Source organism: Lissotriton vulgaris, chromosome 1_1 (genome assembly GCF_964263255.1).
Source record: "Lissotriton vulgaris chromosome 1_1, aLisVul1.2, whole genome shotgun sequence".
Taxonomy (NCBI): Eukaryota; Metazoa; Chordata; class Amphibia; order Caudata; family Salamandridae; genus Lissotriton; species Lissotriton vulgaris.
Genome location: NC_141685.1, coordinates 634,497,758 through 634,569,846, shown reverse-complemented (window position 1 = coordinate 634,569,846; position 72,089 = coordinate 634,497,758).

Below are 72,089 nucleotides of genomic sequence, written 5' to 3'. Positions count from 1 at the left end.
TATACGAGTTCACATGCCTCTTCTGTGAATAAAAGGGCAGGCACCGATCAGAGCAGCAGATGGGGAGAAAGAAGCTTGTGGTCTCAGGAACTGCACGGGGATAGAGCTCGTGAAAGTCAAGGATGCAAAGGCCTCCATCAAGCATCATAGTTAATTTTCAACTGTAGATATGGGGAGAACACACACCTGCCCAGCCTCAACAATGCAAACATTTTTTTGGGGCTGATTAACTTTGCCATCGCGCTGAAGGGCGCAGGGGTCCCTTGAGTAAGCTGTCCATCATATTGGCTAAAGGGCGGAAGACGGTGCACACCACTAGTATGTGTGGGAGGCAAACGGGTGGGCTTCTATGCGAGTTCACATGCCTCTTCTGTGAATAAAAGGGCAGGCACCGATCAGAGCAGCAGATGGCGAGAAAGAAGCTTGTGGTCTCAGGAACTGCATGGGGATAGAGCTCGTGAAAGTCAAGGATGCAAAGGCCTCCATCAAGCATCATAGTTAATTTTCAACTGTAGATATGGGGAGAACACACACCTGCCCAGCCTCTACAATGCGCACATTTTTTTGGGGCTGATTAACTTTGCCATCGCGCTGAAGGGCGCCGGGGTCCCTCGAGTGAGCTGTCCATCATATTGGCTAAAGGGCGGGAAGACGGTGCACACCACTAGTATGTGTGTGGGGGCAAACGGGCAGGCTTTTATACGAGTTCAAATGCCTCTTCTGTGAATAAAAGGGCAGGCACCGATCAGAGCAGCAGATGGGGAGAAAGAAGCTTGTGGTCTCGGGAACTGCACGGGGATAGAGCTCGTGAAAGTCAAGGATGCAAAGGCCTCCATCAAGCATCATAGTTAATTTTCAACTGTAGATATGGGGAGAACACAGACCTGCCCAGCCTCAACAATGCACACATTTTTTTGGGGCTGATTAACTTTGCCATCGCGCTGAAGGGCGCAGGGGTCCCTCGAGTAAGCTGTCCATCATATTGGCTAAAGGGCGGAAGACGGTGCACACCACTAGCATGTGTGGGGGGCAAACGGGCGGGCTTCTATGCGAGTTCACATGCCTCTTCTGTGAATAAAAGGGCAGGCACCGATCAGAGCAGCAGATGGGGAGAAAGAAGCTTGTGGTCACAGGAACTGCACGGGGATAGAGCTCGTGAAAGTCAAGGATGCAAAGGCCTCCATCAAGCATCATAGTTAATTTTCAACTGTAGATATGGGGAGAACACACACCTGCCCAGCCTCAACAATGCACACATTTTTTTGGGGCTGATTAACTTTGCCATCGCGCTGAAGGGCGCAGGGGTCCCTCGAGTAAGCTGTCCATCATATTGGCTAAAGGGCGGAAGACGGTGCACACCACTAGCATGTGTGGGGGGCAAACGGGCGGGCTTCTATGCGAGTTCACATGCCTCTTCTGTGAATAAAAGGGCAGGCACCGATCAGAGCAGCAGATGGGGAGAAAGAAGCTTGTGGTCACAGGAACTGCACGGGGATAGAGCTCGTGAAATTCAAGAATGCAAAGGCCTCCATCAAGCATCATAGTTAATTTTCGACTGTAGATATGGCGAGAACACACACCTGCCCAGCCTCAACAAAGCGCACAATTTTTGGGGGCAGATTAACTTTGCCATCGCGCTGAAGGGCGCCGGGTCCCTCGAGTGAGTTGTCCATCATATTGGCTAAAGGGCGGGAAGACGGTGCACACCACTAGTATGTGTGGGGGGGGCAAACGGGCGGGCTTCTATGCGAGTTCTCATGCCTCTTCTGTGTATAAAAGGGCAGGCACCGATCAGAGCAGCAGATGGGGAGAAAGAAGCTTGTGGTCACAGGAACTGCACGGGGATAGAGCTTGTGAAAGTCAAGGATGCAAAGGCCTCCATCAAGTATCATAGTTAATTTTCGACGTTAGTTATGGGGAGAACACACACCTGCCCAGCCTCTACAAAGCGCAATTTTTTGGGGGGCTGATTAACTTTGCCATTGCGCTGAAGGACGCCGAGGTCCCTCGAGTGAGCTGTCCATCATATTGGCTAAAGGGCGGGAAGACGGTGCACACCACTAGTATGTATGGGAGGGGCAAACGGGCGGGCTTCTATGCGAGTTCACATGCCTCTTCCGTGAATAAAAGGGCAGGCACCGATCAGAGCAGCAGATGGGGAGAAAGAAGCTTGTGGTCACAGGAACTGCACGGTGATAGAGCTCGTGAAAGTCAAGAATGCAAAGACCTCCATCAAGCATCATAGTTAATTTTCGACTGTAGATATGGCGAGAACACACACCTGCCCAGCCTCTACAAAGTGCACAATTTTTTGGGGCTAATTAACTTTGCCATCGCACTGAAGGGCGCCGGGGTCCCTCGAGTGAGTTGTCCATCATATTGGCTAAAGGGGGGGAAGACGGTGCACACCACTAGTATGTGTGTGGGGGCAAACGGGCAGGCTTTTATACGAGTTCACATGCCTCTTCTGTGAATAAAAGGGCAGGCACCGATCAGAGCAGCAGATGGGGAGAAAGAAGCTTGTGGTCTCAGGAACTGCACGGGGATAGAGCTTGTGAAAGTCAAGGATGCAAAGGCCTCCATCAAGCATCATAGTTAATTTTCAACTGTAGATATGGGGAGAACACACACCTGCCCAGCCTCTACAATGCACACATTTTTTTGGGGCTGATTAACTTTGCCATCACGCTGAAGGGCGCCGGGGTCCCTCGAGTGAGCTGCCCATCATATTGGCTAAAGGGCGGGAAGACGGTGCACACCACTAGTATGTGTGTGGGGGCAAACGGGCGGGCTTCTATGCGAGTTCACATGCCTCTTCTGTGAATAAAAGGGCAGGCACCGATCAGAGCAGCAGATGGGGAGAAAGAAGCTTGTGGTCACAGGAACTGCACGGGGATAGAGCTCGTGAAATTCAAGAATGCAAAGGCCTCCATCAAGCATCATAGTTAATTTTCGACGGTAGATATGGCGAGTACACACACCTGCCCAGCCTCAACAAATTGCACAATTTTTGGGGGCTAATTAACTTTGCCATCGCGCTGAAGGGCGCAGGGGTCCCTCGAGTGAGCTGTCCATCATATTGGCTAAAGGGCGGGAAGACGGTGCACACCACTAGTATGTGTGGGGGGGCAAACGGGCGGGCTTCAATGCGAGTTCTCATGCCTCTTCTGTGTATAAAAGGGCAGGCACCGATCAGAGCAGCAGATGGGGAGAAAGAAGCTTGTGGTCACAGGAACTGCACGGGGATAGAGCTCGTGAAAGTCAGGATGCAAAGGCCTCTATCAAGCATCATAGCTAATTTTCGACTGTAGAGACGGGGAGAACACACACCTGCCCAGCCTCGACAAAGCGCCCTTTTTTTTGGGGCTGACTAACTTTGCAGTCGCGCTGAAGGGCGCCGGGGTCCCTCGAGTGAACTGTCCATCATAGTGGCTAAAGGGCGGGAAGACGGTGCACACAACTCGTGTGTGGGGGGGGGGGCAAACGGGCAGGCTTCAATGCGAGTTCACATGCCTCTTCTGTGAATAAAAGGGCAGGCACCGATCAGAGCAGCAGATGGGGAGAAAGAAGCTTGTGGTCACAGGAACTGCACGGGGATAGAGCTTGTGAAAGTCAAGGATGCAAAGGCCTCCACCAAGCATCATAGCTAATTGTCGACGGTAGATATGGGGAGAACACACACCTGCCCAGCTTCGACAAAGTGCACATTTTTTGTGGGCTGATTAACTTTGCCATCGCGCATCTGCGGGGGATATGTAAGCTGAATGTGTGTTTGCTGAGGTACTGCTACCCTTACTGAGTATGATCTTCCCTGAGTGCTATGATGATTTGTGTTGTGGGAATTCATGGTGTGGCACTCAGATGTGTGTGCTACTGGTTTGGTTGGGGTGCACACACTGCTTGGTCTACATGCAGCGCTGTGAGTAAGTATGGGCGAATTTTGCCACTCAGCGGTTCGCGAATTCGGGCGAATTCGCAAAAAGTTCACGAAGTTGCAGATTTCCCCGCAAAATTGTGGATTTTTTTGCATATTTGCACCACCGCTAGTGTTTGTGGGGGGGGGGGGGCAACCAGGAGGGCTTCTATGCGAGTTCACATGCCTCTTGTGTGTATAAAACGACAGGCACAATCAGAGCAGCAGATGAGGAGAAAGAAGCTTGTGGTCACAGGAACTGCATGGGGATAAAGCTCGTGAAAGTCAAGGATGCAAAGGCTTCCACCAAGCATCATATTTATTTTCGACTGTAGATATGGGGAGAACACACACCTGCCCAGCCTCTACAAAGCGCACATTTTTTTGGGGCTGATTAACTTTGCCATCGCGCTGAAGGGCGCTGGGGTCCCTCAAGTGAGCTGTCCATCAGATTGGCTAAAGGGCGGGAAGACGGTGCACACCACTAGTATGTGTGGGGGGAGCAAATGGTCGGGCTTCTATGTGAGTTCTCATGCCTCTTCTGTGTATAAAAGGGCAGGCACTGATCAGAGCAGCAGATGGGGAGAAAGAAGCTTGTGGTCACAGGAAATGCACGGGGATAGAGCTTGTGAAAGTCAAGGATGCAAAGGACTCCATCAAGCATCATAGATAATTTTCGACTGTAGAGATGGGGAGAACACACACCTCCCCAGCCTCAACAAAGCGCACATTATTTTGGGGCTGATTAACTTTGCCATTGCGCTGCAGGGTGCCGGGGTCCCTCGAGTGAGCTGTCCATCATAGTGGCTAAAGGGCGGGAAGACGGTGCACACCACTAGTGTGTGTAGGGGGGCAAACAGGCAGACTTCTATGTGAGTTCACATGCCTCTTCTGTGACTAAAAGGGCAGGCACCGATCAGAGCAGCAGATGGGGAGAAAGAAGCTTGTGGTCACAGGAACTGCACGGGGATAGAGCTCGTGAAAGTCAAGGATGCAAAGGCCTCCATCAAGCATCATAGCTAATTTTCAACTGTAGATATGGGGAGAACACACACCTGCCCAGCCTCTACAATGCGCACATTTTTTTGGGGCTGATTAACTTTGCCATCGCGCTGAAGGGCGCCGGGGTCCCTCGAGTGAGCTGTCCATCATATTGGCTAAAGGGCAGGAAGACGGTGCATACCACTAGTATGTGTGGGGGGGGCAAACGGGCGGGCTTCTATGCGAGTTCTCATGCCTCTTCTGTGTATAAAAGGGGAGGCACCGATCAGAGCAGCAGATGGGGAGAAAGAAGCTTGTGGTCACAGGAACTGCACGGGGATAGTGCTTGTGAAAGTCAAGGATGCAAAGGCCTCCATCAAGCATCATAGTTAATTTTCGACGGTAGATATGGGGAGAACACACACCTGCCCAGCCTCTACAAAGCGCAATTTTTTGGGGGGCTGAATAACTTTGCCATTGCGCTGAAGGGCGCCGAGGTCCCTCGAGTGAGCTGTCCATCATATTGGCTAAAGGGCGGGAAGACGGTGCACACCACTAGTATGTGTGGGGGGGCAAACGGGCAGGCTTCTATGCAAGTTCACATGCCTCTTCCGTGAATAAAAGGGCAGGCACCGATCAGAGCAGCAGATGGGGAGAAAGAAGCTTGTGGTCACAGGAACTGCAGGGTGATAGAGCTCGTGAAAGTCAAGAATGCAAAGGCCTCCATCAAGCATCATAGTTAATTTTCGACGGTAGATATGGCGAGAACACACACCTGCCCAGCCTCTACAAAGCGCACAATTTTTTGGGGCTAATTAACTTTGCCATCGCACTGAAGGGCGCCGGGGTCCCTCGAGTGAGCTGTCCATCATATTGGCTAAAGGGGGGGAATTCGGTGCACACCACTAGTATGTGTGTGGGGGCAAACAGGCAGGCTTTTATACGAGTTCACATGCCTCTTCTGTGAATAAAAGGGCAGGCACCGATCAGAGCAGCAGATGGGGAGAAAGAAGCTTGTGGTCTCAGGAACTGCACGGGGATAGAGCTCGTGAAAGTCAAGGATGCAAAGGCCTCCATCAAGCATCATAGTTAATTTTCAACTGTAGATATGGGGAGAACACACACCTGCCCAGCCTCAACAATGCACACATTTTTTTGGGGCTGATTAACTTTGCCATCGCGCTGAAGGGCGCAGGGGTCCCTTGAGTAAGCTGTCCATCATATTGGCTAAAGGGCGGAAGACGGTGCACACCACTAGTATGTGTGGGAGGCAAACGGGTGGGCTTCTATGCGAGTTCACATGCCTCTTCTGTGAATAAAAGGGCAGGCACCGATCAGAGCAGCAGATGGGGAGAAAGAAGCTTGTGGTCTCAGGAACTGCATGGGGATAGAGCTCGTGAAAGTCAAGGATGCAAAGGCCTCCATCAAGCATCATAGTTAATTTTCAACTGTAGATATGGGGAGAACACACACCTGCCCAGCCTCTACAATGCGCACATTTTTTTGGGGCTGATTAACTTTGCCATCGCGCTGAAGGGCGCCGGGGTCCCTCGAGTGAGCTGTCCATCATATTGGCTAAAGGGCGGGAAGACGGTGCACACCACTAGTATGTGTGTGGGGGCAAACGGGCAGGCTTTTATACGAGTTCAAATGCCTCTTCTGTGAATAAAAGGGCAGGCACCGATCAGAGCAGCAGATGGGGAGAAAGAAGCTTGTGGTCTCGGGAACTGCACGGGGATAGAGCTCGTGAAAGTCAAGGATGCAAAGGCCTCCATCAAGCATCATAGTTAATTTTCAACTGTAGATATGGGGAGAACACAGACCTGCCCAGCCTCAACAATGCACACATTTTTTTGGGGCTGATTAACTTTGCCATCGCGCTGAAGGGCGCAGGGGTCCCTCGAGTAAGCTGTCCATCATATTGGCTAAAGGGCGGAAGACGGTGCACACCACTAGTATGTGTGGGGGGCAAACGGGCGGGCTTCTATGCGAGTTCACATGCCTCTTCTGTGAATAAAAGGGCAGGCACCGATCAGAGCAGCAGATGGGGAGAAAGAAGCTTGTGGTCACAGGAACTGCACGGGGATAGAGCTCGTGAAAGTCAAGGATGCAAAGGCCTCCATCAAGCATCATAGTTAATTTTCAACTGTAGATATGGGGAGAACACACACCTGCCCAGCCTCAACAATGCACACATTTTTTTGGGGCTGATTAACTTTGCCATCGCGCTGAAGGGCGCAGGGGTCCCTCGAGTAAGCTGTCCATCATATTGGCTAAAGGGCGGAAGACGGTGCACACCACTAGCATGTGTGGGGGGCAAACGGGCGGGCTTCTATGCGAGTTCACATGCCTCTTCTGTGAATAAAAGGGCAGGCACCGATCAGAGCAGCAGATGGGGAGAAAGAAGCTTGTGGTCACAGGAACTGCACGGGGATAGAGCTCGTGAAATTCAAGAATGCAAAGGCCTCCATCAAGCATCATAGTTAATTTTCGACTGTAGATATGGCGAGAACACACACCTGCCCAGCCTCAACAAAGCGCACAATTTTTGGGGGCAGATTAACTTTGCCATCGCGCTGAAGGGCGCCGGGTCCCTCGAGTGAGTTGTCCATCATATTGGCTAAAGGGCGGGAAGACGGTGCACACCACTAGTATGTGTGGGGGGGGCAAACGGGCGGGCTTCTATGCGAGTTCTCATGCCTCTTCTGTGTATAAAAGGGCAGGCACCGATCAGAGCAGCAGATGGGGAGAAAGAAGCTTGTGGTCACAGGAACTGCACGGGGATAGAGCTTGTGAAAGTCAAGGATGCAAAGGCCTCCATCAAGTATCATAGTTAATTTTCGACGTTAGTTATGGGGAGAACACACACCTGCCCAGCCTCTACAAAGCGCAATTTTTTGGGGGGCTGATTAACTTTGCCATTGCGCTGAAGGACGCCGAGGTCCCTCGAGTGAGCTGTCCATCATATTGGCTAAAGGGCGGGAAGACGGTGCACACCACTAGTATGTATGGGAGGGGCAAACGGGCGGGCTTCTATGCGAGTTCACATGCCTCTTCCGTGAATAAAAGGGCAGGCACCGATCAGAGCAGCAGATGGGGAGAAAGAAGCTTGTGGTCACAGGAACTGCACGGTGATAGAGCTCGTGAAAGTCAAGAATGCAAAGACCTCCATCAAGCATCATAGTTAATTTTCGACTGTAGATATGGCGAGAACACACACCTGCCCAGCCTCTACAAAGTGCACAATTTTTTGGGGCTAATTAACTTTGCCATCGCACTGAAGGGCGTCGGGGTCCCTCGAGTGAGCTGTCCATCATATTGGCTAAAGGGGGGGAAGACGGTGCACACCACTAGTATGTGTGTGGGGGCAAACGGGCAGGCTTTTATACGAGTTCACATGCCTCTTCTGTGAATAAAAGGGCAGGCACCGATCAGAGCAGCAGATGGGGAGAAAGAAGCTTGTGGTCTCAGGAACTGCACGGGGATAGAGCTCGTGAAAGTCAAGGATGCAAAGGCCTCCATCAAGCATCATAGTTAATTTTCAACTGTAGATATGGGGAGAACACACACCTGCCCAGCCTCTACAATGCACACATTTTTTTGGGGCTGATTAACTTTGCCATCACGCTGAAGGGCGCCGGGGTCCCTCGAGTGAGCTGCCCATCATATTGGCTAAAGGGCGGGAAGACGGTGCACACCACTAGTATGTGTGTGGGGGCAAACGGGCGGGCTTCTATGCGAGTTCACATGCCTCTTCTGTGAATAAAAGGGCAGGCACCGATCAGAGCAGCAGATGGGGAGAAAGAAGCTTGTGGTCACAGGAACTGCACGGGGATAGAGCTCGTGAAATTCAAGAATGCAAAGGCCTCCATCAAGCATCATAGTTAATTTTCGACGGTAGATATGGCGAGTACACACACCTGCCCAGCCTCAACAAATTGCACAATTTTTGGGGGCTAATTAACTTTGCCATCGCGCTGAAGGGCGCAGGGGTCCCTCGAGTGAGCTGTCCATCATATTGGCTAAAGGGCGGGAAGACGGTGCACACCACTAGTATGTGTGGGGGGGCAAACGGGCGGGCTTCAATGCGAGTTCTCATGCCTCTTCTGTGTATAAAAGGGCAGGCACCGATCAGAGCAGCAGATGGGGAGAAAGAAGCTTGTGGTCACAGGAACTGCACGGGGATAGAGCTCGTGAAAGTCAGGATGCAAAGGCCTCTATCAAGCATCATAGCTAATTTTCGACTGTAGAGACGGGGAGAACACACACCTGCCCAGCCTCTACAAAGCGCCCTTTTTTTTGGGGCTGACTAACTTTGCAGTCGCGCTGAAGGGCGCCGGGGTCCCTCGAGTGAACTGTCCATCATAGTGGCTAAAGGGCGGGAAGACGGTGCACACAACTCGTGTGTGGGGGGGGGGGCAAACGGGCAGGCTTCAATGCGAGTTCACATGCCTCTTCTGTGAATAAAAGGGCAGGCACCGATCAGAGCAGCAGATGGGGAGAAAGAAGCTTGTGGTCACAGGAACTGCACAGGGATAGAGCTTGTGAAAGTCAAGGATGCAAAGGCCTCCACAAAGCATCATAGCTAATTGTCGACGGTAGATATGGGGAGAACACACACCTGCCCAGCTTCGACAAAGTGCACATTTTTTGTGGGCTGATTAACTTTGCCATCGCGCATCTGCGGGGGATATGTAAGCTGAATGTGTGTTTGCTGAGGTACTGCTACCCTTACTGAGTATGATCTTCCCTGAGTGCTATGATGATTTGTGTTGTGGGAATTCATGGTGTGGCACTCAGATGTGTGTGCTACTGGTTTGGTTGGGGTGCACACACTGCTTGGTCTACATGCAGCGCTGTGAGTAAGTATGGGCGAATTTTGCCACTCAGCGGTTCGCGAATTCGGGCGAATTCGCAAAAAGTTCACGAAGTTGCAGATTTCCCCGCAAAATTGTGGATTTTTTTGCATATTTGCACCACCGCTAGTGTTTGTGGGGGGGGGGGCAACCAGGAGGGCTTCTATGCGAGTTCACATGCCTCTTGTGTGTATAAAACGACAGGCACAATCAGAGCAGCAGATGAGGAGAAAGAAGCTTGTGGTCACAGGAACTGCATGGGGATAAAGCTCGTGAAAGTCAAGGATGCAAAGGCTTCCACCAAGCATCATATTTAATTTTCGACTGTAGATATGGGGAGAACACACACCTGCCCAGCCTCTACAAAGCGCACATTTTTTTGGGGCTGATTAACTTTGCCATCGCGCTGAAGGGCGCCGGGGTCCCTCAAGTGAGCTGTCCATCAGATTGGCTAAAGGGCGGGAAGACGGTGCACACCACTAGTATGTGTGGGGGGAGCAAATGGTCGGGCTTCTATGTGAGTTCTCATGCCTCTTCTGTGTATAAAAGGGCAGGCACTGATCAGAGCAGCAGATGGGGAGAAAGAAGCTTGTGGTCACAGGAAATGCACGGGGATAGAGCTTGTGAAAGTCAAGGATGCAAAGGACTCCATCAAGCATCATAGATAATTTTCGACTGTAGAGATGGGGAGAACACACACCTCCCCAGCCTCAACAAAGCGCACATTATTTTGGGGCTGATTAACTTTGCCATCGCGCTGCAGGGTGCCGGGGTCCCTCGAGTGAGCTGTCCATCATAGTGGCTAAAGGGCGGGAAGACGGTGCACACCACTAGTGTGTGTAGGGGGGCAAACAGGCAGACTTCTATGTGAGTTCACATGCCTCTTCTGTGACTAAAAGGGCAGGCACCGATCAGAGCAGCAGATGGGGAGAAAGAAGCTTGTGGTCACAGGAACTGCACGGGGATAGAGCTCGTGAAAGTCAAGGATGCAAAGGCCTCCATCAAGCATCATAGCTAATTTTCAACTGTAGATATGGGGAGAACACACACCTGCCCAGCCTCGACAAAGCGCACATTTTATGTGGGCTGATTAACTTTGCCATCCCGCTGAAGGGCGCCGGGGTCCCTCGAGTGAGCTGTCCATCGTAGTGGCTAAAGGACGGGAAGACGGTGCACACCACTAGAGTGTGTGGGGGGGCAAACAGGCGGGCTTCTATGCGAGTTTACATGCCTCTTCTGTGTATAAAAGGACAGGCACCGATCAGTGCAGCAGATGGGGAGAAAGAACCTTGTGGTCACAGGAATTGCATGGGGATAGAGCTCGTGAAAGTCAATGAGGCAAAGGCCTCCATCAAGCATCATAGCTAATTTTCTACGGTAGATATGGAGAGAACACACATCTGCCCAGCCTCAACAAAGGGCACATTTTCTGGGGGCTGATTAACTTTGCCATCGCGCTGAAGGGCGCCGAAGTCCCTCGAGTGAGCTGTCCATCATAGTGGCTAAAGGGCGGGAAGATGGTGCACACCACTAGTGTGTGTGGGGGGGCAAACAGGCAGACTTCTATGCGAGTTCACATGCCTCTTCTGTGACTAAAAGGGCAGGCACCGATCAGAGCAGCAGATGGGGAGAAAGAAGCTTGTGGTCACAGGAACTGCACGGGGATAGAGCTCGTGAAAGTCAAGGATGCAAAGGCCTCCATCAAGCATCATAGCAAATTTTCGACGGTAGATATGGGGAGAACACACACCTGTCCAGCCTGGACAAAGCGCACATTTCTTTGGGGCTGATTAACTTTGCCTTTGCGCTGAAAGGCGCCAGGGTCCCTCGAGTGAGCTGTCCATCATAGTGGCTAAAGGGTGTGAAGACGGTGCACACCACTAGTGTGTGTGGGGGGGCAAATGGGCGGGCTTCTATGCGAGTTCACATGCTTCTACTGTGTATAAAAGGATAGGCGCCGATCTGAGCAGCAGATGGGGAGAAAGAAGCTGGTGGTCACAGGAACTGCACGGGGATAGAGCTTGTGAAAGTCAATGATGCAAAGGCCTCCATCAAGCATCATAGCTCATTTTCGACAGTAGATATGGGGAGAACACACACCTGTCCAGCCTCGACAAAGCGCACATTTCTTTGGGGCTGATTAACTTTGCCATCATGCTGAAGGGCGCCGGGGTCCCTCGAGTGAGCTGTCCATCATAGTGGCTAAAGGGCGGGAAGACGGTGCACACCACTAGAGTGTGTGGGGGGAGGAAACGGGCGGGCTTCTATGCGAGTTCACATGCCTCTTCTGTGTATAAAAGGACAGGCACCGATCAGAGCAGCAGATGGGGAGAAAGAAGTTTGTGGTCACAGGAACTGCATGGGGATAGAGCTCCTGAAAGTCAAGGATGCAAAGGCCTCCATCAAGCATCATAGCTAATTTTCGACGGTAGATATGGGGAGAACACACACCTGCCCAGCCTCGGCAAAGTGCAATTTTTTTGGGGGCTGATTAACTTTGCCATTGCGCTGAAGGGCGCAGGGGTCCCTCGAGTGAGCTGTCCATCATAGTGGCTAAAGGGCGGGAAGACAGTGCACACCACTAGTGTGTGTGGGGGGGGCAAACGGGCAGGCGTCTATGAAAGTTCACATGCCTCTTCTGTGTATAAAAGGACAGGCACCGATCAGAGCAGCAGATGGGGAGAAAGGAGCTTGTGGTCATAGGAACTGCACGGGGATAGAGCTCTTGAAAGTCAAAGATGCAAAGGCCTCCATGAAGCATCATAGCTGATTTTCTAAGGTAGATATTGGGAGAACACACACTTGCCCAGCCTCAACAAAGCGTACATTTTTTTTGGGCTGATTAACTTTGCCATCGCGCTGAAGGGAGCCGGGGTCCCCCGAATGAGCTGTCTATCATAGTGGCTAAAGGGCGGGAAAAAGGTGCACACCACTAGTGTGTGTGGGGGGGCAAAGGGGCGGGCTTCTATGCGAGTTCACATGCCTCTTCTGTGTATAAAAGGACAGGCACCGATCAGAGCAGCAGATGGGGAGAAAGAAGCTTGTGGTCACAGGAACTGCACGGGGATAGAGCTCGTGAAAGTCAATGATGCAAAGGCCTCCATCAAGCATCATAGCTAATTTTCGACGGTAGATATGGGGAGAATACACACCTGCCAAGCCTCGACAAAGCGCACATTTGTTTTGGGGCTGATTAAGGAGTTACTGAATTTGACCTTCAACTCAGGCACCTGCTTTATCTATATCTGTAAGTGCTTCCTGGAGGAGCCTCATTGTCTACTTGTAACTTTTCTCTGACCCTGCTTCGAGGGTCAGAGCAGGGTCAGAGAATAGTTGCAAGTAGGCCAGGAGGCGCCGCTCAGGAAGCACTTACAGAGTTACAGCAGGTGCCCAAGTTGAAGTTAATTTCTTTTTAACCATTTTGTGCCGCTCGAAGTCGTTTCCAGGCCAAAGCGTGACTTGCTGATTGTCTCTTCCACAAGGATTGCTCCACTGAAAGTGTGTTTGACAGCGGGAGCCGGCGTGCTCCACTCAGGGTTTTCCTGAACCCGAGAACAGGCAGAGGACTACTCCAGCGGGAGCGGGACTGCGAGGCCCACAGGTGATTGTGCCGGACCATCACGCACACCTGCTGCCTCTTCCCGCCCACTCCTCCCTGAATATAGACAGTTCACAGCTTGGAGCTTGCGGAGGGGTTCAGCCGCCCACCAGTATAGATCTCTCAGAGGGAACCTTAAGCGATCTTGAAGACATGAGTCTTCTCTCACTGCCATTAACACAAATCACGCAACCTCCAAATATAGCAAACACGGGAGAAGATACCGAATTAACTACACAAAGCCCTATCCCACCGAGGGAAGAACCTCCATTTATATCAAACACCCCAAATTTAACAGGGCTACTAAACACAGATCGGGGTCTAAGGGAGGGTGCAATCCAACACAGAAAAATAGGGAAACAGAGCAGCAAGGAAAAGAAGGCTAAAAAACCAAAGACAGGGGTAATACACAATACACCCAGCATTGGCAATACTACACAGGATAGACCGTCATCCGTGGCATTGAATGGCCCTCCCCCAGAACCAGTCAGTAACACTACCACTGACCTGCCAGCCCCTCCACTAGAACACAATACCGAGTCAGCTGAAGAGGACATAACATTAGCAGACATAGGAAACCTCCTTAAGTCAATTTTAAGCCCCTTAGAAGCCCACCTGATAAAAATGGAAGCGAGACTAATTAAAATCGAGAAAACCGCATCACAGTTCATGGATTCCTGGAAACCTGGGGTTCCCTGTCCTATAGCCCCTAATACTGATCCGAAACACAAAAAGAATCCTGACCCTCCGAAACTTGCTAAAAGCAACGAGGCCGTAATATCATCAACCGGCACCAAAAACTCCAAATCACTCAGTCACCAACCACCGAATTCAAAAGCCAAACCATCTATGCCAGCGACTCCAGCAGGTGCCCATAACAAGCAACCTCCTAGTGCACAACAAACATCCTCAGTCACTGACACCACGCATTCTCACTTACAACATAAAAGTCCACCTAAATCTTCATTAACAATCAACCAAAATTCCCAGGACTCCAATAACATAGCGCAAAAAACAGTTACTGTTAATCTTCCACCAGAGGTAGCTCCACATACCGTCATTCTAGCTGGGGTACCTTAACTAAAATCGGCCGCAAGCGAGACAGGGGCATCACTAAAAAACAAAGTAATCAACTGGCTATCCACACATAGACCACTTCCTAGAGGTATGACCAGCGACATTCGCATGGTAAGAAGAGTCTTGTGGGTAGGAAAGAGACCTAAAACAATCAGTGGTGACTGTATACTGGTGAGCTTTAAAGAACCAGGAACAGTCTCATACATCTGCGGCTCCTTTCTAGAGGACGAGGGGAATAACATCTACCCACTCCCTCTTTCGTTCTTTTACCCAGCAAATACTCACATAACCAATAACCAGAGACGAGGGTACCACCAGAACTCACAGGGAAATTGGGGGGGTAACCAGGGAGGGAGGAGAATCCCATACAACCAAATGCGAACACCTCTTGATTACCCCCCAATTTATGATGATCTTCAAGGGTGGGAGACTGTAAATAGAAGAGGAATGGGTACGGGTTGATTTGAAAGAGAAGTACCTTGGCCCCCTAGACATTACCAGCCACCATCTCTATCACTTTTTAACCGATACGACTGCCTCGAAATGGTGGACTGACAATTGGCCCTGGAAGAAAGGGCATGTAGGCAAACATCAGGGCATGATGAAGGCACACATAATACCCCCAACTCCATCTATGGGAGGAGAACTCTCCCGCTAGAAACTTAGGTCCTTCCCAACAGAGAGAAGAAAGGGGAACTAACCTGAAGGGTCCATTTAGGGGCCAAGTGCAGACACAGAGGTTATCCCGACCAGCCCATACAACACAAATGCCTAACCAAATCATGATGCGGATTGGGCACCATGACCCTCAAACATTAAAACTGCTCTCATGGAATTTGGCAGGCCTGGCCAACAAAATAGACTCCGACTCATGGGCTGAACTAATACATTCAAAAAGCATCTGTCTCTTTCAAGAGACTTGGGCAAGGGAGGAGACTATGTACAGGGGTTTTCAGACATTCTCGATACAAGCTAGTTGGGGAGGGAGAGGCCGACCGTCTGGAGGTTTGGCAATCTGGGTGGCTTCTGACTTAGGCTGTTCAGCTTTACGATATACTGTGGACTCGGAGGATATACTGGCTGTTCTACTTGAATGGCGGGCACTTTACAAATTACTTGTAATAAACATTTACTCTAGGCCAGTCCCAATAGCTGCCGCCTCCAAAACCATTGAGGCACTGTCCCGGCTCCTAGAAACCACCCCAGAGGGTATACCATACCTAATAGGGGGGGACTTTAATTCACATTTTGAACCGTTACCTGGATTACTTGATGGACCCTCCCTAGAGGAGGATTCAAGTTGGCAGGTTCCCCCAACAGAGGCCCCCCTCCTAGAGCATGGACACCGCTGGCCGTTCAAATAAATACACTAAATTTCACCTACGGTTTGAGAGCTTGTAACGGCCGCACTAGGTCTGATATCCCGAGCAAATGTACGTTTCACAAAGTCGGGAGGGAATCCAGACTAGATTACTTCCTGGTACAGTTGCATGCGTGGAAAAGGGTGATGGACTTTAGATTAATGCCTAGACAGGACAGTGATCATAATGCCTTGGAACTAGACTTCGCCATCCCCTGCTTGAAGGAGAGTGCGCTAAGTGAGCAAAAGCCTAGAGCGGGACACCTCCTGGACAACAATAGGAAGAGGATAAGATGGGAAAATCTTGCCTCCAGCGAAGATAAGCTAGCCTCCCTATACGCTGGAATTATTCCAACCCTAGAGGAGGCCTTCGACTTATGGAACTCAGACTCTATAAAGGAAATTAGTGAGGATCTCCCTCAGGTACATGAACATTTAATCAGGAAGCTTGAAGCTGATCTCTTCAGCACCAGATCACCTAGAACCCAGGGACTGAATAAATGCACTTGGTTCAATAGTGCTTGTCGTGATGCAAAACGCGACCTCCTATCTAGTATAAAAGCAGGAGGCCCGAGGGAAGAGATCTCCTCCAGAAGGAAGGCCTACCAAACACTTACAGCTAATGCTAAGATAGAGTGGGATGTACAGCACTGGGAGAATCTATCGGAGTCCTTAGCAACAAGAGACTCCCGTAGATTCTGGAGAATAATCAACCATGGATGTGGGGATCTTCCCACGGCAATCGAACCCAACATTGCTGCAAATGTCTGGCAAAAACATTTCCAGCAGTTATACTCCCTAGAGAATGAGGGGACAAAAGCAGTATTGCCAATTACCCCTGACAGACAGACCTCTGATCCCTTCACCATAAAAGACATTAGGAAGGCGATAGCAGGGCTTTCCTCTGGAAAGGCACCGGGCCTGGATGGGGTGCCGGGCGACCTTTTTAAACATGAACCTGGAATCTGGGCACCCTACCTCATGGTTTTATTCAATGCTGTGCTGGGGGGAATGAAAATACCAGATACTTGGCTGGGAGCGGAGGTGGTCCCGATATTTAAAAAGGGGTCGCCCCTGCTCCCAGCCAACTATCGCCCAATCAGCCTCCTTGATGTATCCCAAAAACTGTTTGGCAGGTTAGTTCTCAACAGGCTGTTAAGCTGGATGGAGGAGACAGACATCTTAAGCCCTCTCCAGGCGGGTTTTAGAAAAGGAGTTTCAACAGTCGACCAAATACTCAAACTGAATATTATATACTGGAAAACGGTGCTCTTAGAAAGTGGGACACTGTATGCGGTTTTTGTGGACCTCCGCGCCGCCTTCGATTTAGTTCCCCGGGCTAAGTTGTGGGCGGTGCTGGCTGACCTGGGTGTTCCAGGAGACATTCTCCATATCTTAATAAGGCTGCACACTGACAACTATGCCCGAGTTAGATATGGAAAGGGCGGTAGGCTGACAGACAGATTCCCCGTTCGCAGAGGGGTAAGGCAGGGCTGCGTATTGGCGCCGACCCTGTTTTGCTTATTCGTGAACGGGGTGATAGAGCACTTGAACAGGATTCCTAACATCGATGCGCCACAACTGAACAGCAGCAGGGTGCCAGCGATTATGTTCGCGGACGACACCCTGCTGCTGTCAAAAACACCAATTGGGCTTTAGAGGGTTCTGAATGGGTTCTTGGGGTTCTGCAATGAAAGGGGTCTAGAAATAAACCCCTCCAAGACTAAATTTATGATCCTTAACCCCAGACCCAAAAGCTGCCCAAATCCCCACCTAGGATCCACAACCCTAGAAAGAGTACATGTAATAGAATACCTTGGCATAACCCTCAACCAGAACCTGACTTGGTTGCCACATAAAACAAAAGCAACCACAAATCTAGTCCAGAGGGCAGGTGCCATTACAAGAATCGCCAACAAATCACCACTCCGTCCACTGGCACCCGCCATCCACATTTACAGAGCCCAAGCCCGGCGGGGCATTATCCATGGGGGTGAGTTATGGGGACACTTAAAGCTATATACCGTACAGGTTGCAGAAAATAATTTCATAAGACAACTGGCTGCACTCCCCCCGAGCACTCCTCTTCTCCCCCTAAGAATGGACCTGGCATTACGACCAATCACGGAGGAATTGGGCCTTAAACCTCTGACCCTCTGGAGGGACCTGGTACAGTACAGAAATGAACTGCAGGAACTCCTAAGATCAACCTATGCCACCAAAATCCCGTGGATAAAGTACATTAGGGACATGTGCACGTTCCTCGGAGTCCCAGAGTTATGGTCCAACCCGGAAGTAGTGTCCGTAAGGCTCTCTAGAAAAGAACTCTCAAATTTATTCTGTAGCGCTATGCTTCAGAAATCTATGAACTCTATCCGGGATGGATCCCTAACGGACACATTCATCAAGACAAAAGACTCCTATAGTCCCGAATATGTACTAGACGGTATGACGCCTGTGTTTGTACGGAAGATCTACATGCAATGGAGGTACGGTTCTCTCCCCCTGAGGTCCCTTACTAAATCCTGGGAAGGTAATCTGGACTCAGGGGTGTGCCCTGCATGCAACTATAAACTGGAAAGCGATCTTCACGTGGTCTTGTTCTGCAGAGCCTACAGCAGAATTAGGAGCTATTGGTTGGTCCCTCATCTAAGGAACTTGGGCTTCCGAACATATGCTCCGGCCTACAGAGTCCTCAAGACAGATTTATCGGCTCCAACAGTGTTCGTAATGGCAAAATTCCTGACGGCAATGTGGCGATTACGTGCAATAATTATCAGGGACACTAAAGCTGCATGAACATCTCCTTCTCTTTTTTATAACCAAAATACATTTTCTAGTAATCAGTTTGTAATCATGAGTCCGGGTAACTTTTTAAAATTCATAGCATATTTTTATAATGTTTTTAATGATGAAAATTATTTGTACATCTTTTATGATCTTTTATGATCGAAATAAAGATTATTTGAATTGAATTGAAATGGTTAGAAAGAAATTAGCTTCAACTTGAGCACCTGCTGTAACTATGTAAGTGCTTCCTGAGCAAATATCTTCCCTCTTGCGAATTTGCGGATTTTGCCGTGATTTCGTGTGATTCGTGGATAGCGAAATCGCGGAAAATCTGCAAATTCGCGAGCGGAACAAATTTTCTGCCCATACTTAGCTGTGAGTGTATGTTGCCTTGTACTTGCCTGGTGTCCAGCTGATTTTGCAATGTGATGGATTGGTATGTGCATCTGTTGTGTTTTTGTTGTGAAAGCATGCAGTGTTTGGCCTGTGTTGGCTCTTTCTTCTGACAGATGCTATGGGTGTGTGATGTTCTATTTGCATGACATTGTGGGTGAGTAGTTAGTGCTGTGTGATACATTCAGATGTGTGTTGCAAGTGTAGTGTGCATTACTTGTGTGACTGTCACATGCAGCAATGTTAATTCTTGTTCCTGAGCCTGTTTTTAGTGCACATTGGTGGTTTGTCCTCCTATTTTTGACCTGTCAATTGTCAGGATTGTGCATGTGCATGCTTGTGGTACACTGTGACACCATGATCACTTGATGAGTGGTGCGGTGCTTCTGTCTGTGTTAGCTGATTGTCCCATTGATCCCAGTTAGTGCTTATGATTGTTTTGAGATGATGCAATTCTTGTTTGTGTTGGGATATGGTGTCTGTGCATTGGCACTGAGTGACAATGGTGTGTACTCCTGTTCTGTCTAGGGTCACTTTGCCTTTCGACTGTTTGGCTGCACATGTCTGGCCTTGTTGTACTTCTGTGGATGTTGTTTGTGAGCTTTGTGTTTGGGTATTGTTTTTATGTCAGCATTGGTTCAGGCATCCCTGAGTGTGAGTGTGATGTTGGTGGATGCACCACAGGGAGTGTGAGTGTCATTGAACTCACAGGACATCATTTTGTCAATTATGTGTTTTTCTCACCGGTTTTGAGTGTTGCAGGTGTGAGCTCGGTAGAGGAGGGGTATGTGTGAAGATCTTACTTGTGTTTGACAGTCAGGGAGTGTGCCAATGAGCCATATGAAGTTGAACTACTGACAAACACGTCAAGGTAGTTGGCACAGATGTGTGGCTGGTCACTATATGACTTTTGACACTTCCTATCAATCCTGTGCCTATGCATGGCTTGCCTTGATATCTCCCTGAGTTGTTGCACAGAGGTCACTTTGGTTAAACTTCTCTCACTGTGCCACCCATGCCTGATTAGATGACCTATGGGTGGTGTGGTATGTTCCTTCTCCTGCATGTGATGTACAGATTCTATGTGGCTTGCTCCATGGTTTTCTAGCACTGTCCACTTCACCTTTGGCTTGCCCATTGATTGCCCTCGATTTCTGCTGATCTATGGTATGAGTATGTGGCAGGGTGTCCGTCTTGAGTGTTTTTGAGTGATTTGACAGACAGTTTGAACAGTTCAGTGGAAGTTCCTATGCAGAGTGAGTCTTCATTTTGTAATCATACTCAGTTTGCTTCACATGAGTGTAAGGTTTGTATGAGGAGAAGGGTTGTCCAGCCCCTGAGCTTCTGTGCATGGTGTTCCTCTTCACTCCCACCTTCCCAGTCCATCCCCCTTGTCCTTTGATGTGTGGTGTGTGGGATCTGGCTACAACTGGCAGATTAATTGTGCAGGGGGCACAGGAAGAGCACACAGCATGTTCCCAATTGGGTGTGGGAAGCGTAGTGTGCGAAGGGTGATGGTGGAGCCCTGTGAATCTGGGCAGACTGCCCAAGCCTGGTGCACGCTCTGCCTACTTTATTGTGTGCAGGTTTTCCTGCGTCTTCACTGCTGCAATGACGTGACTTGGACATTGCAGCGATTTCGCTGTTGAAGGGTGACCCGGATGCGGAGCAGTGAGTTTCTGACAGGTATGACATGTGTGTTGGGATATGTTCCTGTCCCCACTAGAGTGTCTGATGCAGACAGGAACCGTATGTCAGCACAGAAGTTGTGGGTTGAGGTTGTGTGCAAAGTTGTATATTTGCATACTTGCGGCGTTGTCCGCGACGGTGCATTATTTGCTGTTAGTGGATGAGGTACAGCAATGGAAAGGCATGCAGAGCTGGATCCATTGAGGTCAGGACCGGGTTGAGGGGACCAGAAGTCTGGTTTAGCTCTGCACAGTAGCACTTCTGCCATCTCAGGGTGAGTGGATTCTCCGCTGCGGTGTGGTGGGCTGGTTGCGGCATTGTGATTTGTGCGGCGACCGGGACGTCCTTCCGCATGGCGGTGGGTCTCTATTGGCTCCCTCTGCCACAGTGGCGGGTGCAAAGTTCTGGCTGTTCACATCACTCCTCAGCAGCTTGAAAATGGGCTATGTTTGCCCATTGTAATATGGTGGACGCGAGGACTGCTGCTGGAGTGCAGAAAATGACATTTTCCTCCACCGCCAGCACAGCGGTTGTGGCTCTGCCCGCCATCCTAATGAGCCCCTTAGTCACACTCATTTGCCCTTGATAATTTTTTGTCACTCTTACCCCACTCACTTGTGAACACTTTTTAATTCACTCTTGTATTTTCACACTCACTCACTTTGGCACACACACACATGACCCCCATGTACAAACATACATGCTTACACATACGCTCATTCTCTCACCCAAACTCCTTCTCACCCACATGCAAGGACACACCAGGCATTTAAAAGCAGGTTCTCTTACTCACTTGAGATGCCATTGAAGGTTAATTTTGTAATCCTACTGCTCCACGTTTCATTACATTAATAGTGAATTGTAGACTATCTTTACTATTCATGTAATAGAAATTTGCAGAAAACAAGAAACGTGGGATTGATGCTAATATGTGAGCTACCCCTGTGGTCTTGGCACTGCTTTTGCCACCTCTGAGGCCAGGGGTCACAACATCAGTGCCAGTGGTTTTAAGGGGCAAGCAAGGGGTCACAGGTGCTACCTCTCTCAACCAAGGCTAGCCTAGTGAACAACATAGCTTATCATTGGTAGGAACCAGTGTTGAAATTGTTCCTGTCAATCTATTTATATTTATAAAAGCTAATGACCACACACCATGAGAGCTGTCTTCAATGTTGTGGGTGTCATTTTGCAGTTTTCACTTCCCCTTACCACCAGGTTTTACACAGACACTCTAAATTAAATGTGTGGTTACATGGCCAAACTCCTTTAGAGGTGACCTATGAAGATATAAAAATAGGATTTTCTTACAGGCAAGTGCATTTTACCTGCCATGTGTCTACGCAGTGTATTTAAATTACAGCCTAACCTCATTGGAATTCCTGGCAGACGTATCTGTTTGTCATATATCTGGGTAATGCAAATACATACTGTATACCACACAAGACATTACATATTCCCTACTACTGGTGCACTTTAGCCACCAATAGGAAAGTAAAATAGTCCATGTAGGGATGTAAATGTACAGAACGTGTTTTACAGGGTAAAAACTGGTACTTTACTAATAGCAGTGGCAAAGTGTGCAGGGTTCAGAAGTTAGCAAAATCATATAGACAAAAGTTTAGGGACCACAACAAAAATTGAGGAAGTTCTGATTGTGCCATAACATGATGGACCAAATAATTCTTCACAACATTGAAGATCTCTCTGGCAGAATTAACAGCAGGCAAAATAACAATGTCATAATAAAACATGTGACCATACTGCACAGCATGATTGTCATCTTTTACAGCAGACATATATTTCAAGCTATTACGAATATAATTATTTTACACCTTTGGTTCTACTGCTTGGGAAAAGTGTCTAATTTTTGGTAGTTCCTGTGGCAACAGAGTACAGAACTGTAAGCTCCTAAACCTTGTATTATTAGCAAAAGCGGAAACATTGTCATCTTTTATATGGAGTGTTTCAGCTAAGGGCTAGAACCAACATGCTAGATGTGCTCTTAACCAAGCAGTGACTAAAAAAGACTGTTAGAAGTTTAATTGAATTGAATTTCTGGTTGGCAGAGGAAAGCACCCTGTCCAAGCAGGAACCCCAATTCCAGTCAGGGTAAGTCAGACACACACACTAAATTAACCTCTGCTCGCCCTCTGGTAGCTTGGCACTGAGCATTCAGGCTTAACTTAGGAGGCAATGTGTAAAGTATTTGTGCAATACTTCAAACAGTAAACCATTGATGGCACCACACTAAAAGATACTTCACCTGCTTACAACGATAGAGCTGAATTTAATGAACTGAACAAGACCAACACGACAAAAATCCAATAAGTAGAGCCGGAGTTATGAATTTTCAAAGAATAAACTGAAATGTAATGCTTAAAAACATAAAGCACCATCCAGGGATATCAGTTTGCTGTTAAAATGGGTCTAATCCAAAAGAACAGGCTGTCCACGATAGAGCGCAGGACGAATACAATCCCAGTAACTCCTGTGGAAGTCTTACCTATTCAGGAATTGTTCCAAGAGTTCCGTTCATGAGGAAGAAGTTTGCCAGGAGCACAGAGAGCGTCGCTGGCAGTGGTCCATGAGGAGATCTGACCAAAAGAGGCCCCCCTTAAAATATAAATCAGGAGAAGCAACCTAGGGTGAAACAACATTAACAATGTAACACAACACTATCTTCACACAATAATTCAAGAGATAGAACATTCCCAAAATAATATTGAGGACCATATATCAGATCAGTTCTGTTTATAATTTATACTCGAAAACAGTTCTTGTTAGTAGACTACGGTGCAAGCAATAACATATTTGAAAATCTCTGTTTTTAATGCATGTTCTTCTCTAGTATGAGTCTGTATAAGTGTCTTGAAAGTGTGAAAATAGAATTTCTTTTTTTTCCTTTCTTTGATTCTGAACATGCAGTGAGCGACACAACATGTGTACATATATTCTTGTGTTATTGATTAATGTAAAATTACAGATTAATATATATATATTGTGAAAATAAATTATAAACAGAACTGGTCTGATTTATGGTACTCAATAATATTTTTGGAATGGACAGTTGGGAGAAACTAGTTTTGTGTTACATTGTTAATGGTGGTCCATGAGGAGTCACCAGGAATCGTGGATGGACTGGCTTGAGCCTCCCAGTCCAGAGCAGTGATAGGCTGTGCGAAGAGATGAACTTGTGAATGCTAATCCTTTGTGAGAGGAATGTGGTTCCTGAGCAACCTGGCACATTCATGTTTGCTAAGATCCCATAAGCTTGATTTCAGGAGCTGCAGTTCCACACTAGGGCCCAGGGATCTGACATGTGTCTCTTGGGGACCAGGCGCTTGTAGGAAAAGAGTCCAGGAGCTGTGTGGAGCCTGTTATGCCCCTGAGACTCAGATTAGGAGGCCAGCAGACTGCCAATTTGAGTCACTCTGGGTCCTGAGTTTAAGCAGGGTTCCAATTCTCGTTCTTATTCCCAGGCAAGAGGGCAGCAGGCAGCAGGTCTGCACAGCAAGGCAGAAGCTACTTCAGACTAGCAGTCTAGCAGTGGCTGTTCTTTCAGCAGCACTGTGGTCATTCCTGGCAGAGTGTATACAGGTCCAGAAGTATACTTACATGGTGGTGTCAGGGGTACAGTACATATACCTCAGTAAGAAAGAAAGAACTCTTTATTAGTATGATTTAAAAAAAACTTTGAAAATTACAAGAGATAAAAGTATACACATTAATAAAATAGAACCCTAGTTCTTTTGGTAAAAGATGCCAGGCCCCCCAGTGGTCAGAGTTGTCTTGAGGTAACTCTACCACCAATACTTTGATAATGGACCCTTAGGGGCGTTTATGATCGTGTCTAAAATAAAATTTTTAGTCCCAGAGTAAACCAGCCTGTGCGCCAACCCCTTTAGATCCTTAGGTTGGTGGCTATAAAAATATTTCCTTTATCTGGATGCCTGCGAAGAAGATCTTCCAGTTATTTTGGAGATCCCGGAAACTGCGCCTCTGGTGGAGGTTGCTATCAATGGATCCCCTCCCCTAGTTTTTTTGCAGTGCGATCCATAAACCTTTCCAGGGCACAATTTAAATTAGTGTTCCGTGGGTCAAAACAGGCCAATACTGCGGCTCTGCATGATCTGAGCTCATTGATGTTCCAGTCTCTCCGTAGAAGGGACCTTCTTTCCTTCAGCAGGTTTGGACACAGGCATAGGATGTGTATTATGTCTTCCCTATGGTTGCCACAAAGCCGACAATGTTCCTGGTCATGGACTCTTTTTCATTTTAAAAGGTGGCAGGACAAGTTGATCACTCCCATTCTTAGTTTTGAGAAACAGAGTTTAGTGCGTGCGGTAGACTGCAGGGTTAAATACCTCTGAGGCGTCAGCTGGTCGTATGATATGAGGGTCATCCAGCCATGGCTTTTCTTACGAGACATGCCTTGTGTTCTATTGAGGTGAGTTTTTTTGCGTTTTTTTGCGCTTGTTCTTGTGGCCCTTTTTAAATTCGTTTTGGTAGGTCACAAACTTCGTTTAGGCCTAGGGATTTTGGCTCTTTTGCCCAATATTCATGCCCTTCTCACCATCGTTGTGTGTTCACACTGGACCATAAATGTTGCGCTAGGCTGCATTCTTTTGACGAACTCAGTTTGTGGCAGCACATTAAGAAGCTCATCAGTCTGGCCAGTGATTGGTTATAGATGCCCAGTTCCAGCCTAATTTGGGATTTTGACATGTATGATGGTAGCTGGAACCCTGTTCTAAAGATTTTTGTAATGATTTTTTCTAATTGCCCACTATCCAATCCTTTTAGCACCTCGCTTCCATACGTTAGTGTTAGAATTACTTTTGCCTGTGCTGCCTGCAATGTTGTGGCGAATGTTGGGCTGATTAGCTTCTTATGGATAAAGTGCGAAAGCTAACACTGCTCTCTTCTTTTTTTGCTCTTCTAAGTGGGTTTTGTATGTTCCGCTGTTATTGAAGAGGACTCCTAAGTACTTGTGGCAATTGGATTCTACAATGCTTTCGAAATTTAAGACCCATGCCAGTTCCTTTGGCCTTCCCGGACAGACCGCCAAGATTTTAGTTTACTTATTATTTACCTGTAACTCGTTCTTCTTTGAGTATTTGGCAGTAGCGTCCATAAACCTTTGTAGGCCTATCTTTGTGTTGCTTAGGAGAACCACGTCATCGGCGTATAGAAGATTTGACAGCTGGAAACTGCCAGGTTTGGGAGCATGAGAGTTGACTTTGTTTAGGGCTTCCGGGAAGTCAGATAAAAATAAGTTAAAAAGTGTAGGGGCCAGGACGCATCCTTGTTTTAGTCCTTTTGTTGTTAAAATTGGACGTGACAGTCTAGAGCAGCGGTCTTCAATCTGTGGGGCGCGACCCCCAGGGGGGTCGTGGAGTCCTGGGAAGGGGGTCGCAGATTCTGCAGAGTGCAGTTCCTGGCATTGGGCTGAGGGTGCTCACGGCTGAGGCCTAATTCTCACAGAGGTGTGAAAAACATCAACGCCTCATTAACAAGTAAAATGTCGTTTAAAGACCTGTCAAGTACTTGTGTTTGACTGTGTGTGTGTCCCTGAAGCTGTTACAGCTGGGCTCACATACACGAGCTGGGGGGAACTGGGGGGGGGCTGGGGGAGTGACTGTAGTGTAGCCCTTTGAGTTCAATGGATGTTGCACACCTGGAGCTGTGGGTCCTGTGACACGTCCCCCACCCCCAGCAGGGGGGCACAGAGATGCCCTCCCATGAGTGGGAAAGAAGAAGGAAGACGACGCAGAGAGATACTGATCCCCCCCCCCATGAGAGAGGCACAGAAAAGATGGGTGGATGAATGATGAGTGGATGGATGGATGAAAGGCTGAAGGATGGATGGATGTGTGAAAAGGTGGGTGGATGAATGATGAGTGGATGGATGAATGAAAGGGTGGATGGATGAATGATGGATGTATGGATGGAACGAGGAAAGAGTGGATGGATGAAGGATAGATTGGTGAAGGATAAATGTATGGATGGAAGAATAAAAGGGTGGACGGAAGGATGGATGGATGAAAGGGTGGATGGATGAATGATGGATGGATGTGTAAAAGATGGGTGGATGAATGAAGGGTAGATGGATGAAAGGGTGGATGGATGAATGATGGATATATGGATGGAAGGATGAAGGGGTGGATGGATGGAGGATAGATTGGTGAAGAATAGAAGGGGGTCCTTACGCCTAAAAAGGTTTTACAAGGGGGTCTCAGCATCAAAAAGTTTGAAGACCTCTGGTCTAGAGCCATGCCCAATCTTGATCCTGAACCATGTATCCTGGTGCAGTATCTGTATGGCTCTTAGTAGACCTTTTGGAATATACAGTCTGGAGAGCTTCTGCCAAAGCTTGGCCTGATGACCTTGTCAAACACAGCTTTATAGTCTATGAATCCCATATAGAACGGACTAGTGCTAGTGTCTGCCTGGTCTATCAAACTGGAGAGATTCATAAGATTGACCAAAGTATCAGTGTCAAATATACCCAGTTGTGCTTTTTGAGTGGGGGAGACTTCAAAGATAGGAGATTGAACTGCACAGAGTCCCTCCCTTCCTGCTCTGCTTCAGACTCCCTGATAGGGTGTATCCAGCTCTTCTGGATGTGAATGGGCCATCAGTCACACCTAATTTTGGTTACAGTGACAAAAAAATAGGCAAAAACATCTACAGACAGAGTTTCCAAATGGCATAAAAACTAAGGGTGGGTGTTGTTTGCGGAGTACCACTACACAGAATTCAGCGGAATTGACACAAAACTCTGTGAATTCCGCTAGGCAACTCCATTCCCTCTTGCCACAATTAATAAACAGAACCCCACATACCCTTGACAAAATGACAAGTAACTCTTTTATTATGTGCTAAAATGCATATAATCATCTCACAAACGTGAAAATGAAAATAAAGCAAGCAGTGAGAGAGGTGATGATTTTTATGTCCTCACTAACCTAGGGAGAGAACCAATCAGGTACCTTTAACACAAAAAGCACATCATGCTGAACGATTGGTGGTGGTCCCATCCTCCTAGGACCACCCCAAGCACCATTATGGGCAAAAAATACAATCCCAAACAAAGGGCCTGCACAGCATTAGGGGACAATATTCTCGGGTACGGTGAATATTATAGTATCCAATATCAAACCATTCCTCAAGGGGCTGGCTCTCAGAGTCAGCTGAAAGCTAATACTATAATATCCACTAAACTCTAGAATCTCGCCCCATAATGCTTTGCTGGGCCTTTGGTTGGCATTGTATTTTTGCCCATATTTTTGCTTGGGGTGGTCCTAGTGTGGAAAAAGGTACGGCCGATGACCTTTTTCAGAGTTGCCCGGCGTTAACCGCCTCTATACCCACTCAAGTTACCAAACAAAGAGGCACGGCGCTGGAGACTGGAAGGCAGGAAACAGAAGTTTTATTCCGATGGAGCAGAACACATCAAATCAGACAACAGGGTATGTTCTCGAGGTGCTCTCTCCGCATCTCTGAGGCCTGGCCTCTTATACACTGGTTTACGATCTTTATTGCAGTTTATTGCATACCGTACATTCCTGCAAATGCTTTGAAGTATGAAAGGACATCCTCGGAATCCCCGCTTCAGGCCCGTTCCCACACACATTTACAGTTGAAGTCCCCACCCCGGTCACAACAGGTGATGATTGTCGCGCAGCTGGACATTCCACCGATTCACGGAATGTAGGTGGCTGATCGGATCTCATGGGGTGGGGGCTTTGATCAACTCGTGGATCTTTTGATGGGAGAGGCTTCCTACTGTATGGGGTGGGGCAATAAACAGCATCCGCAGGGCCAGGTGGCGGCCTGGGAACGAGTAAGACAAACGGGCACAGAGGAAAGGGGGGTTTTATCAAAGGACCCGGGATCATGAAAGGAATGAAGGGAGGTGTTGAGCTGGGAACAGGATGGGGTTCCGAGGCAGAGTTGCGCTGAAGAGGGGTTTATGGCCCAAGGCATGTGGGAGTGGGGGCTATCAGCGCGTGGGGGATGCTTGCGAGGTTAGGAGAGAGAGAGAGACGCGCTGGCTGTCGGCGATGGGCAGAGAGGCCATGGTATTTATAATGGCTGCCGCTTACGCGCACGAATGGGCTCAAAAAGGGGGGCAAGATGGCGCCGATAATGTTGACACTGCAGTCTAGGTTTTAACAGTCCTCCCTTTTCAACATATCTAGCCAGCTTGTCTACTCCAGGTCTATCTGCATTAAATTCCTAACCTCAACATCATATAGCGCTCCCATGCGTTCCTTTCCAAAGTCCACAGTCTTAGGGCAGATACAGTTTGCACATAATGAACACAGAGGCGGCAGGCATTGAATTCCTAAGCAAAACCCACATATTACAACCACAGGAATCAGGATAATGGTAAACAGTCTCCAGCCCCAGTTCTTAAAGGTATTCCAAAACCATCCACCAAGCGACCATTCTTCCTGCTCCTGGTGGACTTCTGAGGACAGTCTGTGGAGATGTTCGATGGCCTTGTACACTGAGGGTGAATTGTCCGGTATATATGTACAGCAGCTGGACCCAATAATGCGGCACGCTCCACCACGGTCCGCCAGAACCACATCTAGAACAAGGCGGTTCTGGAGAGCCACCAGGCGGACCGCTTGAAGCTCGGCTGTGTTGTTTGCAAGGATACCAGCTGTGATGTTCATTGTTGTCTCGACTGCCTGGGTCAGATGTCGGATGGCACGGCTGTTTGCCATCGGGCCCCAGAGTGGAACAAGTCCCTTCATAGCATCGAGGAACTGTGCTCCTGTTGAGTCGGCTTGTTCAATGTCCTTGGCTCGTTTTTGTCTATGGTGATTCGCTGGAGCCACATAGGTCGGAGGAAGGATGAAGGAGATAAAACAAGTGCCCCCCAGCCTTTGGGGAGCCAGGTGTAAGCCTTCATGCCGCAAACGAAGTACATGTTGGAGAGGATACAAAGGAAGGTGGATCGGTAGAATCCAGAGTTCTGGTGAAGCGGCAAGCACTGCGGCCCACCAGCTGTGTCCCAAGCCCTTCTATGCACATGTGGCCTGTGACATTGATGACAGATAGAGCCACAGTCAGAGTGCCAGCTGTTTGTTTCCGTAGGTAAGAGAAGGTGGGTCTGGTTGGATTGTTGAACACCTGCATTTCAATTCGTTCTTTAGCAGGGATGTCCAGGTGGATAGAGTCGTTGGGGGTCTGCAGGCAGAAATGTGTCTTTGTTTTGTTTCGCCAGACCTCGTGAAAGAAATGTTTCATGAGCAGGTGCATTTTCTTCCACAATCCAGAGCGTGGTCATGAAGAGAAGGCAGAAGAGGATCGTGATAAAAAGTGCAATTGTCTTTGAACTGTGGATTCTGTCTGTCTTTGGGTTTCTGTAGCGAATTTTCGGATGTCCGGTTGCTTCCATCATCTTCTTATCGGGCGCTTCCATCACCTTCTTATCGGGCGCTTCCATCACCTTCAAGGGAGCTCGGTAGCGGGCAGAACCAAAGACCTTGTCTGGCTTTCTCTCCTGACATCCCTTGTTGTGTTAGGCCACCGATCTGAGAATTATGACTTAGTCAATGGTCTGCTTAGCCGAAACTCTCTCCTTTCGACGCAGGTTATACCCTTCTTTGGATGGCACGGTAGGGTCAGGAATCTTTGCAAGTTCAAGTGTTTCTGTGTCTGGGTAGCAATTCAGTGATGGTCGGTCTTTGTTCAGGAGCTCTTCCTGGGTGGTCACGTCTTCGGTTGTCATCAGAGTCGGGGGAATCCTTTTACAATGGTGCGCATGCACCCAGGTCCGCTTTCCTTCCACTCGAAGAGCTGTTCGGGTGGCGAGTAGGACTTGCCAGGGGCCCGTCCACCGGGGTTCCAGACTCTTGGCACGCTGGAAGTTCTTGATTAGGATGTAATCCCCGGGTTGCAGGTTGTGTCCGGGACCCCTGGAAGCATCAGGGATGGCATGCAGCACCTGTTGGTGAATGACAGACAGAGTTTTAGTCAATTTATACAAGTAATCAGACATTAGGACGTCCGGGACGTCATGAATGGAAGTCGGTTTTGGTGCAGACCAGACGCTCATGGGTCGGCCAAAAACGACCTCGTAAGGCGTCAAGTGGTGTTTGGTGGGGGTGAAACGCATCGATAGCAATGCCAGTGGGACAGCGTCTCGCCATTTCAGTCCTGTGGTAGCCACTATCTTGGCTAGTTTTAGTTTTAGTGTGGTATTGTGTCGCTCAACAAGTCCAGCAGACTGGGGGTGGAAGACTGCGTGGAACTTCTGTTTGATACCCAGCCCCTTTAAGATGAGCTGGATGACTTCGGCTACGAAGTGGGGGCCATTGTCGCTCCATAAAATTCGACAAAGGCCGTAGCGAGGGAAGAATTCTTTTAACAGTACTTTTGCAGTGCCCATAACAGTGTTATCACGGGATGGGTATGCTTCCACCCATTTGCTAAATGCGCACACCACGACAAGACCGTATTTCAGGCCTTGGCATCTGTCTAGTTGGATGTAGTCCATCTGCAGGACTTCAAACGGGTGATTGGGAACCCCAAACCCTCCCCGGGGTACCACAGTTCCTTTCCCGGGGTTATGTTGCAGGCATATCAAGCATTGTTGGACCAGACGTTTGGCGTAGTCCGTGATTTTGTTGTTGTGCCAAACTCTGGAGACAAGTTCAATCATGGGGGCTGATCCTATGTGAGCAGGGGAGTGTGCCATAGTCAGTATGGGAATCAGGTATGAGTCAGGTAGCAACCATTTGTTCGTGTCCTTTGTCCACCAGCAGCCTTCATCGTCTTTCAGTCCCACCCGTGCCCATTCAGTCAATTCGTGTTGTGTGCTAGCCATTTAATTGTCCCTAATAGTGTCCCTAGTGTCGGTCCATTTCTCTGCTTGTGACCTGGTCACGTACATGCGTGTCGTCGTCCTATTTTCAGAGGTGGTTCGAGCAGTGACATCGGCTAGTGCATTTCCCTGTCCAATAATGTCTGTCACTTTCTTGTGTGCCTGGCATTTGATAACCGCAAGTCTTTTGGGGAGGAGGACAGCTTCGATCAGGGCGGAGACTAAATCTCCATGTAAGATGGGGGTGCCGTGTGAGGTCAAGAATCCCCTTTCCTTCCAAAGGAGCCCAAAATGGTGAACCACCCCGAAGGCATACTGGCTGTCGGTGTAAATGTTCGCTGTGGTCCCTGCTGCTAGGATGCATGCTCGTGTCAGGGCAATCAGTTCTGCTGCCTGTGCAGATCGTTGCGTGATGCGTGCTGTCTCGACTACAGTTCGGGCCGTGGTGACTGCATAGGCAGCTGAAGTGGTGCCATCGGGGAGTTTGATGCAAGAGCCGTCCACCCACAGCTCTCCGTCAGGGTCAGGAAAAACCGTGTCTCTGAGGTCAACCCTACTTCTGGTCTGCTCGTCCGTGAGGGTCACACAGTCATGTACAGGGGGCACATTGGGATCGTTCTCCGGTAGGGGTAACAAAGTTGCCAGGTTCAGTGTAGTGCATCTTTTCAGGGTGATGTGGGGTGCGAGCAGAGTCAGTTCGTATCGAGTCAGTCGTGCACTCGTCAGGTGTTGCGTCTTAGTTTGGTTCAGGAGGGTGTCAACTGCATGGGGTACTAATACCGTGAGGGAATTCGAGAGCACGATCCCTTCACTCTGTCGGATAGAGATAGCAGCGGCAGCTACAGCTCGAAGGCAAGCAGGTAAGGCTCTGGCTACGGGGTCAAGAGTGGCAGAGAAGTAAGCGCATGGTCGTTGCTTTGGGCCAATGGGCTGGGTCAAGACAGATAAAGCACACCCCTCCCTTTCGTGAGTGTAGAGGGAGAAGGGCTTTGTGTAATCGGGGGTACCTAGGACAGGGGCTGAACAAAGGGCATCTCGCAGCTCTATGAAGGAGGATTGGCATTCAGGGGTCCAAGGGAGGGGGAAGGGGACATCTTTAGCTAGCAGAGAAAGCAGCGGTTTCACAATGAGGCTGAAGTTTGGCAACCACTGTCGACAGAAGGAGGTGAGGCCTAGTAGGGAGCGGACCTGTTTCTGAGTCTTAGGGAGAGGGGTTTCAAGAATGGTTTGGATCCGGTCGGGGGTAAGTTTCCTTCCGTCTTTGGACAGAAGGTGGCCTAAGTAAGTGAACTGGGGTTGGCAGAATTGCAACTTCTTTTTGAAGACCTTGTGGCCATTTTCCGCAAGGAAGTGCAGGAGTTGAATGGTGGCTGTGACTGCTAGTGGAGTGGTGTCGGCCGCCAAAAGGATGTCATCGACGTATTGTATCAACACCACTCCATCGGGTAACTGGACCTCATCCAGTTGTCTCTTGAGGGCCTGACTGTAGATGCTGGGGCTTTCTGTGTAGCCCTGGGGTGCTCGACAGAATCTATATGAGCGGGCTTTTAGGGTGAAGCTGAAGAGATATCGGCTGTCTGGGTGGATGAGGATAGAGAAAAATGCGTTTTTGAGGTCAATGACAGTGAAGGTGGTGGCAGTAGAAGGAATCAATGTCAGATAGTGGTGATGTCTGAGACCACGGGGTACTGGGGTACAACCACTTTGTTGATCTCTCGAAGGTCAATGATGAAGTGGTATGCTTTCTCATCTCCCTCTCCTTGTTTCTTAATGATGGGCAAGATAGGGCTGTTGCAAACGTTGCTAACCACTTCCTCTACCACTCCTGCGTCTATCAGTGACTGAATAATATTTACCAATGCCTTCTCACCCTCGGGCGATATCCGATATTGTGGAAGTTTTGGGAGTATTGCGTCTGGTCGAACAGTGATGTGCACTGGGTCAATCATCATGCGTCCTACGTCCGAATCTGTCTTGGCCCACAGATACGGAGGCAGAGTGTCAAGCAGGGACGTGTCAGCGTCATTGATAGAAAACATGTGTCGGGAAGGGCAATGTCTAAGCAGAATGGGGTTGTCGTACAGAAAATCTCGAACTCCGTCTTGGGAACATCTAATAGTCGCTCGAAAATGCTTCAGTAAGTCAAGTCCCATAATGGCGTCAGGAGTATTGGCGGAAAGCAAAAACGTCGTGTCAGTGGTATTGTTCTCTAAGTCGAAGGGGATCGGAGTGGACAAAGGGTTAGTGGAGGGCGTTCCATCGAAACCTATTGATGTCACAAGTGAGCCAGACAAGGGTGCCCTTGGAATCAGTCGTTTAGATAACGCACTACGTGTCGCGCCAGTGTCTACCAGAAATGGAGACTTTGTACCCAGGACCTTAGCAGTGACATAAGGACCTTGCTGGTCAACATAGAGCTCAACTGGATCCCTCCCTTGCCCTTGGCAGTCCTACGCGAAGTTGTGGGCATCGTCGCAGTCAGACTGCTGGTACTGATTCTGTCTGGGTCGGTCAAATGTATTTGGTCTGTTTGATTTATCGTTAGTCGTGTCATTTGCGGGCCCTCGTTGCTGTCCTCTATTTCTCGGTCCACCCGCTACGTCCTTGGGGTCCCTATTTCTGATCATCTCCAACAGGACCGGGCACTGGGATTTCCAATGGCCGAATCCTTTGCAGAAGGCACACTGGTCCTCGCTAATGTCTGTACGTCCAATATGGGGTGTTGAGGTGCGGTCTTTAGGAGGTGCGTTCCTAGGGACATTTGTCTGGTAGTTTCCTTTGTATTGCTCTCGTCCTATAGTCACCCCTTGCAATTGTGCAATCATCACCCTCTCTTTTAAATCTTTCTTCTTTTTCTCTGTTGCTCTATCGTTTTCATTTTTCTGGTGTTCGTAATATTGGGCCATCTGAAGGATAGCCGCGGGTTTGGAGGCCGCCCAACTACTCTCACTGGCCTGCAGTTTCTGAGAGACCTCCAGCGACAAACCCTTAACATAATTCTGGACAAACAGATGGTGTCCGGTTGCAGTGGTCATGTCCTGGCCGCTGTAATCAGAGAACACCGCTTCAAACCGGGAGAAGTAGTCCGATACATCTTCCTGGGGTTTCTGACGACAAGCCGTTACTATCGACCAGTCCACTTTCTTTTCTGGAATCAGGGTTTTCAATTTCTGTACAATTTTATCTGGGAGGTCTAAAATGGATTTCAAAGGCTTCTGTCCAGGTTCTCGTTGTCTATCTATGCCATCGAGTTGTGACCAGGTATATCCGAACAGCTCGAGGTGGTCGACTTTCCGGATTTGCTTCCACACATCAGCTGGTAGACATAACCCGAAAAACAAGTCGATGTCAGCCAGGGTCATAATCGTTGAGCCTAGGGCTGTACCTAATTCAGTATAGAAGGCAGTGGGGTTTTTACGTAAATCAGGCAGATATTTCCGGAACGTCAGAATATCTTGCCAATCCCATGGCTGGTAGACCCAGTTGTACACTACCCTCCCTCTTGCATCTTGGTGGTTGACGTCATTGTGTGTTCCTAGACCTCGTGGAGGAACCCAGTAGGGGGCAGCCTCTCTTATTGGCATCATGGTGCTAGCTCGCTCAGTTCGTGGTTCGGTTGCTACGGGTGCCGTGGGTTTAGCTTCCGATTCCTGTTCAGTGAGGTGGCGGAAAACCTCAAGCGTGCGCGTAAGGAGGTCCGTCACATCACACTCGCCCTCATCCCCGATATCGACCTTCCTATACAGAGTCGTTAGGCTCTCGGGACCTTTGTCTCGATATCGGTCCTCATACGCATTCAAGACATGATAACACAGTCGTACGGCAAAATGTCGTCTGTGGCTCCCTGCATATGAGTTGAACATATCCGTGATGTGCTCTTCGCTTTCCTTTCTTTCTACCAGTGTCCTCACTATCTTGTCAATCCCTGCTCGCTCATCCTTGCTTAATCTGTTTGTTCTTGCGGAATCAGCCTTTTGGGTCTCTGGGTCATCTAACACTGTCGCTTGTGCTGTATCTAGTACAAGGGGTTCGGCCGGCGCAGAGGCCATGGGGGCCGAAGCTCTGGTACTACTCTCGTCTGTGCTTGGGGGTGGTGGGTGCTGTGCTAAGGGTTGGGAAGGGGCATATGGAGGGGGCATGTAGATGATCGGAGGACCTAACAAAAGATCATCGTTGGCTCGCTGTTTCAAGGGTAATTCAGGATAGAGCGTAGAGGGCGTTCTAACCGGACACTGGCTTGATGTTTCTACCTCTAGTTTCTGTTTGGCTTCTTCTCTTTCCTTAATCTCTTCTTCTAATTTCTTAGCAGCTAGGTGGGCTGCCTTTTGCAGCTCTTTTCCCAACCTACTCTCATTTCTCTTTTTACGCTGTTCAGTTTCTTTGCGCCACATGCCGAGACTATCAAGCATAGTGAGCGTTGTCTTGTGTTTCCCAAGGGCTGTTTCTAGCGCGCTTATTTTATCCTCGTCGAAAGATCCTATCAGTGGCCACTGACTTTCCCGATCCTTTTTCGTATATTTATGCCACAGCTTGCTATAAGCTATAGCGATCAATCCATGCTTCATAAACATGTCCTTATTAGGAGTGCCTTCCAGTGGAGCAGGATGGTTCATCTCTAATAAGCGGTCCGGGCTAAACAGGCTACCAATCAGTGGGGAGAAGATAGGCATGATGGATTACAACGGGGACAAAAGTCTGCACTACCTATCTTATCACTGCGTGCAAAGACTAGACAGAATATTTCTTTTCTTCGTTGTTTGCAGGCGGTGAATACCTCAAAAGAACCAATATCGAACAGTCAGTGTTCGGTCAATCAAACAATCAATGGGGAGAATAAGTAGGCACGACGGGTTACAACGGGGACAAAAGTCTGCGTTACCTACCCTTTCACTACCTGCAAAGAGAGAACCTGTTCTTCCCTGTTTGCAGACAGAGAATCTCCAGAAAACAATCCGCGAACAACAGTTCGGGCCAAACAATCAATCAGTGGGGGAGGAAGATAGGCACGACGGATTACAACGGGGACAAAAGTCTGCATTACCTATCCTTCACTGCTTGCAAAGAGAGAGCCTGTTGTTTCTCCGTTTGCAGACAGTGAATCTCCAAATAAATCAACAAAAGAGTAATACTAGTATTATCCAATTTCAAACAATCATTTCGTAATTTGTCACGTTTACACGACCTTACCCGGACCGCATGGACAGTTTCTTGTCTTCCGAATCCAGCGCCCGATCGTCCTCTATTCTTCGTGATCTTCGCGGCACTCCTGATGGTTCCCAGTCAGGACCGTAGATCACTCGAGAGAGGTCTGTTCAGAACCAGTGAAGTTCGGATGATCGGCTGTCAGACGAGGGTCTATCGGACAGGAGCTCTCCCGATCGTTGCAGTCGTTCACTCTGTCGTCAGGACCTCTCCCACTGGATCCACGAGTCGCTGATGGGCCCCACGTTTGGGACACCAATTGTGGAAAAAGGTACGGCCGATGACCTTTTTCAGAGTTGCCCGGCGTTAACCGCCTCTATACCCACTCAAGTTACCAAACAAAGAGGCAGGCGCTGGAGACTGGAAGGCAGGAAACAGAAGTTTTATTCCAACGGAGCAGAACACATCAAATCAGACAACAGGGTATCTTCTCGAGGTGCTCTCTCCACATCTCTGAGGCCTGGCCTCTTATACACTGGTTTACTATCTTTATTACAGTTTATTGCATACCGTACATTCCTGCAAATGCTTTGAAGTATGAAAGGACATCCTCGGAATCCCCGCTTTAGGCCCGTTCCCACACACATTTACAGTTGAAGTCCCCACCCCGGTCACAACAGGTGATGATTGTCGCGCAGCTGGACATTCCGCCGATTCACGGAATGTAGGTGGTTGATCGGATCTCATGGGGTGGGGGCTTTGATCAACTCATGGATCTTTTGATGGGAGAGGCTTCCTACTGTATGGGGGGGGGCAATAAACAGCATCCGCAGGGCCAGGTGGTGGCCTGGGAACGAGTAAGACAAACGGGCACAGAGGAAAGGGGGATTTTATCAAAGGACCCGGGATCATGAAAGGAATGAAGGGAGGTGTTAAGCTGGGAACAGGATGGGGTTCCGAGGCAGAGCTGCGCTGAAGAGGGGTTTATGGCCCAAGGCATGTGGGAGCGGGGGCTATCAGCGCGCGGGGGATGCTTACGAGGTTAGGAGAGAGAGAGAGAGACGTGCTGGCTGTCGGCGATGGGCAGAGAGGCCATGGTATTTAAAATGGCTGCCGCTTACGCGCACAAATGGGCTCGAAAAGGGGGGGCAAGATGGCGCCGATAATGTTGACACTGCAGTCTAGGTTTTAACACTAGGAGGATGGGACCACCACTGAATCAGCGTGATATGCTCTTGGTGTTCAAGGCATCTGCTTGCCCTCCCCTTAGGTAAAAGGTGGCACCGAAATCATCACCTCTCTCATTACCTGATGTTTTTCAAAGTTCACTTTTGTGAATCAGTTATATGTTTTTTAGCATGTAAAGGTAAAGGGTTGTGGGTACAGCAGATTTCTCACTTGTGTGGCGGTGTGGGAATTCTTGCATGAATTCTGTGTTTTCAATGAAATGCATGGTTATCAATTCTCTGCAACTTCCCCGAGCGGAGTTCATTGCCCAAAGTTAATGGAAACCAACCACTTATAGTGTGTGTTTAATTTTTTATGTGGTGTGTCTTGCAATGTATTATATGTGACAATCTGGGGCAGCACGGCACCCACTTAAATCAAGAGTTGTCGGACACATGAGAAAAGTATATCACAAAATAGCCCTCCCATGAGTTCGGTGATGGGGTCAAAAAATGGTGATATGACAGTAAATAATCATGATTTTCTATCCCTCCAGAACTAAAACTCGTATGACCAAATCAATTTGGTATTGTATCAGTGCATGTTTATCTATAGGCACTATAATCTGCAAAACTAAGCAGGCAAAACCACTAGGGTGTATAGTCACAAGAATGTGTGATAACTACTGCAAGAGTAGGATAACACAACTTTCAACATCACAGCCTATCACGGGAAAACAACTCTGTGACAACATGGAATTTACAACGCGGTGGTATCATGCAATAGTCTGCCAAATCACGGACAATGTCAGCGATACAACCACCTCGATGGAGACGAAAACACAAACCACATTAACTCAAAACCTCTGATGGGCAAAAGCGCATGGGGAAATCAGCGATAAGCAGTTCCAGGCCTGCAACACACTCCTGGCAGGCTGGAAAAACCACCATAAAAGTAGAAAAAACACCCAAACACAAACTGACCAACACCCAAACACCATGGAGGCAGCCGGAGCAGGAGCAGTTGATGAGCGCAACCCCACAAGCAGTCTGGACGACCAGCACAGGACCTCAAGGACAGGGAAGGGCAAGGACAAGAAGAGGAAGAAGACGAAGTTCAGTCCGCAGGCAAACAGGATCATAGTCACGGATGTGATGGAACACCATCAACAACTGTTTGTCACCTCCAACGTGTCATTGGGCACCAAAAATTGGATACGGCGGGACATCGTGGACAAGGTGAATGCCATCGATGAGCACAAGAGGACAATGGACGAGGTCAAGAAGCGATGGATTGACATCAAGTGGCGGAACAAGGTGAAACTCTTTGCCAACCAGAATGCAGCAACACAGACTGGAGGTGGGGACCCAGCACCACAGCTCAAGCTGTATTACGTGGAAAGAGCTGGTGTCGACAGTCATCAGTTTGGAGCCTGTGGCCGGAGTTGGGGGATCAGACACTGCTCGACATGACACAACACAACTGCAACAGGGTGAGTGACCTCCAGGTACTGGGGGACAGGTGGAGATGGGCACAATGGCACACATGTACAATCAAGCAGAGCACAGTGCACACCCACAATGACTCTGGGTCCCCGCCCAGATTCACAGACTGTCACAATGTGCAATGCCATGCTGTCTGAATGTCAACAAGAACCATGCGGCAACATACATGTGGCCACATTGTAATACATCATCTCCCCTTCATATCGCAGGTGCACCATCAAAACCTCCTGCAGAACAGTCCCAGCCACTCTTCACTGATGACAAGGAGGAGTCCTGGCACATGTGGATCATTCCAGCACCTCTTGACTTCGTCCATTGGCCTCTTCAGCACTCCCACTGCATTCACCTTGTCCACGATGGCCTGCCTTAGTCCATTTTTGGTTGCCAATGACACAGTGGAAGTGATGAACAGTTGTTGATGGTGTTCTACCACCTCCATTATCAGGATCTTGTTTTCCTGCGGACTGAAGCGCTTCTTCCTACTCTTCTTCTCCTTGGCCTTCCCTGAACCCAAGGTCCAAGGAAGGTCCTCCAGGGGGCTTGGGGGGTTATGGTTCTCCTTTGTACTTGCTCCGGCGCAACATCCACGGTTCTTTGCTGTTGTTTGGCATTTGTTTGTCAGTTTTTTTTCTACTTTTATAGTGATTGTTCCCGCATGACAAGTGTGAATTGCTGGTTTTTGCTGATTTTTGTATCATGCTTGGCCTCATCGCAGCATTTTTTACGTTTGCGTTTTGCATTTTTGCAGCGTGGCGTTGATTTTAACGCAGCCATTTCACGCATTGTCTGGTGACTATCGCATCGTACCGCCATGTTGTGAATACCTGGTTAACACAGCGTAAATTTCCCGCAATGGACTGTGATGTTGAGGGTTGCGTTAAGTAACTTTTGCAATGGTTATCACACGTTCTTGAGAATATACCCGTAAGTTTTAAAAATAAACTAATCTAGATTTGTAGAGCTAAATATTTCTGACCTAACGGGGTGGTTTGTAGCGTGACATGCAACATTCAATTTCTAGACGTTTGGGATTAGGATTGAACCTTCTCAGTGACAGGTTGCTAGCTAGCAGGTTATTTTATATCCAGCGACCTTTTATAGGCAACAACTTTGTATGTCTTGAGAGAGAAACAAAAAACCCTGAAAAAGGCGGCCTGGAATTTAAAGCTCTTCTGCTTTATTCAGTTAAGACAATGGAAGAACAGATCCACACTGCTAGGCAGTACCCATGTGCACGTTCAAATCACATCTCTTTTCCCAAACTAATGTAAAAAACTAGCACTCAGGTTTTTTTTAAGTGTGTTAGACTTTCATTTCTTGATGGTTCAAGATTTATTTTGGTGGGATGTTCGTTGATTTACATCTTATTTTTATGTAATTAAATAGCAGTCGGAAACGTTGCACAACACACTGCAGGGCAGAAGCAAATTGGGTTTCCAAAGTAGGCAGGGATGTGAAGAGCAGTAGCGATAGCAAGCTTCACAATACATGGATCTATTTGAAAAAAACTGTGGGGGATATTCACAGGGAAGTGGCGGAGAGAGACGTTAGCCTTCTTGGCTTAACGCCGCTCTCCGCACTTGGGAAAATCAAAGCAGCACCATATTCACAAGGGCAACTTAGCATCAACGCAGGCACACTTGCACCAGAGTGCAGTCTGGTGCAAGGTTGTCTGCAAGCAGGGAGGTTTGTTTATGTACAGGAAGGTGTCACTTCCTGCACATAAACAAACCAAAATGCCAGTTTGTAACTTACATGTGTGCTGCCTCATGCTGAACACATGTAAGTTACAAAACGGCATTTTTTTCAAAAAGATTTGTTTATGTACAGGAAGGGACATCTTCCTGTACATAAACAAACCATGGCATTTTGCATTTTCACAAGGCAGCACACATGGAAAATGCAAAAACGGGGTGTAATAAAGCATTTCTCCTCATATTGCCAACTTAAGACCAGGGTTTTCCTGGTGTTAAGTTTGGCGTTAGCTCCTATTTATGCTGCCCTAGTGAATAGGGGCAGCGTAAATATCAATGGGTGTTGTGGTGGAACACCCACCAGAACAACCACTGCGCGCCCCTTTCACGCTAAACACAGCATGAATGGGGGCAGGGGGCCTAATCACAAGGCAGCGTTAAGCCACGTTAAGTGGCTGAACGTTGCCTTGTGAATAAGGCGAGGCCGATATCACCACCACAACGTCACTGAGGGGCTTGTGAATATGCCCCTATGTGGAAACGCTTTTAATACTATGCACATCTGAATTTGAAGGGATAAGCTCAATATGACACTGTCAAAGTATATATGTAGTGAGAGAATAACATATATTTGCTGAGAACAAAACACCATATTGGTGGGTTGAATGCTAGATCTAACCATATGCAAACCAGCATTGGTCCTCATTTATTTATTTAAGAGTTTTATATAGCGCTGGCTACATACGGAGGTATCAGAGCGCTTTACATGAGGTTCCACAAAATTACAAGATTACATCAGTTCTAATTTACATCAGTTGTTAGACAAACAATTACAAGAGCATAGAAAATGAGATAAGTGAAGTGTAGAGGGGAAGGGGGTAAGGGTGAAGGGGAGGGAGGGAGATACGGCAGAAAGACGAAGGAAAGTCAGCCCAAAATCCGGCTGGGAGGTGCTGGTCGAGGGGGGAGTCCCAAAACCTATCTCCTCTATAGCTATCAGGTAGCTCCACGGGGCTTTGTCCAAATAGCTAGGTCTCAATGGAAAACATTTAAAGAACCTGGAGGTCAGAGGCGGCAGACCCGAGAGCAGAGGACGGCCCGGGACCAGGGTTCGATTCCCGGCGCGGCAGGTTTCTGGACCAGGGTCAGCGGACTCGATAATTCTCTCGCCTCGGTGCCCACTCTGATCAGCGATCACACTCGGCAACTCTGGGCATTAGCTTGCCTCATCTTCACTAACGGCCCCACCAGACCGCCGGGGATGCCTGGTCTCACCCTGGAGATACCCATTAAGGGACCATCTCTCAGGGAAGCCAGGAAGGGTTTCGCAGCGGTCGAAGCGCCTTGGGACCCTACCGGTAAGTAGTGCGCTATATAAATGCCAATACATTTACATTTACATTTACAAAATAAATGGAGCGTAGACGGGAGGGGATAGGGAAGGTGAGAAAGGGAGGATAGGGGAACAGACAACAAGGAGAGACGTAATGAAGTCTGTCTAAGGCCGACTGGGTTGGTGACGACCAAGGAGGGAGTCCACGGCCCATCTCCCCTATAGCAAAACCAGGTAGCTCCATCGGGCATCAGACAAAATAGTTCAGTCTCAATACATTGAGAGAGAAGATAAGGAGAGACATAAATAGAGGGAGGATACGGGAAGAGACGACAGGAGAGACAAAAGGAAGTCTGGCGAAAGACCGACTGGGTAGGTGACGTCCAAGGAGAGAATACCCAACCTTTCTCCCCTATAGCTAAACCAGTTAGCTCCATCGGGCATCAGACAAAATAGCTAGATCGCAAATGACAAGGGAAATTCACAGGTAAACAGGGTGGAGACTAGGGCCAGGACAGGTGAGGGCAGAGGTCAGTAGCAGGAAAGTGGAGAGGAGTAGAGTGGGGAGCTGTAGGGGGTAGGCAGTTCGGTAAAAGTTCCCATGGATCTGCTTCGAGTCATTCAAAAAGTAGGTCAGTTTCTTCTCAGGCGCCATCTTGAGGTCAAAACACCGGGTGAGATTTTCGCCAGTATCTTTGTGTTGATATGACCGGTTGGAACGGCGGCCACAGCGTCAGACGCTCCCGACCATCCGATGTACGGCAATGGTTGAAACAGTTGTTTAGGTGGGGAATTAAGTGCCTTGCTTAGTTGATGAAAGCGGGGATTCAGCGGAACAGAGGCCCCCAGCATCCAAGTTGGATCCTGGCTCCTCCTCCTTTCCCCTGAGAAGACAACCCAGAATGCAGCACTGAAGCATGGCACCTGATATTTATGGTAAGGCGTCCTTCAGTTAAAATATACTGGCAGAGGAGGTGCAGCTGAATCAGGTCCCCGTCCCTCTCACCTCCTTTGTTGTGGCTTGTGAGTCTGGTGGAGATCTGCCTAATGGGTCGAGCGTTTCATCTCCTCTGTGCCATTTTGAGGTCGGGCAAGTGTGGCGCAAAGTAGCAGCCTCCTCGGGATGTGCCGGTGAAAGGGGCAGAGAACATGCTAAGCTGCATCAGGTTTTACTAACTTCTCCTTAGGGAGCAGGATTAACCTATGTAGGGTCCAGCGATATTAGTCCTGAGGTCAGCACCGCTCACCTCAAGATCGCACCCCTTGCCTTGACCCTCTGATTTGGGTTCGCGCTGCGTTCCTTAAGCGTTTCCTCTCCGCTTTTTTTTTCCTTTATCAAAGTCAAAAACAAAATGAAAAACCAAAATGATGGCCCCCACCGTTTGGTTTCAGTTTCACTACCCTCCCGTGTCTCTGGCGTGTTGTTGGAGGGGGGTTGCTTATCAGAGTTTCCTTATTCCCCACGCCAGAGCTGCCCGTATCATTTGAGCTTTCTTATCTGCCTCTTTTCTTTCTCAGGCCTCGCGCGACTCCACTCTGCGTCTCCTTCCTTTTGTCTTCCAGCGTTCGCAATAGTTTCCTTAACGCTCCTAAGATGGTGACCCCCAGTAGCTAGTTCCAGTTTTGTTTTTCCCTTTCCAGGGGGTTGGGACTGTTCTTTACTCCTACACGGCCCTGGGGGTGTCACAGGGAGGCCGCAGCGGGAGGCTTCTTCACTAACCTTTTTCTGTCGTTTTCTGTATTTTGAGTAACCCCACATCCATCTTAGCATTATTGGGCCTGGTAAATTGGTTGTAGCTTGAAGCCTTACTGGTTATCATTATTGAGGTGCAACTTGTGGAAAGGGGCGACCACTCGGTTCCCCCGAACGTATGGTGGAGTACCCCGATCCCCCCCGGGAAGCCATTTTGGGCGGGAGGCGAGTCTCGGCTGGTATGCCTGAAGCGGCGTAGCCGGGGCGCGCCTTTTCCCGCCCAAGAGGAGTTGTCCTAGACACCTACACCGTTGGCCACGCCCCGTAGGCGGATTGGAGGAGGGTCCGCGCCCGCCCGAAGAAGGATAAAAGGAGCAACAAGCCAAGGAAGCATCCTCTTGTTCCTGTGCTCTGAAGCTGCTCCTCCCCGTTGCACGTGAGCTCGAGACGGAACGAAGAGCCAATTTTGAGAATTTGTAATTTTGTGTTCTCTCTTTTAGCGCTTCGAACTTTGGTTCCAGGACCTTTCGGTGGACTATCGTGAGAAAATGCCGGGCAAAAGGGTCGGAAAGAAGGTTAGCACCGACCAAATGCTTCGTATGCTGGTGAAGGACATGGCGAACATGAAGAAGCAGATGGCGGCCATGAACGGTACGGGCCGGCCTAAGAAAGTCATCGGACCAGCATTGCCGGGGGTAGTCCCAGCCGGGAGAGGTAAAAGGGCCAGGAACAGGGGGTGAGGCTCTGGTTCCCGAGTCACCTCCGGCGAGCCCGGTCAGGCCAGTAGAGGCCCCAGTTCCGATTCCGGACGCAGGACAGCCGATCCCTGTCGTAGTTACACCAGTGAATGAGGGGGATATGCCTCCCGAGTTGGCCGCCCAGTTGGCGGCGTGGTTGGGCAAGAATAATGAGGGTGCCATAGCTCCAAGGGATACGGCCGAAGAGGCCAAACTAATAATGAAGCAGTTGCGGCATTCGCGAAATGCTGCGAAGGCACCTTGTCCTTTTGTTCCCCCTCAGGTTCCCGCGGAACAACCGTCTTCGGGCGTTGGAACAGCGACAGCAGCGAGTTCAGCTACGGATTCGGGTAAGAAGCCGTTGCCAATGGCTGGGGAGGGGTCGTTACCCTCAAGGAGGGAAAAGGTGGTGCAACATATCCCGTTAGCCACAAAGGAAATGATATGGGCGGATAAATACGTGAACATATTTTCGCTATTGACTGATCATTATGAAATAGAACACGTTAAAAATCAGAAGGAATTGTTGCATCCAAGTGTATGGCGAGCAAAGATGGCGGGTTTCAGAGTTGATGAGACAATCGCTAATTGGGCCAGGGCTTTTGGGATGTTCACTGCAATCATGGGGGAACGTAGGCCTGAAGTATTGACTGAATTGGCTTGTTACCAGACACGAATAATGGAGTTTTATGAATCGTACGATGGTGATCAATGGTTGGGTTATGATAACAAATTTCGTAAGGCCAAGGAGCACGACTCATCCCTGACGTGGGATTGTTTCGACTCCATTTCCTGGCAGAAACAGGTTAGGTCAAACCCGACAAAACCATCTTCGTTGGGCGGGGATGGGGCGGAGCCTTCCCGCCATTCCCCGTCGGTGCCCTTTCGAGCGGGCGCCGGTAGTGGTCAGCACACAAAGAGTAATGGGAACTCTGGCAAGAAAGGGGTCTGTTGGAGCTTCAACAGGGGCAAGTGCACTAGACTACAGGGGACGTGCAAATTCATGCATGAGTGTGCAGGGTGCGGACAGTCTTCACACCCCGAGAGTTCATGCAGAGCCAAGAATGGCGATACAGGGGGCAGAGGCGGCGCCAAACAGGTCTAATGACAGCCGAGGGGCACTGCTACCTACTCCCATCGACATCATGGCAATGATCCCCTGGCTGAAAGAATACCCTGATCATGTCTCCGCCGGGGTGTTGAGGGACGGTTTCTCATGTGGTTTCCGCATCCCGGCGGGGGATTTTCGGGGGGAAGCGCTGTGTAAAAATCAACTGTCGATTCAACAGAATACGGTTGTAGTACAGGCAAAGATTGCAAAGGAGGTGGCCCGAGGTCGGGTTGCGGGTCCATATGCGAGCCCGCCTGTTCCTAATTTTGTTTGTTCACCGTTGGGTGTAGTCCCCAAGAAGGACCCAGGTGAGTTTCGGTTAATACATAATTTGTCCGCTCCTAAGGGTATTTCCGTGAATGATGCGATTGACCCGGGAGTTTGTTCGGTGCGGTATTAATCCTTTGATGAGGCCGTCGCCATGTTGAATCGCCTGGGGCCCGGAGCGCTGATGGCTAAATCTGTCGAGTCAGCATTCCGGTTACTCCCGGTACACCCACAGGATCAGCGTCTGTTAGGTTTTGTGTTCCAGGGACGCTATTACATGGATAAATGTATGCCAATGGGTTGCTCCATCTCTTGTGCGTATTTTGAAAAATTCAGCAGTTTTTTACAATGGGCATTCACCAGAGCCACAGGCGTTACACAGGTTATGCATTACCTTGATGATTTTCTGTTTCTGGGGGCAGCCGGGGACACAGAATGTGCACAGGCTTTGAGTAAATTTTGTGATCTCATGAGAAGGTTTGGCGTGCCACTGGCACCAGGCAAGACAGTGGGGCCGTCTACTTCACTCGAGTTTCTGGGAATTGAGCTCGATTCTGAAGAGGGGTGATTCCGTTTGCCTAAAGAGAAAGTATTGAAATTTAAGGCCTCGCTCGAGACATGTATGGGCGAGACGAAAGTAACATTGCATCAGTTGCAGCAGGCTGTGGGTCAGCTTAATTTTGCTCTTAGAGTGATACCAATGGCTCGCCCCTTTTCTCGCTCTATTGCTCAAGCCATGGTGGGCCTTAAGGAAGGGCATCACCGCACGAGACTCTCGGCAGAGGTTCGCCAGGACATGCGCATATGGTTGGCATTCCTGGCGGATTTCAACGGTCGTGTCCTGTGGAACAAACCAGCGGTTTCCTCCGAGGAGCTGGGATTGTGGACCGACTCGGCAGATAGTGTGGGTTTTGGCGCCATATTTGGTAATCATTGGTCGGCATGAACATGGCCGGCATGGTGGCACGAGAGTAGGCTCACAGGTAACATTGGGTTTCTTGAACTGTTTCCTATCCTAGTGGCCTTAAAGACATGGCCGGAGGGGTTTCGTGATCGCACTGTGGTGTTCTGGTCGGATAATATGACCGTGGTAGAATGTGTCAATAATCAGGCAGCACGCTGCAAATTGATCTTGAGATTAATGAAGGAAATTATCCTGTTGTGTATGAAATTGAACGTTCACTTTAGAGCAAAACACGTGCCTGGGGTACTGAACCAGGCGGCTGATGCACTCTCTCGTTCCCACATGCAGGCCTTCCGGGGCCATATGCCCTCTGCGGACTTGGTGGCGGCACCATTTCCCGAAGGTCTCTGGTCTCTCGGTGCCCCGGATTACAAAACCTCGTGGGAGAGAGTCTAGCCCCCAGGACAAGGAAAGCATATGAAGGGGCGTTCCGTTCTTATTGGGCATTTCTGGGTCCATCTAGGGGGGAACATTGGGGGCAGGAAGAGTATGTTCTGAAATTTCTAGTGTCATTGCATCAGGCAGGCCGATCAGTGGCAACAGCCAACAGACACCGAGCCGCCATTGCGTTCATGGCGCAGGCTCATGGCATTCAGGACCCCACAGTGTCCTTTCTAGTAAAGAAGGCGCTGCGCGGGTGGCAACGCCTTGAGGGTAGTAGAGAGGACGAGAGGCGCCCAATAGGGCTAGCAAGGTTGTCCCAGTTAATGTCCGTACTCCCTGTGACTTGTTCATCTCATTCGGAGACAGTGCTGTTCCGGGCCCCCTTTGCATTAGCATTCCATGGGGCTATGCGGATAAGCGAACTGGTAGCAAGGAACAAGCAGGATACGGGGGGAGGTCTGTGTCGAGAACACATCCAGATTAAAGGTGACACGATGGTAATCTTGGTAGCCAAGTCCAAAACCGATCAGGGAGCGATCGGAGACAGTGTGGTTGTTCAGCGCATGCTAGGGTCCCACATGTGCCCAGTGAAATGCGTAGAAGATTACTTAACGCAAAGGGCGGCATCATGGGGGGGGAGCTTGCTGAGACATACCGACGCCACCCCTCTGACCAGGTTTCAGTTCCAGCGGGTGTTAACAATGGCAATCGCGGCAGCGGGCTTAAACCCGGGCGATTTTGGGACCCACTCATTCCGGATAGGTGCTGCTACAGAGGCCACAGCCAGGGGGATGAGTGTGGATAAAGTGAAACAGTTGGGGCGTTGGTCCTCGAATTGTTATAAGAGGTATGTGCGTTTGCACATGTTGTGAAGCTAATGTCATGCACTCACGCTTCTTGTTTTCTGTTTGGTTTTCAGTTTCGCGAGCAGGCTTTGCGGGGCGGACTGTGCAGTTGACCCGACACCTGGGGACCAGTGGTCAAAGATCACCGGCTGAGGGAAGAGTGGTGTGGGTCGTCGGCCACTCATACGTGAGGCGCGCCGCAGACGTATTCAAAGCAGGTGACATGATTCACATGGCTGGGGAATACGGGTACAGGGTGACCTTCTACGGAAGGGGCGGGCTCTGTATTGACCAGTTTCAAAAATTTATGGAAGGATTGTTAGGGCGGACAAGGTCACCGCCATCTGTAATCATAGTGCATCTTGGGGGCAATGATTTGGTGACCACTGGTCGACGAGTACTTCTCGAATTAATTCGATCCACAGTAAGTTGGTTGGCGAGAAGGGTTCCGGGGTGCACAATTGCATGGTCACACATGATTCCGTGGAAGGTGTGGCGGGGGGCCATTTCGGTGTCAGCTTTAAATCAGTCAGTGAAGAAAGTTAATAACAAACTTGGTAGGTTGTTTCGTACAGATAAGTTGCATTGTATTCCTCATGGATGTGTTCGGGGGGACCATATGTATCTGGAGGATGGGGTCCATTTGTCCCGGGTGGGGAATACCTTACTCATAGGAGACTTCGTAGCTTGGTTGAAGAGTTTGTGCAGCCATGACCTTTAAGTAGGAGTTTTGTGGGGAGTCCGGATAGCCGGTCAACTATCCGGCCTGTGGCGGTAAGGTCATGATCAGTGAGCAGTAATTAGAAGATCCCTAGAGGTGGGGCGTCACCCATTATGGATGGGAGCGCCCGGGGGGAGGCGGCCATTGGCCCCTCAAACGGGGAGGCGGTCCCCTCTAAGGATGGGGCCGCCGAAAGGGAAGGCGGTCATAGGCCCCTCCCTGGGGAGGAGGGGCTACGGGCCCCTCCTGGGAATTTCCCGGGGCCAGGACATCTGCGACGGCAGATGTGGTAAGCAGTGTGGGGTGGGAGGGGGGTCTACGCTACCTTCTAGACACCTCACACGAGTCCTCGGACGACCACTAAGATGGCGTCGAGTAAACAGGGGGCCCCCGTTAAGACAAGGGAAATTGGAAGTTGGCACAGAGGTACAGTCCTCTGTGCGCCCGCCCCTCACAAGTGAGGGGGGAGTTCTGGTATTAGGGATCTGACACCGGTTACGACCTTGCCGTTGGCCCGTAATGTTAGGATGTACAATTTGAATTTTGAGAAATGCATTTACAGGATGTTTTAGAATCGGCTAGGAGAACCTTTGTATTAGAGATGTGTTAAGGTTAGCCAAGAAACATCGTAATGTGTAAATGGAATTGTACATGATATTAAACTGTTATTTTAATGTTTTAATTTTGTTTCATATTTTAATAAATACGGCCGGGAGGGTAACTCCCTCCCGCCTTCCAAAAGTTCAGAACCGTTTCCGTCTTCCCATTCTTAGGGATTGTGTTGGGAGGGGGTGACGGGTATCCCAACCATATGTCCTCGCTCAGTGAGTTACGGGAACCATGATGACTGAGCATACTTGTTACGGTTATGGAGACTAGTTGAGCTAAAAAAATAATAATAATAGTGCTTGGTTTTTTGCTGAAATGTTCCTTAGCAGCTCTGTGATTCTTTTAAGATAGGTTTCTTCCAGCAAAAAAGTATCGGTAGAATGTATTGAATTAGCAAAGGATTAAATCAGGGGCTAATCTAGTTATATGTGAAGCTAAATCCCATTCATTGGCTTTTCAAGGTGTTAGAGTCAAGCTGCATTTTAAAGCAAACTTAATCGCTTTTGAATGCTATAAAACGCTCCCTTTTTATGAGGCTTTATGTCAGTTTTCTAAAGGTCATATTACTTTTTTTTTTCAAAGTTGGATCTCTTTGCTAATTCTTTTATTAAATAGAGACATATTAAGAATAGTGTTGTTTTTTATGATTTTTTTCATGTTTATGTTGTTAAAGAAATAAATGGAAAGGAGGTGGCTGAGTGTAAAGATGAACTAGATGTAAGTTGCTAGTCCCTCTAAACTACTTACAAAAAGCAAGCATTTGCAATGCAATAGGTCTCGCATTTGCAAAAGTTTAAACTGTTGATGTTGTAAATTATATTGGTTTGTACTTATGCTTTTTATGTTTGGACTGAAGTGGATGTTTGTTGTTTGTAGTGGAATTAAGTGGTTTGAATTGGAATTGTTAGTTGTGCAATTGTGTGGGGTAAAAGTGTGGGGTGAGTAGTGTATTTGTGTAATGGAATTTTGTGGTATGGTGTGTAGATAGGGGTGAGAGCTGTATCAAATAGATAGGATGTAAGATTGAGAGGGTTAGGTAGTTTGTGTATGAAGTGATGAATGAAGTCTATATAGAGTTGTAGAAAGAGTATATGAGAAAGAGAATGAAGGGGAGAAAAGTTGATGGATGCATAAAGAGGCTTGTGTGTGTACACACAAGACACCGAAAGAAATGGAGGAGAGTATGTATTTGCGGTTTGGATTTTTTTTTAAAGTTATGATAAAGAAACTGTGCTGAAAGAACTGGGGTGAACCGCTACAAGAAATGTTGGTTCGGTGCATGCTTGTGCAATGGAACTGTGTGGATAGTAATTATGTGGCATTAAGTGTAGTGGACTTATATGTGGTGATATTGTGTGTTGTGGAGTGGCATGTATTGAGTGGAATTATTTGGCATGGTTTGAAATTATGTGGTGTAAATTGGATGCATGACTTGTATAGTGGAATTAAGTGTTGTGGAGTGGAAATTTGTGCTATGGAATGGAATTGTGTAGATTTGAATTGTGTTGCATGGAATTGTGTGGCAATGAGTGACATTTATGTTGAGCAGAATGATGTGGCATGGTGTGGTGTGTTTTTATGTGGAGTGTTGCTATGTGGCATGAAGCAGATTTATGTGGAATGTGATTATGTTCTATGAAGAGGAGTGAAATTATGTTGTGCGGTATGGAATTGTGTGGTATTGAATTGTGTGGTGTGGCATTGTGTGGAATTGTGTGGCATGGTGTGGAATTATGTGGAGTGTAAATATAGGGCACGTTGCAGAGCTGAATTTTTTTAAGTGTAATAATGTGTTTTGGAGCTGAGTGGATATGTGTGGAGTGTAATTATGTGGCATGAAGTGTAATTATGTAGTTTTAAGTGTAGTTATGTGTAGGGGAATTACCTGGAGTTGAATTGTGTTGTGTGGAGTGTGATGGAAATATGTTGCATGGAGTGGTATTATGTGAAGTGGAGATATGTGGCATGGAGAGGAGTACATCATAGTAAGTCAAATTACAGGTACAGTACCACATTATACCATACAACGTCATACAATACTTCATCCCTTCATATCAGACTATGCAACACACCAAGCTACACAATAAAAACCTCATCATATTACACCACCCACACAACATACAATTCTACACTAGTCCATACTACAAACATCCAAAACTGCAAACTGTCTCTTTCTCACCACACCAGTTACATCATTGAACACCAGAAATAGAGAATACTTCATGCAATAGATCTTGCCACATTCTCTCATACATCCCTCCATCGTGTCATTTTACATCGCAAAACGTACCATACAGCAACATACCCCACACAGCACATCATACTTATCCAGCAAATTTATACCATACACATGCAATACCATTCATTGCATAGGATACCTTTCAAAAGTGCACAGCACCACAGCACTTAATATCACCTCATTCTATACCTGACCGTAAGACATCAAAGCATTTAAGACACACCACAAAAAACACATTATCTCTCATCATAGTACCACATACCACGGTCCAAAACCACATCATCCTGCTTAACTAATCATGCCACATTACACTATGATATGCCATATACCACCTTATACCATACAACATAACACTATAAGGCACCATAAAAAAACTACCCCAAATCACACATCCTCATACCGAACTCCACATCATACCATACTGCGCCACAGAACATTATACCACATCATATAACCCCAGATAGTACATCAACAATATGCACATTACAGAAAGCCACATCATATAATCTCAAGGAATACAAAACTACATTCACATCACACCATCTTACCCAAATTAAATCTCACAAAACCCTACCCCCCACAAAAGGCTGTAAACAGGTACATGGAAGACGAGAGGAAGAAGGACAGAAATGAGAACTTATGAAATTGCTGCGATGGAAAGTGAAATTGTTAATCATTATTAAATGAAATTCCGAGTACCACGGAATAAACAGTTTATGTCTCCTTCTTGAGGAGCCTCTGGAATGTATACTTCGAGATAAGTTTTCAGCCCCCACAGATTAGTGTGTTTGAGAATCAGTGACCCACAGTATGGGTAGAAAAGGGTGGAAGCTGGCTTGGCATCTCACATTTCTGGTACATGTGCAGGGTGCCACCTCACTTCCAGAATACAAGGGTACATATACGCTATTTATCTCCGCACCACATGGAATGAGCTACCGGTGTTGTACAGGTAAAGCACTGTTAGGATTCGACAGCAGAATTAAAATAAGCTTATAACTACACAGCTGAGGGTCACAAGGAATTCATATACACCTACGTCTCGGTGGCTTCACAGAGTCAGTTCGCAAATCTGAGCTTTCCTCTTTCTGCCTTATATTTGTGGGTAAAGGAAATACATAAATACATTTGCCATATTTTTAGTTGCCATGCAAGTCATGCACGTTATATTGTTGCCAATACTAATTTTCCTCCCTTTCCCAACCCAGGCAATCTCCCATGCGACAATTGTAAAGTCCATATGGGTTATCACTTTCATCAGAGAAAAGGCAGTGTAATGCTTCTCAAGCATTGTGGATATTAGTACAAAATGATCTTGCCTTGTGGAGCAGCTGGGATACCCCTAAAATAGTACGAGCCCAAATAATATGTCAAAAGGTTTTTGCATACGGTATATTTCAGTCATTGGATGCACTCTTGCTGCATGCAGCGCTTTTTATGCTGTAATCTACATGAGATCTGCCCTCTTAACTATTTCCTGTCACACCATGACCGAACCTGATAGATGCTCTCTTCATAGAAAAAAATATCCCTACTGGTTGCCCAGTTGCCCTCGCCTTCGGTGATCTCCACGGGGAGATTAAGTACCCCTGTAGGAATGCAGGGGAGGAGGGTGCAAGAAATAAACCAGCACAAAGATGTGGTAACGGTTTAGTGTTTCACCAGCCGGAACCGGAATGGGCGAACCGGAAGCAGAAGTAGGCCATCTTGTTGAGGCACCAGCCGCGTACAGTTAAGACGTTGTCCCGGCGCTCTGGAAAATTAAACCAACTTAAACAGAAATTGCCTCCTGTTTTATTGAACCTTCAATCTTACAATGGCGATGAGGCACAGGATTTAACACAAATATCCCCATGAGGCAGAAAAAAAAAACGGAGACAGGGGAAAGGTGAAATCAGTAATTCCGGAGCGTGGCAGAGGACGAGGGGCAAGCCCCGGCGGGAGAACCAGAGCGTTCCCACCACATTGGCATGGAGACACAAGCCCAGACGTCAGCGGAACTGCCGTTTGGCCTCTAGGCGTCACAGTGAGAGCGGGGGAAAAAAGGCAGCACCGCGGACCATAAGGGAAGCACACGAGGTGCTCGGTGACTCACCCAGCCAAGCACAAGAGGCCCCCCCCCACTGATTAGTGGACCCCACGCAGCACACTGGCGGCACAGAAAGGAAGGGGGGAAGGATCGAACACTGTCGGCACAGCAGACCGAGTCAGCCCACGAGCGCTCCCAGCTACTGACGGCGCTACCGGGGGTGGTTCTGCCGGCAGCGAGCACAGCGAGGAAGACACAGACGAGAGACAGGCGCCAGGAAGCCCACCCGGCCGGGCCATCCCAACACAAGCGGGCCCCAGAGAAAACGGCAAGATGGCCACACAGTCCACGTCCCTCACCCAAATGGTGCCTTTTCTCCCGAAAAGAGGGGAACCCACAATGCCGTGGGAAGACTGGAAGCGGTTTTTCCTAAATTATTTAGAAGCATTAGAAGACGAAAGTGAAGCAGCATACTCGAGCCCGAGGAGGAGGAAGATCCTACTGCACAATTTGGGCCCGGAGGGGCTCAGAGTATATGACACCATTGTCAAAGGCACAAGAGACGCGACCAACACGACGTGACGTGTTTCGCCATGCCATTGAGGACCTTGACGCGCACTACAGGCCGGTAGTGTGCGTAGCCATCGACAGGCATAATTACTTCCAGAGGAAACAAGAGGGCGGAGAGACAATCAATGAGTACGTAGCAGCACTGCAGAAGTTGGCCCTGACATGTAAATTTGGTACACTGCATCATGAACTCATAAGGGACCAGATCATAATGCACACGTCCAGCACACACGTCCAAGAAAAATTGTGTGTAAATGGAGAGGCCCCCCTGAAGGAGGTTTGGGCCTTGGTAAAGAAAGCGGAAATTTCCAAGCGGTGCGCTCAAGCAGCCCGAAAAGATACAGGGGGGACACAGACGGTCTGCAGGGTAATGACGCCTGGAAAAGGCAAACGGGCAAAGCAGAGAGAACCACCAACAGGCCAAGATAACAGAAGGAACACCCAAGCTGGAAGCACAGTCCAAAAAATGGGGAGAGGCGGACGACCTAGCTGCTACAGGTGCGGAAGCAGGTCACACATGGGAAACGACAAAGTATACCCGGCGTTCAGGGCAAAATGTGCATACTGCAGCGTCTTCGGCCATTATGAAAAAGTATGCCGCCGCAAATCCAAGGGAGCCATGGTCAGATACATAGATCAAGAACACCATGAAGAAGAAGAGAACCGGATGGAGGAGGATGAACTGGAAGAAGTCCTCTACATTGATGCACAGGTATTGGATGTGGGATGCACAGAGTCGGACACACCCAGGTTAAACATGCACATAGGAGGTGTGCCCATTGAGATAATTGCAGACAGTGGAGCCCCCATCACCATAATACAAAGACAAGTGTGGGAAGAGAAATTTGTGACAAAAGTAAAGGAGGAGCTGTGTCCCATGGATCTACGACCTGTCACATACACGGGGCAGAGAATACCTATGCTAGGCTACTGCCCATTGCTCTTTGAGTTCAGAGGACGTCAAGCAAATTGCAAACTGTACATTGCGGAAAAAGGGCCGTCAGTGCTCAGTTGGAAGGACCAAGGAGCATTAGGAATACAACTAAACCCGGGCGGCATAGAAAAGGTAATGCTAATGAACATGGAAGGGAGAAGCGACAACGAAGCCTGGCACAGGGAATACCCCAAAGTATTCAATGGACAGATAGGCGAGGTGGCCAAGTACAAACACCTCATCAGGTTGAAGGAGGGCTTATAATGTAGCCCTTCTTCAGGGGACCACTACAATTTTAAACAAACATCACTGTTAGGTATAATCATGTCCCAACTATATTGTAAACATAGCCTTATTACATGTGCCGGTAAACATTTTCCAATAGACATTTTCCCTCTATGCGCTGAGTAAAGCGCTGTAACCTTTAACCAAAAACACGTGGATGTTTTCTCGTTCTAATAAAACTGCGAATGTGGGCAATTCAAATATTTCATACCTTTGATTGTGGTCCTCACGGCCTTCGATTTCTAAGAATGAGTTCTTACACTACTTTCCAACATACTCGTCAATAATAGGTGTTCCTCGGGACTCCGCCCTGCTATTTTTGACCAATAAAACGGTAGGTGAGAACAACCTTATACTACGAGTCCCATAATGCTATATGTGAGACTCCAATTAACCCACCACTTTTTTACATATGCAACGTTATAATCATGCTATAACCTTGGTTTAAAGATAGTGCATTAGTGTGCCCCGCCCTCCCTAAATGGTATTATACCTGTCAATCAGAACATTCAAGATGAAAACAACCGTAGGTAGTAAGTCTGTAATAAGATATAGCAACATTGTGGCAGTTCAAAAGTGCCCACGAGTTAGGGCTAGTAGATGGATGATGATTCTTTTTGTGAGTTTTGTCCTCGGTAATCTTGGGGGCAACTTGATTTAGGACAAGGATATGAAAAAAACGTGCGAGGTCAAGTGCACTCCTTCTCTTTGCTGAAACTCTTTGTCAGATAAATCCATATTTACAATGTTTGGTGTGCGCTCGATGAGCGGTCTGTCCTAAAACCACATGGTGAATAAATGCGAGTGAAATTGAAGCGTGTAACTTCAAGTTCGAGCGCGCCGCATTTGCCGAAACGGCGTATATCAAAAGTTCATCAATAGTTTCAAGTTTTAATCCTTTTATTTGTGTTCAAATTGTTTCCTCAGTTGTGTTTATTACAAAGTAGACCGTGAAACGTAACATTGCTTGTACACGGCAGCTGTGTTAAGAAACTTCTTGCTGTCGCATGCTTGTACTTTCAAACAAATCTTTGGTGATTCTGCTGGTTCCCAATGCATTTCGGGCTTATAATGTAGCCCTTCTTCAGGGGATCACTACAAATATAAACAAACATCACTGTTAGGTATAATCATGTCCCAACTATATTGTAAACATAGCCTTATTACATGTGCCATTAAACATTTTCCAATAGACATTTTCCCTCTATGCGCTGAGTAAAGCGCTGTAACCTTTAACCAAAAACACGTGGATGTTTTCTCGTTCTAATAAAATTGTGAATGTGGGCAATTCAGTTATTTCAGTTATTATTATAAGGTTTCTGGCATTCCAGCCTTATACTACGAGTCCCATAATGCCATATGTGAGACTCCAATTAACCCACCACTTTTTTACATATGCAACGTTATAATCATGCTATAACCTTGGTTTAAAGATAGTGCATTAGTGTGCCCCGCCCTCCCTAAATGGTATTATACATGTCAATCAGAACATTCAAGATGAAAACAACCGAAAGTAGTAAGTCTGTAATAAGATATAACAACTGCCACAATGTTGCTATACAATGTATAATACCATTTAGCATATGTAAAAAAGTGGTGGGTTAATTGGAGTCTCACATATGGCATTATGGGACTCGTAGTATCAGGGTGTTCTCACCTACCGTTTCATTGGTCAAAAATAGCAGGGCGGAGTCCCGAGGAACACCTATTAATGACGAGTATGTTGGAAAGTAGTGTAAGAACTCATTCTTAGAAATCGAAGGACGTGAGGACCACGATTGGAGGTATGAAATATTTGAATTGCCCACATTCGCAGTTTTATTAGAACGAGAAAACATCCACGTGTTTTTGGTTAAAGGTTACAGCGCTTAACTCAGCGCATAGAGGGAAAATGTCTATTGGAAAATGTTTACCGGCACATGTAATAAGGCTATGTTTACAATATAGTTGGGACATGATTACACCTAACAGTGATGTTTGTTTAAATTTGTAGTGATCCCCCTGAAGAAAGGCTACATTATAAGCCCGAAATGCATTGGGAACCAGCAGAATCACCAAAGTTTTGTTTGAAAGTACAAGCATGCAACAGCAAGAAGTTTCTTAACACAGCTGCTGTGTAGAAGCAATGTTACGTTTCACGGTCTACTTTGTAACAAACACAACTGAGGAAACAATTTGAACACAAATAAAAGGATGAAAACTTGAAACTATTGATGAACTTTTGATATACGCCGTTTCGGCAAATGCGGTGAGCTCGAACTTGAAGTTACACGCTTCAATTTCACTTGCATTTATTCACCATGTGGTTTTAGGACAGACCGCTCATCGAGCGCACGCCAAACATTGTAAATCTGGATTAATCTGACAAAGAGTTTCAGCAAAGAGAAGGAGTGCACTTGACCTTGCACGTTTTTTTCCTGTTGCATGAAGGACACCAGGGGATCACCAAGACCAAGGCTCTGGCTCGGCAAGCTTACTGGTGGTCGGCCATTGACTCACAAGTGGAACGATATGTAAGGCAATGGGAGTCTTGCGCCACAGCGGACAAATCCCAGTGCTTGCTGAGGCCACCGTTAGGAAAGTACCCAGTGCCGGATGGGCCATGGGAGATGGTGTCCGTCGACATCATGGGACCCATTCTCAACATGGAAGGTACACAAAAGTACACCATTGTATTGATCGACAAGTATTCCAAGTGGCCAGAGGTGGAAGTGAAGGAAGCAGTAGATACTGAGATGGTGATAACCTTCTTGAGAGCCATATTTATCAAGGAAGGAATTCCGAAAATTATCACGTGCGACAACGGGCCGCAGTTCACGTCAGTGAAATGGGAAGCCTTTGTATCCAGGAATGGAATAGAGGTCAAGCATACACACATATATCACCCAGCTGGAAATGGACAAGTGGAACGTTTCAACAGGGTGATAATGGGCACCATTCAAGCAGCCATAAATGATGGACTGGACTGGGAGAAGGAGTTGCCCAAGATGCTGTGGGCCTACCGCATCACACCAGGCAGCACTGGGTACAGCCCGTTCAAGGAACTGAGAGGGAGAGAGCCATTTACAAAAGACAATGCGGCATGGAGGAAGATGGTTGTGCAGAGTAAATGGTTGCCAGCCGTAGTCAGGAGAAATCTGGAGAAGGCACAGGAAACGTACACAGAACATTTCAATAAGAGACATAACGTACAAAGAGTGTGACTGGAGAAGGGCGATTGGGTAAGAGTGAAGGTGGCGAACCTTAAAAGAAAAGGGGAAAGTAAGTTCACACCGCCTCTACAAGTTCTAGAGCCCTACGCCAGATCGGCGCTGCTCAGCGACGGCAAGGTGTAGTCGCAGGACAGAATGGCGAACTGCAGCAAAATCTTGAAGTGAGGAGTGGAGGCAGAAGAAGTGGAAGAGAATGTGGAGAGAGGCAATGAAAAAGGTTGTGGAAGGAGTATGGAGCAAGTAGAAGAAGGCCCGCAGCAGGTAGAAGAGGGAGAGGTCGGAGAGGACGGGGAAGTCAGAGAAACAGATGGAGCAAACGGCAGGAGCAAGAAAGGAACTGAAAGGGAAAGGACGGAAAGTACTCATGAAGGAACAGAGACACGTGGCCGGTTGTCGGAGGAGCAGGGAAGTGAAAGAGGAGAAAGAGTGAAGAAGACAAGAGCAGGAAGAGTAGTAAGGATTCCGGAGAGATTCAATGACTTTGAAATGGACAACAAGTAAGAGTGTCTAACCTAGTGAACTGTTGTTGCATAAAGGGGGGAGATATGTGGTAACGGTCTAGTGTTTCACCAGCCGGAACCAGAAGGGGCGAACCGGAAGCAGAAGGCGGCCATCTTGTTGAGGCGCCAGCCGCGTACAGTTAAGACGTTGTCCCGGCGCTCCGGGAAATTAAACCAACTTAAACAGAAATTGCCTCCTGTTTTATTTAACCTTCAATCTTACAAAAGAATCATCGCCAATCACCGCAGCCTTGATTTAAAGGCACAGGCAAACATAAATGTGTCGGGGGGAGGAAGAGGTTGGCACAACATTTAAACAAAAACGTTCTTGATTTAAACAAAAGAGTTCTTATAAGCAACAGATAAAGGATATATGTGGAAACAAACTGGCTGGTGCTCCTCAGCCTTTAATGGAAGTGAGCAATCAGCTGAGTCAACGAGTGAGGAGGCAGCAAATGCAAGCGTCAGCGATGTGGGAGTGAGCCTATGGTGAGTTGCGGGCAGTACTAAAGTGGTTTTGCTGACTTTGATTGCATAGGCTCGACCTAATGATCGTAGAATCACTTTACTGCCTAACATTTACTTTATGGTCCTGTGTTGCAGCAGTGTCTGAATGAGTGTACTGCTTGAGGAGTTTCTGGAGGACTGAATTTTGGCCTGGAGGAGTGGTGCATACTTAAGAATGAACTAAGGGACATAGATTCATTACAGCATTAACAACGTCAGGTGTTCCACAGGAGCTAGAAAATAATCAAGATTACAGTTTCCCTCAGTCCAGGCAGGTATTTTCCATAAGAAAAAGTGCATGGCCAATAAGACAGCTCTTCTTTTTGTCAAATAGAAAACATTTTCAGGATGGGTGCATGCCATTTGAAACTCTGCCAAAGGTTTATGTAGGCCAGTGATGGGAAAGGAAGGATGAAAGAAACATTTTCAAAAGCACCAGCATGTGGCTTCCTGCAGAGCATATTATATTAGGCCTAGGTACAAAACAGCAACAACACCAAGGTGCTGGAATGCTTGAATTAATCTCAACCACTGGCAATCTCTTGAGCCTCATTTCAGCCCAATAATCTTTTATGTATACATAACTGTGACACCCTAAGTGGGACAGGTATGCCCAAACAAGGATCCCATGCTCACGTACGAGTGAAACCAAGCAATACCCGTCTGAATAGCCCGAACAAAGGTGATACCCAGACTTTAGGAGCTGGTGTTCTGATTCAGGGAGGACCTGGTCTGGTAGTTTGGGCTGGACTGTTCCCATTGGAGCAGGGTCAAGACCGATTTACATATAGCTGGGTCCAAATTACAGTGGCATGGAGTGCAAAATAACGATGGACTGGGATGCAGCCAAAGTAATTACCAGTCACTAAGATTAATTTATCTGATGTTTGGTAGGTGCATTCCCACATTTTAATCTGAGATTTCTCTTTCAAAGCTTAGTGAATCAGATGAGATCTCATCTCACATAATGAATCAAAACATGGATCCAGAATCAGAGAAAGAGAGTTTAATGTCACCATTCAAATGAGGCAAATGTCATTTTGCAGGTCATTCAGAAGAGTTGAACTATGAACTGATCAAATAATAATCTGTCACAGTTTTATCATACTTTTATCAGATATTATTTGTGATTCTGTATTAGCAATAGCCTTAGAGCCTTTTAAACACATGCCGTCTTTTGAGTTTAACTGAGAAGAAATTACATAGCATCAAACACACTTAACTGCCAAATACATTCACATCCACCAAAATCCCCAGAGTGTAGTCACTGAGTATGCACAGAAGCGTCTGCTCTAGCTTTTTCATTTTAGTCTGTGTGTTCAGCCCTTATGTGTGGCAGTGCTAAATAGTCTCAATTCAAACAGCAGTCAGGAAGCCCATTTCCTACCTTTCATTAGGACCCAGGACACACTGGTTTCACTTCTGTGGCCAATCGGTGTTCACTGTAGAATGTAAACAAGCTGCAACTGCAACCTCAGGCCATAAAGGTGTTCTTAACTCTATTTTACTAAGCTTTGCTGGACTGGTGTTGAAATCGTTTTTGGAGAGGGATGGGTCCTAAAGTCAATGTAACATCACAGAAGTCATAGGGATTGTGAAAACTCAAAGGGCCTCATTTACGAGGCCCTAGCGGAACTTTTGTGCCACCAGAGCATCACTTTTTTTACACTCGAGTGGAGCAATGTGCTGCATCATATTTACAAGGCCACGCGAAGCCCCTTTACGTGGCTTTTTATGGCCTTGTAAATACGTGTCCCTTTCATGCAGAATACTTCATGAAAGGGGCGTCCCATGGGTGTTGCGGTGAGCGTTCCTATGTAACAGCCACGGAACCTGAAGCAGTACCAGATTTAAGAGGAATCATCAACCTGGGTATACTCCTCCCCAGTGGAGGGAGTGGCGCAACAAGGAGAAATACTTTTACCTTTCCTTGTTTTTTCCTCTTTCTATGCATTCAGCATTTTGCAGCATGCCTAGAAAGAGGAAAATGAAATAAATAGTTTTTGTGCAAAATGTGTCCCTTCCTGCACAAAAACAATCCTTCCGGCCACGCACGCCCTCTATCAACATGACGCAAAGGTGTCTGATTGGCACCTGGCTAATGTTTGTGTGCTGGCACAGGGGAAAAGGACAGGAATGTGTTGTATCTTGTAGCTACAGCACTTTCCTGCCCTTTTCTTTTGACACATGGCAGCAAATATATCCATAAGGGATGGTGTCATAGTGAACTGTCATTTACGAACAGCACAATTTTTATTGAAATGACCACTAAATATTCTCAGTTTTACTGATAAAACTATATAACAAACAAATAATAATGTGTGGATGTCATGCGTCTGTGAATATCCTTGCACATCACCCAGTAAAGTGTTTTGATTTGTTATGATCATATTAAAATCTTTGTCTCTATCACGCGTCAAATGAAAAAGGGCCTCATTTATTCATTTTTGCTACTGATACATTTTGAAATATTTGTCCAGTCCATTTATAAGTATTTAAATGCTGTGTGATACAACAAAAATGCAATTCCACAGTCTTTCATTTCACGCTCCCTTGGCCAGCACACACAGTTTACTTACAAAATCCGCTCATTTCCCAGTCTGAGAAAGAAAGGTAAACACCAGTATCCCATTGAAAAGAATAAGCAGCAGTTCTTCAGAAGAGATTGTCTGGCATTTGACCCCTATCGTTGAACTTATTACAAATGTCACTACCTATGAACAAACTTTGCAGGCATCTTTATAGGTCATTCACTTTCTAAACTACAGCATTGATATTTTAACGGTACTGCAGCACCTCACGTACACCTTCTCCCAGGTCATTCGCTAACTCAGAAAACCTCCGTGTTGTTTTTGTATTTTAGGCTGCGCAGCATCTTTAAGTGTCTTTAAAAGATGACACAGAGCGTGTCTCTGCTGAGTAGAGACCATTCATAATACAGCTCGAGAGGTGCAAAAGAGCCAGGCAAGGAAATCAACTGTACCAACAGATGCCTACTACTATCCCCTAAATATCGGCCGTGTCGTGTTCGTTTGCCTGACGCAGTAAAGATGTTCACAGCGTTCGTTTTAAATTCTTAAACGAGTACTGCAGATATTCATAGAGTATTCGTAATTAACTGTTAAAGTGCCGTGACTTGCCAATAAATAGTTTATTTAAGCTTTCAGATGCCGAAGGTTTCAAAGTGCTCTACCGGGCAAGACTGGTCATGTGACCACTCTGACGTCACCTTCACATGGCCTGGGTAAGTAAGTCTTCAGCCAGCAGGCTGACACTATTTACTTTATATGCTGTGAATCAGGCAGCCTGACAGCGGCGGGCCTTCACCGGAGCTAAATCTCTGCACACCATCACAGCTGGCGATAAAACACAGCGTGTGTCTGGATGATTTCAGCTGCGGGACGTGTGTATATATTGAACAGGAGTGCGAAAAAGAAAAGCGCCCTGAGCAACAATGATGAATGTTTGTGAGAAACATCATGATTGATGATGGTTCATCTAGGTCAGCTACTGCAAAACATTAAGATCAAATTATAATTACGCCCAAAGCAAGAAACTAAACTACTTTAAGCTGCGAGACGTTTGCTAAAATCTGACGTTCCTTAATGGATTTGGCGGTAGTGATATGTGAGGTGCTTTTCATTGCACGCGGCCACATCTGAATCCAAGCTGAGTTAGGTGGGTAGACCTGATGATAAGATTAAAGCATAACTTCATCATTATTTGCAATTTTATTTGTTATGGTCTCGACTTACTAGCTTTTTTTCAAATAGTTTTCTTGACTGAACTGACTCAATATTAACGAAAAAAACGGAGCCGATACATGTTCTCGGACATTATGAATTCTCCACCACAACATTAATTACCACAACATTTTACTTCACAAAAAGAAGTGCTCGGTATGTTATTATAAAGTATGGAAACCAGGAAACAAATACGTTTTGAAAAATGTTATTTCTGTCACCAAAAAACACTTATCGAAACGCGTTGCTCAATATTTTGGGCCTCGTCATTGGTGAGCAAAACTATGCAAAGAGACTACAATATCATAGAAAGGCATTTTATATTTTCTGGCACATGCAATTTTTAAACTTGTCAAACGAATAGCTGTGGAGGTTCGGCACAACCAAATGCTAAATCCAGAAAACATTTCAGCAGTGCAATAATTTTAATGTGTACAAAGCTAGTAGCTACCAATTGCTGTATGAGGCGGATGCCTTTCGCTCTTAGAAGAGAGACAATTGTCCTCATTATCTTGGTAAAACACCAAGGGGCGGATGAAAGCCCGAAAGGGAGAGCTTGGAATTGAAAGAGGTGACTGTCCCAAATAAATTGGAGGAAGGGTTGATGTTCCTTTGCCATAGGGATGGTAAAATAAGCATCCTTTAGATCCAGTTTGACCAGCCAATCTCCTTGAAGAAGAAGGTCTCTGAGGAGGTGGATGCCCTCCATTTTGAAGTGACTGTACACTAGATACTTGTTTACCTCTCAAAGGTTTATCAGAGGTCTCCACCCTTTTTCCTTCTTTTGGACTAAGAAAAGCGTGCTTACAAATCTCTTTCGAGACCAAGGAACTTCGATAATTTTGCCTTTTGGGAGCATAGAAGAGATTTCCTCTTTGACGATTTCTAAATGTTTTGTAGGAAGATTCAAGGGGGACGGTGTATGTGTCTGATGGTTTTCGTTGACTTGCGAGCCGCCTTCGACTTGGTGCCAAGACCCAAACTATGGAGCGTGCTCGCTGATTTAGGGGTGCCGGCAGACATTCTTGCCGTACTAATGGGATTACACCAGAATAATTATGCATGTGTCAGGTGCGGTAGAAATGGCAATTTAACTGAAAGATTCCCCGTTGACAGAGGGGTAAGACAGGGCTGTGTGCTCGCACCGACCCTGTTCTGCCTCTTTGTGAACGGGGTTATCACCCACCTGACCAGGATAGGTGATATTGATGCTCCCAAATTGAATGGCAGCCGGGTGCCCGCTATCATGTTTGCGGACGACACCCTGCTGCTATCAAAATCCCCTATGGGAATTCAACGGGTACTCAATGGGTTTTTGGAATTCTGCACGGGGAGGGGATTTGAGATCAACGCTTCGAAGACTAAATATATGATCTTAAATCCAACCCCCTCCACACGCCCTAATCCCTTGCTTGGCTTGGTGCGATTGGAGCGGGTCTCCACATTTGAGTATCTAGGAGTTACATTAAATGAGAACTTGACTTGGGGAACACATCAGACCAAGGCAAACATGAAACTGGTGCAGTTAGTGGGGGGCATCACTAGGATGCTAAATAAATTGACATACCGCCCACTGGGCCCTCCTATCCAAATTTACAAGTCACAAGCACGGGAGGCAGTGACAAACGGGGCTGAAATGTGGGGACACACTTCTGCCAAAAACCTAACAATCACCGAAAATACATTTTTAGGCGGTTGGTAGCTCTCCCACCAAGCACCCCGCTACTTCCTTTGAGATTAGACCTGGGAATTAGACCCATCGCTGTAGAATTGGGACTCAAACCACTAACTTTCTGGCGAATACTATGGAGCAGTCAAGAACTTATCGACTATCGGTCCGAGCTTCAGGAGTTTTTAACCCTACCAAATGCCAACAACATTCCATGGCTACACTACATCAAAAACTCATGTGAGAGCCTGGGCCTCAAAGATCTCTGGTCTGACCCATTAAACGCAAGCCATGGGATGCCACGCAAAGCGCTGTCAAAAGCTTACTATGATTCAAAGCTTACCCTCGCTCTTGACAGCACACGCGAGGGATCCCTGACGAATCTATTTGTCCAAAGCAAAGACTCCTATTTTATGGAACGAGTTTTGGATGACATGACCCCTATCCTAACAAGGAAGTTATTTCTTCAGTGGAGATATGGCACACTACCCCTGAGGTCATTCACCAGTTCTTGGTCTTCGCCTCCAACCTCAGAGCATTGCCTGGCATGTGGGCACTGGGCACCCCAAAGAAAATGATCTACATGTGGTCCTCTTTTGTAAAGCCGACCAAAGTTCAAGAAAATATTGGCTTCTCCCCCTGCTAAAAAACTTGGGTTTCAGACAATTTTTCTCGGCGTACAGAATCCTAAACGGATGTGTCCCCCCCAACTGTGTTTGCAGTGGCAAAATTCTTAACGGCAATGTGGTTCACTCGCACCCGCTTATTGAAGACGGAAGTGAACTTTTAACATTTTTCACTAATTACGATTTTAAAGTCTTCCTGAGGATGATCTGATTTTCATGCTGTGTTAAATCTTTTTTTAACCAATGTTTGATTGACTTGTACAAACTACAATGTTTTAACTGTTTTGTATATCTTTTATGATCTAAATTGATTGAAATAAAGATTGAAAGTGGTAAAGGGAATGTCTATAAAATCTAACTTGAACCCTTGGACTGTCTCGAGAACCCAAGGGTCTTGAGTCAAGGAACTGCAAACGTGATAGAAGTGTTCGAGTCTTCCCCCGACTTGGGGAGTTGAAGAAGGGGAAGAAAGACTTACTTGGAGGGTTGGTGTTGTAGTCCCTCGTGATGCAAAACCTTTGCCGCGAGTACCTCTTCTTCTCTGAGGGTAGAATTGTCGGTTGGAGGGGTAGAAACCTCTGCCCGTAGCCCCTCTGCCTCTATTGGATAAAAAGGGCTGGTAGTTTCTGCAGCCAGAAGAACGGCCCCTTCTTCCGGCCTGTCCAAAAAGGTTAGTCATATTATTCTGGGGCCTTGTCCAGGGCAGTGAAAGTGGAAACGTACTTTCCTATGGTCTTAATCATATCTTCACTGAAGAGGAGACCTTTAGGTTTATTTGAAGGTTCCTTTTGCAAGGTCGCCCAGCTTAGGGTTAATTTTATTAAGGATTGTCTTCCTCCTTTCAATCTTAAGACCAGAATTAGTATTACCAAGCAGGACAATTGCTCTCTGGCTCCAACTTCGAATTAGATCAGTGTCAAGGGGGGAATTTGAGATATAAGATTCCTCAGCCAGATCGAGAATCTTAGTAAGGGGGCCAGGAATGTCAAGAAGACGATCTTGGCAACTTTTAAGGGCCCTCTCAAGGCGCTTCCTGGGGTCCTTACGCAGATTGTACAAAGACTTAATAAGGTCGGGATCGAGGTTGGGGGTCTGACAGACCTTGTATTAGATGCTTGGCCTAGGGCATTCTGATCTTAAAGTATTGCGTGTTTCTCTCTCTAGAGAATTCCTCAACCATCTGGTAATAAATTTGGCTACATTATCATGTGGACACCATTTAGAACTATTAAGGTGGGAAATGCTATTAGGTGAAACATTTTGTGACCTAAAGGGTCAAGAATGGCATCCTTAGTAGAGGGAGAAGATTCAGCCTCAGAATCGATATTGAAATCCAAGTCATTCAGATCCTGGTCATCCAGGTCAAGAACAAACTCATCATAAGGGTCTTTGAAGACTTCGTCTTCGTCTGAATCAGAGTCTGCGTCAACACATGCACTATTAACAATTGTGTCGCTAGGGACACCAGCTAAAACGGTGCTGCTAGGGACACCCATCATAGTTGTGCCACATGGGACACCAGTACCTTTTGAGGCTTGAGGGCCTCCCATAGAGCGTGAGGTGCTATGACCTCCCAGGTCAAGACAGGTACCACGACCTCCAATAGTGCTTTCACAGTGTTTTAGTTTTTTAGAAGCTTTGAGCATACGGCATCAGGATCACGAGGAGTGTCGTCGTCTTGTAAGGATCTTTTATGCGACATGACCTCCTTCAGCATGTCCATCATGCAGGACCTCATCTCTCTTTGTAAGAATAGTTTGAAAGACTCATTGGTGTGGCTAGGGGAGCTGGAGACAGCATCGTCTGATTCCTTATCAGACACAATGCGTAAGTAAAAGAATAATAGATTGAAGTATTAACCTATAAGGAAAAAACCTTAAAAGCCCCCTCTTTTTTTTTAATATAATTAAATGACACTTAATTACATTTATATATATATAAATATGTATAATATATACATGTAGATATTTTTTTATTTTTTTAAATGTAGTTATTTTATGTAACCCTAATGATGGATTGAATATTAAATAAATAATTAATTTTATTTAAATGAATAATTAAGGCAAGAGTAAGTGAAAACACCTTCAAAAACACATGAAGGGAGCCAAAACACAGGAATTTAATTCTGGGGGGGGGAGGGGGGGGGGGGGGGGTTGTAGGGATTAAAGGCCCAGAAAAGTATCCAAAGAAAGATGTGAGGAACAACTGATCCACTCCCGACGGCGGCTGGCAGGCGCGATGCAACTGAGGAGGATTAGAGAAATGGACCTCGAGAGGCAGGGGGTGTAACACTGCCACTGCCAAGATCCATTCCTTAGCACTGGGTGAGAAGATATGCGCTCGCGGAGAAAAGCGGGCGCGTCTTCAGACTAAAATAATCTCAAGGGAAAACAATGTTGGCAAATTAAGGCGGGCGCGTTATGAAAATGCGGGCATATTGGAAAGCGGAGGCGTTATGAAAATGCAGGCATATTGGAAAGCGGAGACAATATGAAAATGCGGGCACAATAAAAACCGGAGGATAGCAAAAGAACGAGGGGGCGCTTGGAAAGAAACGAGCGCGCTGCTAAACACATCGGTGAGGAAGGAAAGGCAAGAGGAAAGAGCGATGACCATAAATTGGAAGTCGAGGGAGGGTAAAAAGGCTTAGGGGGGACTAGAGAGAGTACATAGACAATGCCTGAAACCAAAACCCAATTAGTCAATAATCATTGAAGTAAGACAGTAAAGGAGTAGATAAAATATACAGTAAACAATATGTCTAGGCTGAAGTAGAATCAGTCAGAGAGAGTAAGGAGTCAACTTATCTGTTTGCGAGCCGCATTCAAAAGAGGCAGCTCTGCTCTTGCTCATGCCTTATATTGTTGCTGTTTTGTCTCCACATTCGAGTTCTTAACTTTATGACTCTTTGTGAGTTGTATTAAAGGATTAATGCATAATGTTAGCTTCCGTGTCTTTAATGAAACCCAGATTCTCTAGTCATGTTAATAGGAGAATCGCAATTGCTAAACTAAAGCAATACTTCTCAGAGAAGTTACCAAACAGGGATACAACGTGTTTTGGTGACCACCCATTTATTTATAGGAGTCTGTTTATACCGATAAGCCTCCGACAAATGTTGAAACGTTTAAGATGTACCTGAATGCGTGAGTATGCTTACTGAATATAAACTAAGGGCCTCATTTATGAGGTTTTGACATAGGGCAGTGTCGCAAGGAATCTTGGTGCGCTGCCCTCAGGTAAAAGAAAAATGCAAAAATGTGCAGTATGTAAAATATGGCACATTTGTGTCCTTTTCCCCCTGTGCTGGTGCACAATGGGCTGCTATGTGCCAACACTAGCACCCTTGTGCCATGGCGCAAGGGTGTCTGCATTGTAGGAGTGATTGTTTTTGTGCAGGAAGGGACACCTTTCTGCACAAAAACAATCATGAGAGGTGTTTTTTCTCCTTCTATGTGTGACGCAGAATAATGTGGAAAAAACAAGGAAAAATAAGGATATTTCTCCTTGTTGGACCGCCTTGTGGTGGTGTTAGAATCTGAAGCAATCCCAGGTTTCCAATTCCTCCGAAATCTGGGAATTCATCAGATTCCGTGGTGTGGAATGGGTACACCCATAGCAACACCCATGGAATGCCCATTTCATGCAGTGTTGTGCGTGAAAGGGGCACATATGTACAAGGCCATGAAAAGCCATATATGCTGCGGCACATTGGCAAAAAAGTGATGCTCCATTGGTGCAAAAGTGCCGCTGGAGGCCTCATTAATGAGGCCTTAAAAGAATAGTTTATTCAGAATTGTGCTCACTGATATTGCACAAAAAGTGACACAAATCAGGCGATAGGCAATTACCAGGTGCCCCCATAGTCAAATATTTAGAAAAAAAAAACTTTTTTAAATACAAATTGTAAATTTATTTACTAAGATAGTATGTTTGAGGTTTGTAGATTAAACATATAAATGTGAATGCTCTGCCCTTCAGATGACGCAAAATTGCACAAATCAAACTGATACAATCTCACACACAAGAAAAGCATGAACGTCAGATGATCTTAGACCTTACTGACTAAAGAATCAAAAGCTACCCCCCTAAACTCCATTGCTTTGCGTCCAAAGTGATGTCTAATTTTGTATCTCACAGCAGTTGGAAAGGATATTTGCTTGTTGGTGGTTGCAAATTAAGAAAGTGATAGGACTTGTAAATCAGGTGCATGTAGAAGTCAAAGTAAAGAGGCTTTTTTCCTAGCCTAAGGTTGTAGGACCAAATATTGTTTATGCAAGCAGTGGAATCCATCAGATTTTTGTTAATATTGAAAAATATTTCGTCGATGTATGCCGTGATCTATGTATATATAACAGCAAACTCGAATCACTATTGCCGAATCCACCTGTTATGACCTCACATTCAACCCCCAATCGAAAATATATGGTCAGGCAGGCACTGTGACCTAGGCCTGAGGCAACAGAATAACAGCTTACAGGTGGGGTGACACGTAAGCCTTAGACAAAGGCGCGAAAACGAAAGCCCAGATCGACTAAACAGATAGGCAGCAACACCACAATCAGAAGTGGTGCGCGCTGCATCTCAAAATGCGATGCAGCGCGCAACGAAATCCGTTTCTTTGATTTAATTGTTTACTTACCTCCGTTCATCCATATTCAGGTGTTTACTACTCCCACCTTGCCCCTCCCCTGCCCCGCGTCACCGCCCCACGGAACTCCCTCCATGGGCCGCTACTGACCACAATGGTCTTAGAAAACTGGCCTTAGTAAAACACATTTGGCCAGGGGGGCGCGCTTTCCCAAAACACAATAAAGTTGGATGCAACACTAAGTTTAGAACACTCAGCCAATCAGAACCCAGCATGAACACTACAAGGCAGTGATAATATGCTCCTCATGTTGGACATCTGGACTCGTACCCACTGTGTCCCAGTGACTAGGCACAAATTCCTGTTCTAAAGGAATGTTGACATTGCTTTATAATAGTACTAGAACAGAGCCACCCAATAGTCCCACCAAGACTGGGTAATATAAATCATATAAGCTAAGTATCCAGGTAGGAATCATTCACAATATTTATTTCACATTTGTCAGTGTCAAAGTAATGATCACTCAATTAGGAATAGCAACCGAGGGGTTTCAGAAACACCAATAATGAGTAGTATCAAAAATATATGTTTATTTTTTGATTCTCAATAGTTGAATCATTTGTTTTTATCTTTTTTATCCAGAATTCAGAAATCTGGCAACATAGAACCACCAAACCATATATCACAAATCACATCGTGGCAAAGAAACACCTTTAACATATACTGTGGACACAATAAAGGGACCACATGCACATTATTACATATGCAGCCTAATTCACAAATAATATTTCAAGTGAATTGTACAGTGTGTTTGTATAAAAGGTGTTTAGGCGTCGATGTTTCGGTCCATGTTGGTCAGACAGATCCGTAGGACCATCTTCAGGACAGAGCAAGTTGCACAGAGGTATCTAATACAAACATAATAACATAACAACATAAGTGAAACCCTAGGGTACACGGAGATTCAAATGCAGCTCAATAAAGAGAATAAAGTGACAAAACACTACACTAAAACCATTCCAGGTGTCACATGCCACACAAAAACCACCAAGTGCGTGTCAACCGACTCTTCTCTACATCTGTGCCAACAAAAGAAAGAAGGAGACCACGTGGGAAGTGCCAACAAAATTAAGTTACCACAATCCGAGGTGAGTTCAATACTCTACATTGCGGAGGCATGACTCCTGCAGCTGGGCGAGTGCATATCACCCAGTACACCATAGATGTATTAGTGAAGGGCAGCGTAAAGGTATGCGCGACATACTTACATCGGATCAACACGCCACACAGGTCGTTCTATAATTAAATAAATCTGGGTAAGCTAGAAATAATTACTCCCTCAATTATACACCCAATAGTGCAAGAACGTAAGACTAACTTACAATCCGGCAGCCGCCCGAGACTCTAAAAGATATAATAATAATTAGAAGTCCATACAAGCGCTAGAAATTCTACCAGCTGAAACTACCGCACCTCCAACTTACTTAGACGACCATGAAACGCCGGCTCTAA